Below are 72,089 nucleotides of genomic sequence, written 5' to 3'. Positions count from 1 at the left end.
ATGTTGAGGCATCTACAATTCTTGGCAAACTCCATCTGCTGATAAAGATCATGTAATCTTTTTATATATGGATATAACTTTTTAATCTTTTGTATTGTTTTATCTTTAGAGTGTCTTTTTGTACTTTCTGCCGCAACATTGTGAATTTCCCCGTTGTGGGATTAATAAAGGACTTCTTGAATCTTAATCTAACTAAAATGGAAGGAGTCTCTGTCTGTCTGTCCTTTGATTTTCTCCACAACCATGCATGCATCTGAATGACTGTCACTGTAAAGAAAACTCCCTCAGCAAGTCTTATGTTGATGTGCTACTATTTACAAATTGCGGTCTTTTGTCCATCCATCCATCCATCTTCCTCCGCTTATCCTAAATCCAACTCCATGCTTGGACAACATTAAAGCTCCATGACAGAACATGGCTGCTTCACGGCCCATTTGATGCTCGTCCTCTTGGATCATTTAGATGACAACACAAAGCGGTCTTTACGGTGACACGATGAATGTTTGGCTTGATGTTTAACTGAAAGTGCCTTCATCTGCCTCCACACAGACGACTCACTGTGGCAGATAATCCGCTGAGGAGATGGGTGGCTGCCATGATACATCCACCAGGAACACTGGAGTCACCTGTTTCAAGTGAGAAGACACTGGAGCAAAGCCACTGCAATGGTTGGATGGATCCTCCTTTGTTTAAAGACAACATTCTGGTTGCTGCGCATAAAATCTGAAGATATCTTATTATTTATTGTCCATATGTCAGAGTTATTCATCAGCTGTCCTTGCTAAAACTCAGACAAGTTTGTATTGAAAACAATACTTAAAGCTTAAAGCAGTAGTTCTGATTTAAATGGCAGGAGCATCTTTTCCAACAAATGCCTCCAAACAGTTTGAGTCTTGAGCAGAGGTGGGCCGTCACACAGTCCTGTAAAGAGGTTCTTCTCTGCTGGCCAAGAGATTGGCAGAATCTAAACATTTTATTTATATCTAATATCTAAAATATATAGCTATGTATTTATGTATTTATTTCATATGTATTTTACAAAGTCCGTTCCCACAAGTCTATTACCGTAATTTCCTTGCTACTCTCACCCTCGTTTGTGCTGCTTCCAGTGCATCTCATAAATTAGAGCTTTTATCCAATCAGATTTCGCCCTGTGCTGTCTCCGGGTATAAAGAAATCTACGCTGAAGCATTCAAGGCCCAGGTGTTTTCATTTAACCTAGCTGATTAGACCTTTTCCCAGGACTGTGTGGGTGTGTATAGACTGATTGATTGACATCTCCCTAAACCCCTTTGTTGCCCCTGTTAGGGCTGTAAAATGACACCTTTATCATTGTTATTGGTAGAACAGATTTGTGACCTAATCATTTCCCATCTAAGCTCCGACTCACCTTCAACCTGAGTGGAGTCTAATCAGCCAAAATAACTTTCGCAATTTCGAGTGAAGGGACGATGTTGTCGATTGTTATATTCTTTACCCATTCAAATTTCGAGTTTGGCCTGTTGGGCGTATTCTTTGATTTCTTTGAGTTAGCCAACTGAAGCAAAACTAGCTAGCATCACATAACCGTAACAGTTACGTTAGTTCAAGTTTGTTTAGATTTTTAGATGTGAAGTTAGTGAAAGAAAGGAGGATGTACTTTTTCTTAAAATGATGAGCAGCTTTGGTAAGTTCAATGGATTTTTCAATGCATTTTAGTAAAATGATTTTGCTAGCTTTGCTGCTTGCTTTAGATAGTTGTTGCTGGTGTTGCATAGATGTATATACTGATGGTTTGAGCAGTGTCAGTGGCTGCTGTGCCTCTGTGTCTGCGTGGAGGCACGTATGTTGAGCCCTAGCAGCTTGGCTGGAATTTGTGGGGAAGCCTATTGATTCCTAATTGTGATTTTTGTGTTTTTTTTAATCGCTTTTTGGTCATCCTATGGGTAAATATGACTGGTTGTTGTGTTGTTTGTTTTTGTTTCTTTGGTTCATTTGGACTATATGTGATGCAGCATCCTGTCATACTGCGTGACAGTGATGGCATCTGTCACCATGTATTCATGTCTCTGCAATAGTGTATTGAAACTCTCTAGGTGTTGAGCCTTGCGTTAAATCACTTTATTCCACAAGATAATGTCCTAGTGTCATGGTGAGGTTATTCAAAGGTGGCTTAATTGCTGTTGGATAGTACTGACGGCCCAGGTGTAAAATACACAGCCCGCCACTGCTGGAATGTAACGGGTTAATCAAAAAGGGTTACTTAGCAGTGGCATGCACAGTGAAAAAAATCTGATTCGGAAAATATCTAATTGTGAATATTTTGCCTGATATTGAAATTATTCATGATATTGGAGGGAATGATCATTTTTGCATAATTATTCTCATCATTCTCATTTGATTTAAAAAATCACTGAAGAGGATTAGGGCCAGGAATTCTGACTCTGAAAGGCTCTCTACATTCCTAGACACATGGAACCCTTTCCTAGAATTAGTTGACTCCCCCAGCCTACTTCCCGACTTGGAGGACTGAGTTCCACCTAGACTGCTCCACTCGACGTCAGTTTACCCCCCCCTTCTTCCTGCATTTCTCTTAATTTGTTTATGTACTTGTTTATCTGTTTATTTTTTGTCTTTTGGATGTTGTGCGCCCTTGCTGGTGTGCGTCTGTCTGAGTGTATGAGTCTGTGTTGTCTGTCACCGTCTGGTTCAGACCTGATCTGGGTTGGATTGTGGGTGGGTGGGGATTTGGGAGGAATTGACATGCTGTTTCAACTATGCTTTGTTCACCATTGCCTGTATGACATATGTCATTTATGTGGAAATTTCAATAAAATATAGTTTGAAAAATAAATGTGGTGTTATTATTATTATTATTATTATTATTATTTATTCTTTTTTTTTTCTTTTTTTTGCAAGGATCTGTATACCAAATACATTTTTTTATTTTTTTTATTTTTTATAGGGTACGATTTCTAGGCCGGGATGTCTCTGCAGCACCACAATACAAATATTATGCCTTCTGCGATTTGGATATTGCACTAGTCCATGATGATGATGATGATGATGATGATGATGATGATGATGATGATGACTTCTAGTCAATTTAAAGTCGAAATTCCCCTTTTCCCATGATTGCTGTAGATTCAGTAGCGTCTCTTTGTTTAGGTCAAAGGCCACATGAAGCCGGAGCAGAGGGGGAACTGAGCGCGTGACCCTTCGTCAAAAATAATAAAATAAAAAAAATAAAAAACTATCATGGCAAGGCTGTAGCTAACATGTGTTTTACGACCAGATGAACTCTTCCATTAGTCTAGAAATCTAGACGCACCCTTGTGGCAGCAAATGTAATTTGCAAGCAGGGTTAGTCTAGCAACTCTCCGTTGGCTTGCGAGCTGGAAAAAACCAAACTCTAGTCAGGCCAATCACATCGTGTGGGCGGGCTTAACATAATGACGGCAGAGCTGCAACGGTTTCGCGTGAATTCCCTGCTACTTGAAAACTGTTTCTGGAAGACTTGGAGTTCAGCTTTTCTTTAAGAAAAGAACAAAGAACGGCACTGAAGTCCTTCTTAAAAAAGGAAGATGTGTTTGGAGTTTTGCCGACCGGATACTCAAAAGTTTAATCTATCAACTAGCGTTGCTCTGGTTGGTTGTAGCGCTATCCAATTGTGTGCAGAGGGAATTTGAAAGACAACCGTTTATCATGCCCTTCGGATTGAGCCCTGCCAATGGTCCTTCCTTAGCTCTAAGAAGCCCCCTTTTGACTGTGTCCGCACCCCAATAACTACAACAAATGTAGTTCTTAGAACACTGTTTTCTGGGACTTATTTAAGCTTCTATTTCAGTAGTAGCTACTCTCCCAGCACAGTTACTTTGAGTGACGTAAGTGTACGTTGATGGTAATACAACCAGTGGTGGAAGAAGTATTCAGATCCTTCACTTAAGTAAAAGTACTAATACCACACTGTAAAAATACTGCATTGAAAATGTTACTAAAGTAAAAGTATGTAAGTATCATCAGGGAAATTTACTTGAAGTATTAAAAGTAAAAGTACTCTATGCAGACAAATCCTCCCATTGTAGAAAGTGTAAAGGATCCAAACAGTTGTGTGTTTAATGGTCTAATCATTTCAGCTGGACTTGTAGGCCGTTATATTGTTGGCTAGTTTCATTTATAAGATTAATTTAGTGGAGTAAAAAGTAAAATATTTCTCTCTGAAATGTAGCGAAGTAGAAGGGGGCATGAAAAGAAAAGACTCCAGTAAAGTACAAGTACCTCAAAGTTGTACTCAAGTACAGTATTGGAGTAAATGTGCTTAGTTACATTCCACCACTGCATGCAACACATGAGCTAATACAGCCCCGGGCAACCGCCAACTTAAAAGAATGTTAGCTGTGTAACAGACAACACAAAACAAAAAAAACAGCTTGTGACCGAAAAAAGGGACAAAAGTCCAGGCTTCACTGAGTATATGAGACGGGGAAAATATAACTTTGACTCGTCAAAGCGAAATACAAGACTCGTCTTGCTATACCAACCGCCAGCGCTTAGGTCGCTTTGGCATCAGACAACAACAGAATAATTACTTTATTTTACTTTTTCCCCACACCAGAATCTTGGCTTTAAAAATGTAAAACTTCATGTGGGAGAAAAACACAAAACAATGTGATTGAACAGTTGAACATGACATATGAACAGTCCTTATATTTTATTAATGTTACACACTATACTGTGACACATCCAGCTGCAGGGTGAACACAAATACCAGCATATGATCATAATTACACCTCAAATATTACACTAAGAAAAGCTTGAGCGGGTCATCGGCCTCGTCCGGGAATCGCAGTCAAATCCAAAGTATTCCCTGACCTGCTGCTCTGGTGCCGCTCAGCTTCTAAACACAATGACCCAGATACAATGAAGCTGAGAGGCTCAACGACTTTCCCCAGCCTCCTCCTGCTTCTCACACACACCCTGTCTACACACACACACACACACACACACACACACACACACACACACACACACACACACACACACACACACACACACACACACACACACACACACACCTGTTTTCAGCGGATCACCAGCAGCGTGCTTTAGTCTCACACTGTCAGTGATGATAAAATACTACCACTGCTGCTGTACCATGTCAGTGTGAGTCTCTGTGTGAGTATATATCTGAATGTTTTCGGAAGGCCAATCTTTTTCACCTCAGCCAAGCATTAAAAATGCATATAGATATTTTCTGTTGGACCAAGTCGGGTTCAAATCCGATAAAAGTATTGATGTGCACAAAAAGAGTAATCTGCACCTTAGCAGGACTGTAATTCATTCTTGCCCACAAATGACTGACTTTGATTAGCTTTGAGATATTGTGACGGCAGGATAAGTAATGGTAAAGGTACTTTTATTGTCACATACACATACATGTAGCGACATTCACTCTCTGCATTTAACCCATCCCTCGAGGGAGCAGTGGGCAGTGCCCGGGGACCAACTTGAGATCTGAGCCAGTGCCTTGATCAAGGGCACTGACTGGAGAACCTAGTACATGTTTTTGATGGTGGGGGAAACCGGAGCACCTGGAGGAAAGCCATGCAAACATGGGGAGAACATACAAACTTTACACAGGCCCGGAACGACCTGGATTCAAACCCAGAACCTTCTTGCTGTGGGCCATAGTGCTAACCATTGGGCCACCACTGCAAAGTTAGTTAAATACTGTTTGTGGTCATCCAGCAGCTACATTTGAGTGTTTCCCCACAAATGACTGAATGCAGACAGTTTAACTACAGTACTTCTGACATGTTTCAACTCCTCCTTGTTGACTCTTTGCTAGCTTCGGTTGCTACAGTAGCTACATCTGCGTGTGCAAAGCAGTGCCAAATAAACTAATGGATTAATTCAGCCATTAGAGTTTTTTGGTTTTGTTCTGAGAAATGTGACTTGAGTGACACTTTACAGAATAACTGATTCTGATCTGTTGATTTCAATTTCAAGAGCACAAGTGCTGCGGAGGAGGGTCTGGCTAGTCCACACAGCATTCCTGGGGATGGGAGAGAAACTTGCTTTGATTTATTGGCATTTCTTTATTCTTTCAGTTTTAGAATGCCAACACAAAGAAAAAGGGAGGTAACGGACATCCGGCTGAAATGAGGGACATCCGGCAGCGCCTGAACAATTCCGGAAACGTCGTCAATATAGATTAGTTGAACCCTAATGTACCAGTGTAGTCTCAGGGTTGGACAGCATGTTAGGAGGTGAGGGGAAACTTGCAAAAGAATAGGGAGACAGGGAGGGAAGCAGGGAGGGAGGCGGGAATGTTCGACGGAGCTCCTAAGGACAGCAGGAGAGCCGGATTGCTCCTCGGAGCTACCACGCCTCGGACTCTCAGCTGGCGGCAAGCCCTCAGACTCCTCCCAGGGTTAGGGCCCAATCCACATGTTCAAACGGAGATGAAAGGCCCCTAGTAGGAAGGTTGTCGATGCCAATACCAACCGCCTGCCAAGTAAGCCCTGTTTAGCAGCGCTCTCCCAGATGTTCCCCTACACTGAATATTCTGCTCTATTCGCCTCTCCCCAGTGACGAGGAGGGAGCCTCCGCTTGACCCCTTCACATCAAAGTGTGGAGGAGGACTTAAAACAATAAGCACTTCCAAAGGGGGTGTGTGTGTGTGTGTGTGTGTGTGTGTGTGTGTGTGTGTGTGTGTGTGTGTGTGTGTGTGTGTGTGTGTGTGTGTGAAGAAGTGGGTTGGGCCCCTCATCAGAATAGCTGACAATAATGTCCTGTGGGTATGTATTCAGAGAGCAAAGATTAGGCTGACACATACTTTGAGCCCATGCCTGCATACTATTTTACACACTGTACTGTATTTTACTGTATTACTGTGTATATACATGCAGAGGGGATTATGATTCCCCGTTCATGGCAACATCTGCTTCACACTTGTTAGAAGTACTGTATTAAAGTAAAAATAATAATACCACTATGTAAAGATTGTCTTTAAAATACAGTAGCCTATACTCAAGTAGTATGTTTTCATTATTTATGTGTAAGCAGCATTTTCATGTTGCAGCTGGTTGAGGTGGAGCTGATTTGAACTATACAAAATACTCCCAACTCAAGGTTCACTTGCCATCTTTTGGATGTATATATCTTTTGGATATATATGTATATTAATCGCATTATTGTCCATAGTTAACTCGCGATTAATCACAAATTAATGGCAATTTCTTTTCCTGTTTTAAATGTACTTTAAAGGGATATTTTTTGTTTTTTTGTTTTTAATGCTCAAGTGGTATTTGAGACTAGACGTACAGTACTCTGGTGGTAATTATAATATAATAATGTAATCGACAGTACATGCAAATAACTTTAGTCTTGTGGAGAGAACCATCAGGAAGGACTTAAGCTCAACTTGGCATTCAAAAGACCCTTTTCTATATCCATTTCTGCTCGCAGAGCTTTGTTTCTACTAGCCATCCACAACATCGCAGAACGGGTCTGATAATACATCCATGAACGTAGTGGATGGCTAGCAGAAACAAAGCTCCTTGAGCTTTGCATGTACTATCGATGTGAACTGAGTTACCACCAGAGTACGTCCAGTTTCAAATACCACGCAAGCAATAAAAACCTGAAAAATATCTTTTTAAAGTACATTAAGAAGAGATGAGAAAAAGTGTGATTAATTTGCGATTAATCGTGAGTTATAGGACACTCATGCAATTAATCACGATTAAAAACCGATTGACAGCCCTATAATATATATATATATATATATATATATATATATATATGCACTCACCTAAAGGATTATTAGGAACACCATACTAATACCGAATCTAATTGTCGAATCAATGACACAAAGAATTAAGGCAGTTCTGAAGGTGAAAGGGATCCCCCACACCATTACACCACCACCACCACCACCAGCCTGCAAAGTGGTAACAAGGCATGACGGATCCATGTTCTCATTCTGTTTACGCCAAATTCTGACTCTACACTCAACACTTATCAGACAAGGCAACAATTTTCCAGTCTTCAACTGTCCAATTTTGGTGAGCTCGTGCAAATTGTAGCCTCATTTTCCTATTTTTAGTGGAGATGAGTGGTACCTGGTGGGGTCTTCTGCTGGTGTAGCCCATCTGCCTCAAGGCCTACTGTGTGTGTTGTGGCTTCACAAATGCTTTACTGCATACCTCAGTTGTAACGAGTGGTTATTTGAGTCAAAGTTTATCTTCTGTCAGCTTGAATCACTTGGCCCATTCTCCTCTGACCTCTAGCATCAACAAGGCATTTTCGCCCACAGGACTGCCACATACTGGATGTTTTTCCTTTTTCAGACCATTCCTTGTAAACCCTAGAAATGGTTGTGCGTGAAAATCCCAGTAACTAAGCAGATTGTGAAATACTCAGACCAGCCCGTCTGGCACCAACAACCATGCCACGCTAAAAGTTGTTTAGATCACCTTTCTTTCCCATTCTGACATTCAGTTTGGAGTTCAGGAGATTGTCTAGACCTGGACCACACCCCTAAATGCATTGAAGCAACTGCCATGTGATTGGTTGATTAGATAATTGCATTAACGAGAAATTTAACAGGTGTTCCTAATAATCCTTTAGGTGAGTGTGTGTATATATGTATGTGTGTGTGTGTGTGTGTGTGTGTGTGTGTGTGTGTGTGTGTGTGTATATATATATATATATATATATATATATATATATATATATCATATATATCGCTATCTATCTATATATATATATATATTATTTATATTTAATATTAGGGCTGTCAATCGATTAAAAAATGTAATCTAATTACATACTCTGTGATTAATTAATCGAAAGTAATCGCATACATAATTAACGGTGCCTGAACCGATACTTTTTAAGAAAGTTAAAAATGGAAAAGAAAAAAAAAAAGGGTACTAAACAACAGTCGGTGACATTAAAGAACGGCTTGTTTATTGCTAAGGCCATATGGTCAAAATTAAATGATTTAATAATAATTTAAAACAATAATTTATTTCACTAGTAAATTGCTGTTCGTTCAATATATTCAGACTTTCATTCAGTATATTCAGACATGCATTCAATATATTCAGATTTTCATTCAATATATTCCGAATGAGATTCATTATAGTGTGTGTAAGCCAACATATTAGTGGGCCTTCACTTAATTGCTTAACTTTACACACTGTAAAATTAAACTAAAACGAAACATGATATTTTATAAACTGAAGGTCTGTTTTGTTTGTAAAATCTTAATCTGAAAGGTATTGCTCAAATAATTGTAGTGGAGTAAAAAGTATAAGTCCCTTTTGAAATGTAAACTTAAAGTAAAGAGGTATTAAGTAGCATCGAATGGAAATGCCAAATGGAAAATGAGCAAGTGAGTAATACAAGTTAATTTAGTGGATAATAGAGCAGACTCTCTGTCTGATTTAAAAGGAACCATTCTCAAATGAGAATGCTTTTACCTTGATAACCATCTACTGTATTTGACCCGAACATTGACACAGACAATTGTAAGCAGTAATTTCATTGCCTTTTGAAACTGAATTTTTTTTTGATGCGACACGCCTGGCTGATGTGCATACCACCCAAGGCTACACATTTTATAGACAAGCCTCAACTGAGAGAGAAACGCCGTAACTCCCAACATCATCCACCCATTCATCTCAACCAATGGCCTGGATTTGTTTCATGTCAGAGTTACACGGCTCACGCATCATGAATGCTGCTGAGATGCTGTCACAGGGAGGAAAAGTGGATCTTATTGTGTTGCAGCAGAACGCATTATCTTGATACGCTTACATAGTTGTGCGTGCCGCACGCACGCTGTTAATTTGTCAAATGATGTCAGTCTGTAAGTTTTTACAATGCTACAAAAACAGCCTGAAGGTGAAAGGAAAGGTTCAGCTACGTTTAATGATCGTAAAAGTCAGTGTGGTTTCTGCACTCGCACGTACAGACAGACATATTCAAAGCATGCATTTGACATAAGTACTATCATTTAAACAGAACTATTTCAAACTAAAATGTAATAATTAAAATAAAAAATATACACCATGTATATAAACTTACATTTAGAATATGAAAATAGTGTGTACATAAGTATACTACACATGTATGCACATACAAACATTACTTTATGTATGTACAGTATTTACATATGTACAGTATTTGGAATGATTATTTAAATATAACCTTTTAAGTCAAGTTAAAATGAACAGTTTTGTATACCAGTGTATGTGTAGTATGAAAATAGGTAAATGTATTGGGAAAATATAGATGTAGATATAGACATTAAAGGTCCCATGGCATGACAATTTTACTTTGAGGTTTTTTAACATTAATATGAGTTCCCCCAGCCTGCCTATGGTCCCCCAGTGGCTAGAAATGGCGATAGGTGTAAACAGAGCCCTGGGTATCCTGCTCTGCCTTTGAGAAAATGAAAACTCAGATGGGCCAATGTGGAAACTTCCCTTTATGTCATCATAAGGGGAAAGGTTACCTCTTTCCCGCTGTCGGTACCCGATCTGTGCCGCCTGCACGATCAGTCCTGTGCATACGAGTTCTCTTAATACATCCATTGGATTTATGACACTGCACAATCGTCATAGTTGTAGCGGTCTGAGAATCAGAAAGGGTTTTATTGCCAAGTACGTTTTTTTAACACGTACAAGGAATTTGTTTTGGTGTTATTGGTGCACGTCACACATTCTCTAAATGGAATATTAAACAATATAAGTATAGGTATAAACAATATATGTATTAAATTAAATTAAAGATAAAAATAAAATAAAAAGAGCATTATAGCAAGAGAGTACAGTGGCATGAAGAGCCAGGGGTGGAGTGTCAGGGTGGTTTCCGGGCCTTGTTAATAAGGCTAGTGGCGGATGGGAAAAAGCTGTTCATGTGGCGTGAGGTTTTGGTCCTGATGGACCTCAGCCTCCTGCCAGAGGGGAGTGTCTCAAAGAGTTTGTGCCCGGGGTGGGAGGGATCGGCCACAATCGCTTCAGAGTCCTGGTGACATACATGTCCTGGAGCGGCGGCAGATTGCAGCCAATCACCTTCTCTGCTGACCGAATGACACGCTGCAATCTGCCCTTATCCTTGGCAGTGCTAGCAGCGTACCAGATGGTGATGGAAGATGTGAGGATGGACTCAATGATGGCTGTGTAGAAGTGCACCGTCATTGTCTTTGGCAGGTTGAATTTCTTCAGCTGCCGCAGGAAGTACATCCTCTGTTGTGCTTTCTTGATGAGGGAGCTGATGTTGAGGTCCTGGGAGATGATAGTTCCCAGCAAGTAGAAAGTGTCAACAGAGGGTGATGGGGGCTGGTGAGGCTGAGTTCCTCCTGAAGTCCACAACCATCTCCACTGTCTTTAGAGCGTTGAGCTCTAGATTGTTTTGATTGCACCAGGTCACCAGGTGGTCAGCCTCCCACCTGTAGGTGGACTCGTCTCCATCTGAGATGAGTCCGATGAGGGAGGTATCGTCCGCAAACTTCAGAAGCTTGACGGACTGGTGACTGGAGGTGCAGCTGTTGGTGTACAGGGAGAATAGCAGGGGGGAAAGAACACAGCCCTGAGGGGATCCGGTGCTGATGGTCTGTGGGTCGTGAGACGTGAGACGTGTTTCCCCAGCTTCACATGCTGCTTCCTGTCAGACAGGAAGTCAGTGATCCACCTGCAGGTGGAGTCAGGCACACCTAGCTGGGAGAGCTTCTCCTGAAGCAAAGCCGGGATGATGGTATTAAAGAAGTGAATTTAGTAATGAAATAGCAGAAGAACAATGTATAAAGTTTCCAGTTGTAGTTCCAATGAGACAACCTGTAGGGGGACCGTAGCGCAAACTGTAGTTCCAATAAGACAACCTGTAGGGGGGCCGAAGCGGGAAAAGTTCTCTAGTGTTGCTTTAACTTTGAATTTCTGATTGGGCGGGCCAGCTGTCAATATGGGTTATTACCCAGTGTGCTTTGTTGAATGGTCTCAATGTTTTATTGTTTTATTTCATGTGAATACTAGTTTACTAGAGGAGTAACTTAGTATTTGGAGTAATGGAGTAATGCAGGAAGTGTGCATTTAGTTTCCATGCTTATTGTGTTTCCACAACAATGTTAGTGAGTAAATCTACAGAAATGGCCACCATAATAGTGGAGTGTGATGTATAAGATGAGAAAGCAGACGTTAAGTCATGGTTGCAAACAGTGGTTATCTTTGCCAAGTGCAAACCAGTACAGAAGGCATCAATACATTGTTGGGCAGGGTCATGGCTTTTTTCCCAATCATTTTGGAGAGTCATAGAAAAATGTATTGCTGTTGAAGGGAGGGTCAAGTCTATTTTGAGTAAAGAACCCAAAACTCCTCCGGTAGCCCCCTTTTTAATAAAAAACGGAACAGTCCCTAGGCAACATTAACTCAAACTAAACTGCAAACTAAATGACTTTACAGTAATAATAATAAAGACAAGTATTGATTGATTGTATTTTAAATGAGCACAAGTAAAGTAGAACTGACGTAACAGCTGTTATATATTTCAATGGTTATTTTCAAGTTTGAGGGTCTTTTAAAGTTATTACATGCTGTCTCCGCTAGCGGTTAGCCAAATTAGCTGATAGTTAAACTAACGTTAGCTTCCCGGTGGAGGCTAACGGCAGACTTCTACAACTACGACCGGAAACGTGGAACAGATCGTGCAGTGTTGTAAATCCTCGTCCAACAGGATTATCATCTGCACATGCGCGAACATCTTGCGCATGTGCAGGACGGATCGTGCAGGCAGCACAGATTGGGTACCGACACCCGCCCATGAGAAAGAGAGAGAGAGAGAGAGAGAGAGAGAGAGAGAGACATCATGGCTTGCAAACTAGCGAAGCATGGCAGCTGGTCAAGGCCACACAACCACCCTCCACCTTGCCCCCCTCTCTCCTCCTCAATAGCATTTAAAGCTACAGACACAGAAATGGCACATCCTAAGGAAAGCTCATTGTGGGACTGGCTCTAGTGGCTGTAATTCTGCACCAAGGCTGAATTTCGGGAAAGAGACTTCAGATATAGTATTAGGGGACCACTAAAGACTATATAAAAGACTTCAGATACAGTATTAGGGTACCACTAAAGCCTATATAAAAGAGACTTCAGATATAGTATTAGGGGACCACTAAAGACTATATAAAAGACTTCAGATACAGTATTAGGGTACCACTAAAGCCTATATAAAAGCATCCAAAAAGCAGCATGTCATAGGACCTTTAATATTTTTATGGATTTTGATCAAATACTATTATTTTGATAGAACTATTACTTAGTACACTTCAAATTATTTTACAGCTAGGATTTTATGTATCAATACCCTGTATATTTAAAATGTAAAAATTGAAATTATATAAATTAAAGTACTTAAAGGATAATAATATCTGACTGTTCTAAGTACAGCAGTGTCAACCAGATATACTGACTTTCTGACCTTTCACTCACCTCTCTTTTAGCCTGTACAACACACACACACACACACACACACACACACACACACACACACACACACACACACACACACACACACACACACCACTCCCCTCTCTTTTAGCCTGTACAACACACACACAGACATGCATTGAGCTGGACCTTACGTCATGCCATTTGCACGCCGTGATGCGTTTGGGTTGAAACAGCGTGAGGGATGGACCACTGTGTCATCAGTTGGCCCGGAGGTGCAACAATAAGGTTTAATGCGTGATTAAGTCCCAAATCAGCTCTCATTATGAGTGAGCACGTCAACCGTGAGTGCAGCGCGGCTCCCTTTCAGAAAACAGAATCCTGCCTAAGGTCCTGCTCCGGTGCACGTCACTCAACTTGATGGACTGTCTAAAACATGTAGCCTGAGGCCAAGGGAACCGCCATCCAAAATACTTCACAGAGAACACACTGAAGACACAGATAATGCACAGATGTAAATGAGCCCAACACCCATTTAAACCCATTTTAAAAAATCAACCCTGAGGTTGAGTTTTTAAGAGTGTGGTATGCTGTGATTTCTGCTTTTCACCAATTTGACTGTGATTTTTGACTTTTTCATAAGACTTTTCCATAAGGCTTTTACAGTGTGGTTGTATGAGCTACATCTCCATAGTCAGTGTGTTAGTTACAGTAGATGGGGGTCGGCACGACCCCAGTTTAGAGAAGCAGACAGGAGTACCGACACGGAAGATAAGCAATGTCCTGCTGTGGACGGGAGCAGCAGCTAAACGCATTTAGACACCTAAAACATCTATCAGTTTGTGGACGCTATATTTAGAGTATTTTTAGCGCTTTACCTTACTGTCAGACAGCCCTTTACGACGGGGAACTAAAGCTGTTATCTCTGCTCTCTTCAAAGTCACCAGACTCCTTTGACATTCACTCACAGAACACAGGAGTTGCTACTGGTACTGTACTTATTAACGTGTACGTGCTGATCAGCTAACGGGATGTACTGGATGGTGTATGAGATAAGTTTCGGGAGACTCCCTTAAAGACACTGATCATCTTTAATGCAGCATGTCTGTGTGTCTCCTCATCTCCTCCATCTCATTCCCTGAAGTGAAACATTACACTTATTATTTGTGCATTTGCCCTCATTGGGCACATTTTACTCGCACAGCACCAGTTTTTTCTTTGATTTGTCTTTCGCTCCCTCCTCTCCACTCCCTCGTCTTGCCTTGCTCGTGCTTTCATCATACTCCAACCTTCCATCTCCCTCCACAAAGACTGCCAGATTTGGTTTGTGCAGGCATCACCTCCGTAACCTTAAATCTGGCGCCTCCTTTCTCTTGTTAAACCCTATCCTCAGTGAAGAAAAGCATTGTCTCGGACTGTATACCTCGCCTCCCTGGGCACATTTCACTCATACCACTTAATGCCTGTCTATCAAGGCTACACCACAGGAGCTAGTTGCAGTACCATAGTACAATATGATTAAAGGCTGGTAGACTGATACACCCAACTTTTTATTTTTTATTTAGCCTGGGCTAATCATCAGAAACCTCCTCCACTACCCTCAGGATTTTGGAGGAGCTGAATTGGCATTCAAAATTAAACATGTTGAGATCTGCCTGTTTCAGAGTACAGAGAGAAACGAAAGTTTGCAAGTTAGAAAAGCGACCTTATAGCTGCTATCAGATGAGAACACTGCAACTGCAATTTTTAAGACTTTTAGCGTGCTTCTGCTTGAATTGAAGAATTAATAGTTTGACTGAGTTAAGGAAGTTTTAGACCCATGGGCTAAATTTCCCAATGTATGGCTGTCAATTCAAAAGCTGTTGGCGTTCACCCAACATAGGGCAACACTTGAGATTGCAGATATATACCTAGCTAGAATTTCTTTTGTTCCAAGAACGTTCTGAGAATGTTATAATGTACTGTTCTTGTAATGTTTTCTTTTGGTTCCCAGAATGTTTTCTTTTTAAAGGTAGAACATTCTACAAAAACATTCCAAAAATGTTTGATGATAGCCTTCTTTACATTCTTAAAATGTTTTCGCAGGAAGTTTTCCTTTGGTTCCTAGAATGTTTTTGTTTTTTTAATGGTAGGATCTATAAAACATCCTTAAAATGTTCTCTGAACATTAGATTACAACGTTTCCTTTAAAACATTATTAGAACTTGAACATTAGCCAATGTGGGAATGTTCCCTGCTAGCTGGGTATTCATCCACCAGCAGGACAGTTACACCACAGACATAAAGATCCTGGCCAGATTACTGTAAGAGGCCTTCTGTAATCACCAACACATGTTTATTTCTATTCAGGTTGCTTCCCTGATCTTATTGGACTCGAGCGTCTGAGCGTCATAACAAAGGCAGAATCCTTTCATGCATGATGTAACTTTTCTGCACACAAACACTGCATCCACAAACATTTATGGTTATGAGATTTCTGATGATTAACATGAGAGACGCCGTCTATATCCCTCTGGTGTCCATCTGTGACACACTGCAAACACCGAGACAGATCATCTAATAATGCACAAACTGTACTACACAAGTACATACAGTACAGAAAATCGAGTGAAGATCATTACGTCTTCTGAATAGTCCATCATGTTTTTTTTATCCTCTGTGTCTCCTTGGCTACTAGCAACTGCGTGGACGAGGGTAGGGGGTGGTGCGCGATCACAGAAGGCTTGTATCATGTGGATGTGCCAACAGTTTTGTTGTCATTGCATAGACTTCCTCATTGGGACTACGCACTATAGCTTTAGGGGTGGAGGGGGGGGGATTGGTACAATGGTTGAGTATCATGACATCCGCACTTCAACAGTAGGTTTGCCAAGCTATTGTATAATCTATAACTCTGACCACAGCAGCTGTCAAAGTAGAGAAAAAGTTGTGTATAAACATGGCTCAACCTGACAGGGGAACACGACCAGCATATAAATCTCCTCTTCTCAGTTCCTTTGCTTTGATGTCCGACAACTGAACAGAACCGTGTTTTTCCACCCTGCAAGTGAAACCAAAGACCTGAGCGGAGTTTGGGGAGGTGGTCGAGGACTTGTTTTCTGCTGACCTCGACTTAGAAAAAGGCTTTGAACTGAAACACGTCTTAGCAGGCTTGTTGTCCTGGTAAGGCTCCTGTATGGATGGATAGATGAAGAGGGGGATGGATGACTACTCTTGAAAAGAGAAGTTCACTGCTCTTCAGAGGTGGCTGAGCTGAGACGACAGCAGCAATGCTAAGTGGCTCCTGTGAAGAAGCGTACAGATGTCCAGACGGAGGTTAATGGGCCACTTCACCTCTGAGTTTCCAGGTCAGATCTCAAGATAGACATCAGCTCTGTGACACAGACAAACTACAACCCATCCGACCCCCTCAGGTCAGACAGGAGGGGGGAGATGATACCTTTCTCTTGAAGACAGGAATGTTAAACCCTCTAATCAGGGCTGTAGTCAAGTAAACCTTTGTCGAGTCCAACACCAGACCAGGACTAGTCAAGACCGAGTCCAAATGCGAGACAGCTAGAATGTTTAGCGAGTTCAATGTTCGAGTCCAAAACAAATCCGATTCCAAATACCAACAAGTCCAAGACAAGTACGAGGCAATAGAAAAACGTCTAGAGTCCGGACTCAAGTACTACAGCCCTGCCACTAATTAATAATACCTTCTTATCAATGCATTTAATCAGCAGTAGGGCTGTGCAATTAATCCCAATTTTAATCGTGATTGCGATTTCGGTTTCTAACGATCACAAAAACAGATCAATCAGAAAAAGAAAAAAATTATTATTTTGCACATTACGTTTTGCAAGTAAACTTAATTTATCTTGTGTTCTGAATAAAAAGAAAATGTTCAAACAGCTAAAGTATAAGGGGAATTCCACAGTTCATGTTGATTTGTTTCACTGTTATGTTCAATGAAATGATTGCAAAATCTTTCCAGAAGTCAACAAGAAATTGTGTTAAATAATCGTGATTATGATTTTGTCTGTAATCGAGCAGCCCTAACCAGCACATAAGCACATTTAAAAAGCGATTTTCCGTAAATGTAGTCATAGACATAATAGGTATTTCCAAAACATGAGATAACAACTAACATTTCTTGTTATTAAACAGTATTTTAGCAAATCATGCCTTAAATGTCCTGCATCATGCTCATTTTCATCCTTGTATTTTGGGTTGCTATTAGAACATGTTTACATGCTTTAATGTAAAAAAAAAAACACATTCTATTTCTCATACTGTCTGTCTGAATATACATGTATTCTACCTCTGTCTGAAACGCTCCGTTTTAGCGCCTGTCACTTTAAGCCCCCCTCCTGAAAAAGCCCAGTCTGCTTTGATTGGTCAGCATTTCCAGGTCTTCTGCATCTGCGCTCTCGGAGTCTCTGCACCATCATTGCAGCCGGGGAGCGACTGTAACAGCACTGTAGCGGCACATTAAAAAAAATAAAATAAAATAATATATATATATATATATATATATATATATATATATATTTTATAAATTTTTATATATATATATATATACTTAGAAAAAGGGCTTGTAGTTTTTTGGGCTTTTTTTTGCACTTTTCAAATGGAACAACAACAATGGAAAACGCACAGACATATCTGTAGAAACATCCATCCATCCATCCATCTTCATCCGCTTATCCGGGGTCGGGATCGCGGGGGTAGCAGCTCCAGCAGGGGACCCCAAACTTCCCTTTCCCGGGCCACATTAACCAGCTCCGACTGGGGGATCCCGAGGCGTTCCCAGGCCAGGTTAGAGATATAATCCCTCCACCTAGTCCTGGGTCTCCCCGAGGCCTCCTCCCAGCTGGACGTGCCTGGAACACCTCCCTAGGGAGGCGCCCAGGGGCATCCTTACCAGATGCCCGAACCACCTCAACTGGCTCCTTTCGACGCAAAGGAGCAGCGGCTCTACTCCGAGCTCCTCACGGATAACTGAGCTTCTCACCCTATCTCTAAGGGAGACGCCAGCTACCCTCCTGAGGAAACCCATTTCGGCCGCTGTACCCTGGATCTTGTTCTTTCGGTCATGACCCAGCCTTCATGACCATAGGTGAGGGTAGGAACAAAAACTGACCGGTAGATCGAGAGCTTTGCCTTCTGGCTCAGCTCTCTTTTCGTCACAACGGTGCGATAAATTGAATGTAATACCGCACCTGCTGTGCCTGTGTTTCTGTAGAAATAAAATCATATAATATCCATTTTTGAGTCTTTTGGCTTCATTTTTTCTGTAGTAAGCTGAGACATGTGGCTAATGCCCTGTGTTGTCTGTCACCTGTCAGATGTGTTTACAGCAGTGTGTTCTAATCATTTTACAGATGTATGGAAATAAAAAAACCTCCATTCTAGCATATATATATATATATATATATATATATATATATATATATATATATATATATATATATAAATATATTAGTATTTATATAGCACCTCTACCTGCTTTATAATAAAAACAGACATGGAAATCTCACTTTTTATGTATATGGGACTAGGGCTGTGACGGTATAGTTGTTTTCTTACCGCAGTATGGCAGTTAACCAAAACCCCCTTACGAGGGTAGCTTAGTTAAAACGAGAATGGCAGGGTGCCTTAAGTGAGTGACGACAGTGCCCGTGTGGTCATGCAAGGAGAGCGAGCGGTAAAGGAAAAAGAGATAGCAAGGATGATGTAAAGTGTGTTAAAAGTGAACAATAAAACAACAAGCTTGAGCTTGTCAAGACACGGTGACTTTATCTGTTGTCATTACTATCTCACAACCGACAAAACATTGGCTTAAACCTTACAACAAATGTTGCAGCCATAGACTGTATAAAAAGATTGCAGCAAAGTCTTTACTGTGTTTTGCTGTCATTTACGGCCGCTCTACGTTCTCTCCTCTATGTTGAGCTATTCCACAGACAGTTCAGAAAGCTCTATTGTAAATAAAGTAAAAAATAAAAAAAAGTTTGCAGACAATGCCATGAGCACAGCGGTCCAGCAGCCGAGGAGACAGAGAGCAGAGAGGGCGAGTCGGCAGTCTGCTAACTTGTTGCACTCTCTACCAATAAGGCTATAAGATGCTCTGTTTTAGGCTACAAAATGTGCATGCAGGCTGAAATTTAACCATGTGGTTTTGTCGGGTTTAAGCTATAGAAAAGAAGGAAACTCTGCTAGCCGCTAGGCTAATGTGCAATGGTAGACACTGCAGCGGTAACGTTAATGTGTCCTGTCCACGTCCACCTAAGCTGAGAACGGAGAAATGTCTTTGCCTTCCCTACCGTGTATTATATTAAACGTTACCTGTTGAAATAATTGATAATAATCTGACACACAAAAGAAATCCCCCATATAGCCTATTTAATGGACTGTCAATCAAAGCAAAAAAAGTGACGAGCAACTCAAGTTTTTTCCAAATGTCCAAGTCAAACATCCAGTAATAATATAAAACTAACAAATCTAATAATAATGACTATTAGTTTGTTTTATCTAATCAACATTTGTCGAATCTAACCTCCATACTATCCATTACTTGTGATGTTGCAGGGGTTTTTGATAACTGTAAAATTGCATTGTTAATTAGTGAATTTACCAAAAATATTTAAAATACAATGTCAATGCAAAATAAATCCATTGCAGGATTGAATTAGTTTATATTCATGTTTTAACACCAGACTATCATAGAACTCCTTTCTGTGTGGAGGCAGGTAGAACAGCTGGATCTTTGTATCTGTGTTCAACACGGTCACTGCCGCTTCTACACATAAATAACTAGGGTGTGTCTTCTAACGGCAATGGAATTTTAATGCCTCCTGTAAATGGATCCATGTGACATAAATCCTCATACCTTACTGCTTCAACATGGAAACATGGTACCTGAACATCCCAGTACTCAGTGCAGAGGAGTTAGTCTGTTAAAGATCATGGGCAAAAAGAGAGGAAAGGAAAACATCAGTGTATATGTAAATCAGGGCATATTTCTGGACCCCCCCCCCCCACCCGCGCTAAAGCAGGCAGGTCAGTGTGTTGGCCCGCGCTTCAAAGCTTTAGCTTTTAACCAAAGTCTGACAGAGAGAGAGTTTGAGTCCCAGATGCTTCTTGTGGAAGTCCAGCAGAGTGCCAGGGGATCGGAATAACTGGCAGAGAGACAGACAGTCCACAGATCCTGCTAATCGCTCCAGTGTCTCCACACTGCTCCACACTCGTCTCACCTCCGTGAAACCCAACTCCTATTCTAACACCATGATCGACATGTAGAGCTCGTAACACAAGGCCGAAAGAATAACTGCAGAGGTATGAGCATTGGGAAATTTGGCCTCAACGTTAAACCTTTTTTTTATTTAACTGATTGTTTCCTTAGATTTCACTTAGGTCAAATATATTCTTTTGAACTGAACCTTATGCCACGATGAATGAAAACAAATGCCATGATCATGGACAATTCTAAATTTCTGACTGGTTGACATTTGTTTAAAGTCTCACCTCTCAAAAGGTTTTTTATGCTTGGCTGAGGTGAAAAAGTTGGTGTATCGATAAAAGTGCTCAGCTGGCGGAATTAGAGTTGCTCCAACTGCTAAGGTCTCCGGTGCTCCGGAGCTGTTGCCGTCCGCTCTCCTCACAGGGTAGCAGTGGGGTTGATTGCAAGATGCTAATTCTTGTCTCATTTGTGTTCTGATAAGTAGGGAATGTGGGAGAGTGATGACACAAATGTCTCTCCATCAGGTTTACTACATTGTTTTATCACCATTCGCAGTTCACTCTTTTAATTGCATCATCCTGTTGCGCCCTCTTCTTCTCAGTGGTATAATGGTTTTCTGACTGGAGAATCGTCGCCAGCTGCTGCTTAACTGGATCAACCAACTCCTAATTACCAATTTTCTTGAAATCAGAGTACATTTTTCAATACATTTTAAAGGAAACAAGTCTGAAGAGTGGTGGAACAGGCAGTAACATTAATATGCATTATAAACCACAGTACAGTGTTTTGGCATCTGACAAGATAAGCCTACTCATTGATTTGTTACTTAAACATGCCTTCACTAATTGTATTTCATCATCTCACCAGTACCTGAAACAACATGCCTCCACCAACCCTTGCATTTTTCAAATGTGTGGTTTACAAACGCCCACTCATGCATTCTTTTTAAATACTGGAACACCTATACTGTAGTGGTGCATTTTTCTTACAACACAACCGTCACACTTAGACCTTAATATTAACCAAATATGTAGATCCTGAAATATTCCCCTGCACTTTTGTACATTGATTAGGGGGCTCTATTGTGAGTAAAATATACTTTAATGTGCCAAAAAAGTACTTAAAAACTCAACAGTAAACTTTATCCAGCTTCGATTTCATGGCCAGTATAAATAGCTGCCCACATTTCTTGGTCCAAAGGATTGTCATCAATATTCTGGGTGATTAGCACCTTAAAGGGGTGACAGAATGCAAAACCGATTTTACCTTGTCATAGTTGAATAACGACAGTTCGGTGGGTAAACAGGACATACATAGAAGCTCAAAATCCCATTGATACCCCTATCCTCTGCAAATCTCACATTTTGAAACTGCCGCTGAAGACAGGCGAATCTCAACAAAGCTGGAAGCTGACGTAAGCATCCCAAATCCTAGTCTTTGTCACGCCCCAACATTTGCATAGGCTACACCACTGACCTGAGGTCAGCTTAGTCTTCTGAATCTAGCTAGGTCATGCAGATCTCCAGAGGTCCGCTATTGAATTACTAAATTCACTTCTGAGACTTTTTTATGCGAGAAATCAACTATGTAGAGGTCAAATATGGGCCGTTTTACAAAAATGGATGGCTAATAGCAAATTTTGTCCAACTGTGTGTCGCAGTTCAGCAGGAGCTCAGCAGGCTACGTGACAGCGGCCGGTGCTGCCTCGCCGCCCGGCGTGTCCTACTTCCGACTCCGGTTCGCTGTGAGCTAGCTGGATCTCTGTCACGAAAGGAAGCCCGCGGTGCTCCATACCATTCAAAGTCACCGGTTCTGGGTTACTGGACTACAAGATGCCGAGGCCCTGATGGAGCTCCAGGGCCTGCAGCTAGCCGCGATTCATAGGATTGAAGGGACAGTAGCAGCTAACGAAACCCCTAATGTTCACAAAAATTCATTAAATTCAAATTGGACACCATTGTTAGCTTTATAAGACCTTGGGGTACATGTTATATAAGTGGCGTGACGAAATTCAAACTGTAAATATACGAAAGTTATGCCGAAAGTGTAGCAGCAATCTTTTCCCCCAGATTAAATGAGACACATAGCCTAGCTTGCAGCTCCGGACGTCCAGTAACCGAGAAACGGTGACTTTAACTGGGTGTGGAGGTTGCCGCTTTCTCGTCAGACTGTGTGGAGCTCCTAAAGTCCGACACGTCTTACTAAATTTGCAATTAGCCATCAATTTTTGTAAAACGGCCCGTATTTTAGCTTTATATAGTTGATTTCTCACTTAAAAAAGTCTCAGAAGTGAATTTAATAACGAAATAGCCCGACAAACAATATATACCTTTGCAGTGTCTGAAATATGAGACCTGCTGTCTCGTCTCCAATGTGTTTCTATGGGGTTCGCTCAAACCAATCAGCGCGCAGCTCATCTAAATATTCATGAGCATACCATATTTGGAAGAAAAGCTCTTGTTCCAAATAGAGCCAGATTCACAGGGTAGTTAAGGGCCTAATAAAATAGCATTTGGGCAATTTTCAGCCCAACCAATGTTACATACCCTATTAGGAGACCTTAAGGAACAGTGTAAAACACCCTATATAATCATTCTATCACCCCTTTAATAATGGTGCCTACCCTAATTTCAGTGACATCTTAGGCAACAAAGAAAACCTGTTGAGCACCATCTGATATGACTACATTGTTCAGCTGCAGCTCAGGTTTCCAGACGGTCACCTTCCAGATACAGCTGGACACCAGCTCGGCACTATTTTTACCAGGCTAACGCACACCTGCTTCTGATTTACACACACACGCACACATACTGCATCAGTGATGATGACTGGTGGGTCGGTTTGCTCATCCTCCCAGAGAAATGTCCACACTAGAGGAAGGCTGGATCCACTCATGAGGAAAAATTAAGGCTTTTATTTCAAAGCCTGATCCATTTTCAGGAATTCGTCAGTCAAAACTTCAAAGATGCAGATGACCGAATCCTCAAGAAATGTTAGTATTTGGCTGGCAAAGGGCAACTCTCATGAGTTTAATGCTTTAAAACCAGTTTGATTCTGATGTTGGCTGTTTGGGAAGTTGTAGTGGATCTAAGCATCCATCCGTGCAAACTCTGAAATCTGTTAATGTTTTTGTTTTTTAAAGCATTAAACATGTGCTACACTAGCTGTGTTTCCATTGAATTGTCAAGCACATTTCAAATGACCTTTTAAAACGTCGCAAAAATGAAATGTGAATAAGGTGCGTTTCCACAACGGCTGGTCACCTGACATCGGCTACAGAGCTCCGTGCTAGAGAGCAGTAGTTGCTAGCTGTTTAAGCCGCTACAGACCTCTGCAACACTGGATCCGCTGCTCCACATGGTGCTCCGCATTGTGCTCTGTAAGCGGTCAGTTGGTGGTTCAGTTACTTGAGAACAGGTGACTGTGAGCCGGGTACAGAGCACCGCGTGCTGCCGGTCATTTCGGTGGCGATTACTGTTAAATTTAGGAAAAGTGAGTGTTAAGCGGCGACGAAAGTTAAGTTTAGGCACTGAAACGACTAGTTAAGTTTAGGTAAAAGTCGTGGTTAGTATTAAAAACACTCCCAAGGAACACGCATTTCCTGGGTGAAAGTCTTTTGTTTTCCCAGGGATGCGAACTCCACTCCCTGGCTTCAAAGTCGTGTGTGTTAATGTCCACCCATCAACCCCGACCTCCTCTCTACGCGGCCAGCCGCATTCTTATACAGCAGCAGCCAATGTGGTGCCCACAGAAAAACAAACAAACGTGGAAATCATTTTAAATTACAGTGCTTATCTTTTCGTAGCTTTTCGAACGTATGGTTCATGAGAACAGGCTGATGGAGAAAGGTCTTCAAGAGTTTGTTTCAATTGGGCAAGTTTTAATTGTTCTTTCATATCGGCTAGTATTGGCCATGCTTCATGCTGTCCGGGGGGAAGACAAATTCATAAAGTATCTATGAAGACACCGACAGCAGAAACGGCTGATCAGCCATGTAAGTGTTCGCTACATCAGAACTTATTCGGCAAAGGAGTTTCCATATCCCATTTGGCCCATCAACTCTTTTTCCACAAAGGTTAAAAACCACCTCAAGCTAGCATAAAAATGTTCTTGCACAACTGAGGAAGTTTCATTGAAATAAGCCGTTTCCATACAGCTTTTCTAATGCGATGCTTCAAAATGTGCAAAAAAAATACATGAATGGAAACACGGCTATTGTTCGAACATCGTCTCCGACAAGAATATGGTGTACCTTTTTATTTTTAGGAAAACTCTACCTAAAATAACCAAATTGTCAGTGTGTCATGGAGCAGGAAGTAAAGCTTCTTTCTTTTTTTTTACTGAATCATACATTGTAGTAAAATTTTGGGCGGTAAAACAATGATTTGAAAGATGCTAACGAGAGGTTAAATAGTCAGGTGAATTATCTGTGGGTTCATCACAACGAGCTACACCTTTCACCTTACACATTGTTACCTGACCCATTGTTAATATAAGAATATTGAATCTCACCAGCAGTGGGGCTAAACATGTAAAGTTCATAGAATCGTTAAAATCAAAAGAGTTTATCCTCTCGGGAGCAAGAATGTGCTTTCTGCAAGACCAATCTGGCCGTTAGAGTTTTACACTTCCAGTATACATGATGCAGTATCTATCCTGATGGTGGCACTAGAGCAGGGGTGTCAAACTCAATATTATTAAGGGCCACACTGGAAAATAAGAAATGCATTAATAAGGGCCAGACATGTATAGTTTATTCACATGCTTTTATTTCATTGAAAAAGTCAAGCATCTTTAACTGTATTATTGTATGTCTCATATAGCCTTCTCACTTATAGTTTGGATGACATAAACCCCCCAAAAATTAAGTTAGCCATCAAAAAAAAAAGCATTTGGCAAAGGGGCCAAATGACGTCACAAAAGAACCAAAAACCATCTGCAAAAATGTTGAAAAAAAGCGGCAAAAGCGTCTGCAAACTTCAGAAAAAGGGACAAAACATTGAAAAAGCTACAAAAACTGGGTGGGCCAAAATTTATTGTGAACCTAAATTGATATGCGGGCCGGATCAAAATCTCTGAGAGGCCGGATTTGGCCCGTGGGCCTTGAGTTTGACACGTGCACTAGAGGAAAGATTCACTAAATGTTGAGGCTTTCTGGCCAGAAGATTTTAAGGTAATATGTTGTTGCTGAAATTGTTGGACTAACTGACAGACGGATCACATTAAACCCTGCTGCTAGTGAAAGAAAAATATTCTTAAAGGGGTGATTGAATGATTATATAGGGTGTTTGACACTGTTCCTTAAGGTCTCCTAATAGGGTATGTAACATTGGTTGGGCTGAAAATTGCCCGAATGCTATTTTATTAGGCCCTTAACTACCCTGTGAATCTGGCTCTATTTGGAACAAGAGCTTTTCTTCCAAATATGGTATGCTCATGAATATTTAGATGAGCTGCGCGCTGATTGGTTTGAGCGAACCACATAGAAACACATTGGAGATGAGACAGCAGGTCTCATATTTCAGACACTACAAAGTTATACATTGTTTGTCGGGCTATTTCGTTATTAAATTCACTTTTGAGACTTTTTTAAGCGAGAAATCAACTATATAAAGCTCAAATATGGGCCGTTTCACGAAAATTGATGGCTAATTGCAAATTTGGTAAGACGTGTCGGACTTTAGCTAGGAACTCCACACAGTCTGATGAGAAAGCGGCAACCTCCATTCCCAGTGGCTATATTTACAGTTTGAATTTCGTCACGCCACTTATATAACATCTACCCCAAGGTCTTATAAAGCTAACAATGATGGCTGATTTCATCCATCCATCCATCCATCCATCTTCATCCGCTTGATGCCCGAACCACCTCAACTGGATCCTTTCGATGCAAAGGAGCAGCGGCTCTACTCCGAGCTCCTCACGGATAACTGAGCTTCTCACCCTATCTCTAAGGGAGACGCCAGCTACCCTCCTGAGGAAACCCATTTCGGCCGCTTGTACCCTGGATCTTGTTCTTTCGGTCATGACCCAGCCTTCATGACCATAGGTGAGGGTAGGAACAAAAAACTGACCGGTAGATTGAGAGCTTTGCCTTCTGGCTCAGCTCTCTTTTCGTCACAACGGTGCGATAAATTGAATGTAATACCGCACCTGCTGTGCCGATTCTCCGACCAATCTCCCGCTCCATTGTCCCCTCACTCGCGAACAAGACCCCAAGGTACTTGAACTCCTTCACTTGGGGTAAGGACTCATTCCCTACCTGGAGAAGGCACTCCATCTGTTTCCTGCTGAGAACCATGGCCTCCGATTTAGAGGTGCTGATCCTCATCCCAGCCGCTTCACACTCGGCTGCGAACCGATCCAGTGAGTGCTGAAGGTCACAGGCCGATGATGCCATCAGGACCACATCATCTGCAAAAAAGCAGCGATGAGATCCCCAGCCCACCGAACTGCAACCCCTCTCCACCCCGACTACGCCTCGATATCCTGTCCATAAATACTACAAACAGGATTGGTGACAAAGCGCAGCCCTGGCGGAGGCCAACTCTCACCTGAAACGAGTCCGACTTACTGCCGAGAACCCGGACACAGCTCTCGCTTTGGTCGTACAGAGATTGGATGGCCCTGAGAAGGGACCCCCTCACCCCGTACTCCCGCAGCACCTCCCACAGTATCTCCCGGGGCACCCGGTCATCGCCTTCTCCAGATCCACAAAACACATGTAGACTGGTTGGGCATACTCCCAGGCTCCCTCCAGGATCCTTGCGAGAGTAAAGATCTGGTCCGTTGTTCCACGACCAGGACAGAATCCGCATTGTTCCTCTTCAACCTGAGATTCGACTATCGACCGAACCCTCCTTTCCAGCACCTTGGAGTAGACTTTACCGGGAGGCTGAGAAGTGTGATATCCCTGTAATTGGCACACACCCTCTGGTCCCCCCTTTTATAAAGGGGAACCACCACCCCGGTCTGCCACTCCTTAGGCACCGTCCCAGACTTCCACGCAATGTTGAAGAGGCGTGTCAACCAAGACAACCCCTCCACACCCAGAGCTTTAAGCATTTCTAGACGGATCTCATCAATTCCTGGGGCTTTGCCACTGTGGAGTTGTTTAACTACCTCAGCAACCTCCACCAGGGAAATTGATGCCAATCCCCCTCATCCTCCAGCTCTGCCTCTACCATAGAGGGCGTATTAGTCGGATTTAGGAGTTCCTCAAAGTGCTCCTTCCACCGCCCTATTACCTCCTCAGTTGAGGTCAACAGCGTCCCATCCTTACTGTACACAGCTTGGATGGTTCTCCGTCCCCCCTCCTGAGGTGGCGAACGGTTTTCCAGAAGTACCTTGGTGCCGACCGAAAGTCCTTCTCCATGTCTTCTCCGAACTTCTCCCACACACGCTGCTTTGCCTCTTTCACGGCAGAGGCTGCAGCCCTTCGGGCCCTTCGGTACCTTGCAACTGCCTCCGGAGTCGTCTGGGATAACATATCCCGGAAAGACTCCTTCTTCAGTCGGACGGCTTCCCTGACTACCGGTGTCCACCACGGTGTTCGTGGGTTACCGCCCCTTGAGGCACCTAAGACCCTAAGACCACAGCTCCTCACCGCAGCTTCAGCAATGGAAACTTTGAACATTGTCCACTCGGGTTCAATGCCCCCAGCCTCCACAGGGATGCACGATAAGCTCCGCCGGAGGTGTGAGTTGAAAGTCTGTCGGACAGGGGCCTCCTCCAGACGTTCCCAATTTACCCGCACTACCCGTTTGGGCTTACCAGGTCTGTCCAGAGTCTTCCCCCACCCCTGACCCAACTCACCACCAGATGGTGATCGGTTGACAGCTCCGCCCCTCTCTTCACCCGAGTGTCCAAAACATATGGCCTCAGATCAGATGAAACGATTATAAAATCGATCATTGACCTTTGGCCTAGGGTGCTCTGGGTACCAAGTACACTTATGAGCATCCCTATGTTCGAACATGGTGTTCGTTATAGACAATCCATGACTAGCACAGAAGTCCAACAACAAACAACCACTCTGGTTTAGATCAGGGAGGCCGTTCCTCCCAATCACGCCTCTCCATGTGTCTCCATCATTACCCACGTGCGCGTTGAAGTCCCCCAGCAGAACTATGGAGTCCCCGACTGGAGCCCCATGCAGGACTCCACTCAAGGTCTCCAAGAAGGCTGAATACTCTGAACTCTTGTTTGGTGCATATGCACAAACAACAGTCAGAGTTTTCCCCCCCACAACCCGCAGGCGTAGGGAGGCGACCCTCTCGTCCACCGGGTTAAACTCCAACGTAGCGGCGCTCAGCCGGGGGCTTGTGAGTATCCCCACACCCGCCCGGCGCCTCACACCCTGGGCAACTCCAGAGAAGAAAAGAGTCCAACCCCTATCCAGGAGTATGGTTCCAGAACCAAGACTGTGCGTAGAGGTAAGCCCCACCAGATCTAACCGGTAGCGCTCCACCTCCCGCACAAGTTCCGGCTCCTTCCCCCACAGAGAGGTGACATTCCACGTCCCCAGAGCCAGCCTCTGCTGCCCGGGTCTGGTCCGTCGAGGCCCCTGACCTTCACTGCCACCCAATACTGATTTCAATTTAATGAATTTTTATGAACATTAGGGGTTTCGTTAGCTGCGACTGTCCCTTCAATCCTATGTGTACAGATCGCGGCTAGTTAGCTTCATTTTCAGTGTAATTAGAGTATATTTACAGTTTGAATTTCATCACACCACTTATATAACATGTACCCCAAGGTCTTATAAAGCTAGCAATGGTGTCCGATTTCAATTTAATGAATTTTTATGAACATTAGGGGTTTCGTTAGCTGCGACTGTCCCTTCAATCCTATGTGTACAGATCGCGGCTAGTTAGCTTCATTTTCGGCGTAATTAGAGTATATTTACAGTTGGAATTTCGTCATGCCACTTATATAACCTCTACCTCAAGGTCTTATAAAGCTAACAATGGTGTCCGATTTCAATTTAATGAATTTTTGTGAATTTCAGAGGAATTCTAAGAGGAGGCCAGCTAGCTCTCATTGATAGAGCTCCATCCAGCCGCAGGCTCTATCAATGAGACTCGTGAACAAGAGGCGTTTATTTCCCCGTTTGTTTGTTTAAATAACTCAACACATTATAATTACACACACATAAGATTAACTGGAACCTGCGGTAAGAGATTGCTGGTGTAACAAGCTCGCTGACCGCGCTCACACTCACATACACTGGCCATTTAGCAGGAAGAGGGGAGCTGCAGGCCCTGGAGCTCTGTCAGGGCAGCGGCGTTTAGTAGTCCATTAACCCAAAAAACGGTGACTTTGCGCAGGTATGGAGTGCCGTGGGCTGCCAGCAGGCCGGGGTCTGTGAAGGAAGGCAGGCCGGGCAGCGAGGCAGTAACACAGGCAGCACCGGCCGCTGAAGTCCGACACACAGACGGACAAACTTTGCAATTAGCCATCGATTTTCGTAGAACGGCACATATTTGACCTCTACATAGTTGATTTCTCGCATAAAAAAGTCTCAGAAGTGAATTTAGTGGTAAAATAGCAGATGAACAATTTATACAATTTCTGAGATCTGCGTGACCTATTCAGAAGACTACGTGATCTCAGATCAGTGGTGTATCCTATGTAAATGTTTGGGCATGACAAAGATAGAGACTAGAGCCAAATGAGGAGGAGCCGCCGAGTTGACGTCAACTAGGCAGCTCGTTGAGATTTGCCCGTTTTCAGAGGCAGTTTCAAATTGTGAGATTTGCAGAGGAAAGAGGTGTCAATGGGATTTTGAGGTTCTATGTATGTCCTAGTTACCCACTAAACTGTCATTATTCAACTATGACAAGGTAAAATCGGGTTTGCATTCAATCACCCCTTTAAAGAAATGTAATTTCTTAGCCTGCTAAAGTTTGTTTGTGTTTTTACTTTTTTTTTTATAGAATATAGTTAAATAGAATTATTATAGTTGGTGAGATCGTTGTGCATCCACCCCGTTCAGACAACTCTGATATCAGTAAAAACACAGCCTTAAACTCATAGTCTTTTATTGTTGCATGTGTGAATCCAGTCAAACAGGAAATAGCTACCAGATCCATGTGGTGAGGAGTGAAAACATTACAAGCAGTGAGAGCTGCATACCTCTTCTGATGCAGAGTGCTGTACCAGCTGGAGGCCCAGCGTTAGCATCAAGTGTCATCATCTGTCCTTTTCCTTTTCCTTTTTATGTAATTTAATGTGTCAAACTTTGACCTCCAGGCTGATTTATCAGCTCCAATTATATCCCCCTTGTGTTCGTAAAGCTGATTTCAGCAGATTTAGAGAGGTACAGTTTATTGTTTATTCAAAGGATCCCTGTTAGCTGATGCCCTAGCAGTTGGCTACTCTTCCTGGGGTCCACACTAGACACACAATACATCAATTCAATTACATTTTATTTATAGTATCAAATCATAACAAGAGTTATCTCAAGACACTTTACAGATAGAGTAGGTCTAGACCACACTCTATAACATACAAGGACCCAACAATTCTAGTAAATCCCCCAAGAGCAAGCATTTAGTGCGACAGTGGCGAGGAAAAACTCCCTTTTAGGAAGAAACCTCGGACACACCCAGGCTCTTGGTAGGCGGTGTCTGACAGTGCCAGTTGGGGGTGTGATGAAAAGTGGCAATGACAGTCACAATAAAGATAATGGAACCTTTCTTTTTAGTAAACTCTGTGTACACAAACAATGTTCTCAATGCTTGCGTTCATGTGTAGAGCCCCTGGCAATACTTTCATGTTGTGTCGAGCCTTCTTAGTGTTTTAAAAATAGCTATTTTGAGGCTAGCATGAAAGTGCCCCTAGCTCTCCCATTCAAAAGGCCATTTGACCGAAAAACGAGAATATGGTAAATCTTAAAAGTGACAATTCCGTCCTAAATATGCTTTTAAACGAAAGTTTGACTCGGGTACATTCACATAAAGACCCTAGGTTGCATTTTGGCGAGAGTTACGCTTTAAGGGACTTATTTGGGCAACCTGATAGTAAGAAATTACAGTAGTCCAGCCTGGAAGTAACAAATGCATGGACTAGTTTTTCTGCAGCATTTTGAGAAAGGATGTTCCCAATTTTGGCAATGTTACGAAGAAAAAAGGCTGTTCTTGAGGTTTGTTTTAGATGTGCGTTAAAGGATATATCCTGATCAAAAATAACTCCTAGATTTCTGACAGTAGTGCTGGAGGCCAGGGCAATACCATCCAGGGTAGCTATATCTTTAGATAATGAAGTTCGGAGGTGTTTGGGGCCCAGCACAATAACTTCAGTTTTGTTTGAATTTAACATGAGAAAATTGTAGGTCATCCAGGATTTTATATCTTTAATGCATGCTTGAAGTTTAGCTAACTGACTGATTTCGTTTGGCTTGATTGACAAGTATAACTGGGATAACAGCATAACAGTGAAAGTTAATTGAGTGTTTCCAAATAATATTGCCTAGAGGAAGCATATATAAGGAGAATAGAATTGGTCCGAGCACTGAGCCTTGTGGAACGCCATGGCTAACTTTAGCATACTTGGAGGATTTATCGTTAATATTAACAAATTGAGATCAATCAGAGAAATAGGACTTAAACCAGCTTAGTGCGTAGCCTTTAATGCAAACTAAATGTTCCAATCTCTGTAACAGGATGGTATGGTCAATAGTGTCGAATGCAGCACTAAGATCTAATAAGACAAGTATGGAGACAAGATCTTTGTCGGCAGCAGTTAGAAGGTCGTTAGTAATTTTCACCAGTGCCGTCTCTGTGCTATGATGCTTTCTAAATCCTGACTGAAAGTCCTCAAACAAACTATTGCTATGTAGACAATCACGTAACTGATTAGCGACTACCTTCTCAAGGATTTTGGAGAGAAAGGGAAGGTTAGATATATAAGGTCTATAGTTGGCTAAGACTTCAGGATCGAGGGTGGTTTTTTTCAGAAGAGGTTTTATCACAGCTACTTTAAATGACTGCGGTACATAACCTTTTAATAAAGACATATTGATCATATCTAGTAATGAAGTGTTAACCACGGGTAACGCTTCTTTAAGTAGCCTCGTTGGGATGGGGTCTAAGAGACAGGCTTAGCTGAAGAGACTTTTACCATTAATTGTTGAAGGTCTGTAGGAAAAAAGCAGTCTAAGTATATGTCAGGTCTTGTCATTCTTTCTAGTAGTCCTGTGTTTAAAGGTGAATCGTTGGAAGTTGAGGGCAAAAGGTGATGAATGGTGGTTATCTCTAATCATTTTAATTTTATCATTAAAGAAGCTCATGAAGTCGTCACTACTCAGAGCTATAGGAATAGATGGCTCAATAGAGCTGTGACTCTCTGTCAGCCTGGCTACAGTGCTGAAAAGAAACCTTGGGTTGTTCTTATTTTCTTCTATTAGTGTTGAGTAATAGTCGGATCTGGCATTTCTGAGGGCCTTCCTATATGTTTTCAGACTGTCTTGCCAATCTAAACAAAATTTTTCCAGTTTGGTAGGACGCCATTTACTTTCAAGTTTTCACAAGGTTTGTTTTAATTTGCGAGTTTAGGAGTTATACCAAGGTGCTAGTTTCCTTTGCTTCATCATCTTCTTTTTGAGAGGAGCAACAGAGTCTAAAGTAGTCCGTAGCGAGGCCGTAGCACCGTCTACAAAATTATCAGTTTGGGAGTGACTAAAATTAACATAAGAGTCCTCTGTTATATTAAGGAATGGCATTGAATTAAATACTGTTGGAATATCTTCCTTAAATTTAGCTATAGCACTGTCAGATAGGCATAGTGTAGAAGCTTTTATTTAATTTCGTATAGTCGGTTAGTAAGAATTCAAAAGTTAGTAGAGAATGGTCTGATAATAAAGGTTTGAGTGGCCTTGTGCACACTCTGACTGAAACCAATTGAATCTAGTAGTGAATTGAAAGCAGTACTAAGGCTATCGTTGTCAACATCCACATGGATATCAAAATCACCTACAAATAAGTACTTTGTCTGATTTAAGGACTACGCATGATAAAAACTCAGAGAATTCAGATCAAATTTCTGAATATGGACCTGGAGCTCGGTAAACAACAACAAATATAATTGGCTATAATGTTTTCCATGTTCGATGTTGAAGATTAAGAACAAGGCTTTCAAACGAGTTCTAATTTAGTTTAGGTTTAGGATTAAATAACAGGCTTGAATCAAAGATGGCTGCAACTCCCCTTCCTCGGCCAGAGACTCGTGGAATTTGAGTATTAATATGACTGGGAGGAGTGGATTCATTTAGACTAACATATTCTTCATTACACAGCCATGTTTCAGTAAGACAGAATAGATCAGTTTGATTATCTGATATCAGATTGTTTACCAGTACTGCTTTAGAAGACAGAGATCTAATATTTAATTGTCCACATCTAATTTTCCTATTCTGTTCTATCATTGCAATGTTAGTTTAATTCCAATTAGGTTGTTAAGTATAGCGCCTCTTTTGTTTACTTTTGATTTAACTGATCTGAGTCGGGGGGCAGACACCGTGGTTATGGGACTATGAGTGGGTGACTGCTCCAATGGAAGCACAGAGAAGTGCGTAACATTGCACCTCTGATTACTGATATCAACCTTGGGTTGTCATGATTTATGACCGATAATAGACTCGGTCAGATTTTTTTATATGAGAGCGGCTCCATCCAGAGTTGGATGAAAGTCGTCTCTCCTAATCAGACCAGGCTTTCCCCAGAACGCCCTCCAGTTATCTACATAGCCCACATCATTAGCTGGGCACCACCCCAACAACCAGCGGTGGAAAGATGACATGCGGCTGTACATGTCATCGCTGATCAGATTTGGCAGGGGTCCAGAGAAAACTACTGTGTCCGACATTGTCTTTGCATATGCACAAAGTGACTCAACATTAATTTTAGTGATCACCGCGATCTACACGATTTACAACCGCAATAGGTTGAAAATGGATAATGTGCATGTGTGTCACCCCTTACTTTCTTACTCCGATCTATTGAAAATAACCACAAGGACACTTGTGTAAAATGTGGCTCAGAGGATGGGACAGAGGTGGTAGTGCCAGGAAATACTAATTGTCTGGCTAAAAATAATACAGCCTTATCCGGTATTGTTTCTTTAACGTTACCTCTCTGTCCATGTCTTTGCACCTCGGCTCTCTTTCCTGATGATATGAAATAATCAAAATCCAACGTAAAATTGATCAGGCTTTCTATTTCACCAGTGAGGAGTGGTGGTGACTCAGTCAGTTCAGAGATTAGTTTGAACACCTCTGTTTCAGTCAGCAAAACAGATGACTGAAAATAAGAAGTGGCTTTTGTCGAGTTCTGTCTGAAAGCAACGGCTCCAGTTCTAAATAACTGCACAGGATAAACTGGACGATGGATGGATGAATGAAATAAGAACATCCAGTGTACAATACTGATTTATAACATACAATTCAGCACAACACTGACATAAATACCAGTCAACGAAATGTTGTGTGTGTGTGTGTGTGTGTGTGTGTGTGTGTGTGTGTGTGTGTGTGTGTGTGTGTGTGTGTCATACCTGATTATTCATGCTGTTAAGACAGTGGCTGGGCTTGAGGTCTGCAGCAGCTGTTATTTGTGTCTCAGAACAAAGTAACGATGACAGTTTGGCTGATATTCATGAACTCACTGTATTGAATGTCTGCCTGACGTGACTCACTCACACTGACTAGACATAACTCATGCAATCATCACACACTGCTCCTGAAAGGTGAATGTTTCATATCAGACACATGATCAAAGAAACACAAATATTTATATATAAACAATGTGCTGAGATGTAAAGCTCGCTTGCAAGAGCTCGCTTGCAAGAAGTAAAGTGAACACTGTCACATTTCTACATTATACAACTATTGTTGTATGATGCATTCAACGATGACCTAGTCTTGCATTGCCAGACCTATCTTGCTAGTCCATACAGCATTCTGCAATGGGAGAAAAACGTGCTCTGGTTTATTGGCATTTCTTTAAACCAATCTCAATCGTCTTGGGTGGCTCTAAGCCAAAAATAGTCTCATGAAGGAACTTGTTTTGGTGGAACGTGTACGTTCAAAGGTTATTTTAGTCGTGCAACAGAAATCTCAGATTGGACAGATAGTCTAGCTAGCTGTCTGGATTTACCCTGCAGAGATCTGAGGAGCAGTTAACCATAGTCCTCATAAATCCACCAGAGTTTAGAATTCCAACATGAAGAAAGCGTAAGGTAACGGACATCCAGCCAGAAAAAAGGACATCCGGAGGAATTTCCTGCGGCAACGGAGCATTCCCAGAAGTGGAATGTGGTGGATATAGACTAAGGACGACCTAACGTCAACTAAGAGTTGGCTGCCAAAAATGCAGGATGGTATTCATGTTATCAACCCCTGAGGACAAACGATGGACGGATGGACAAAAGATGATCTGAATTTGGTTGGTTCTTGCATGAAAAAGGCTGCAGTTGAATTACCTAATCATGTTATCATGGATACACATTGCCAATTAAAGCCTTTAAAAGTGAACATACAGCTTTACTGTAACCTATGATGTTACCTTAGTGTTGTGACCTTTGTACACCAAACATTAAACCAATGACCACTGGCCACAACGTTGAATCACCACTGATCCCTTCTCACATCACCCTTCCCAGAGAACGGATTGGTCTGTTCTGTTTGGATCGTTAACCTGGAAGCATGACGGAGTGGATTGCCACTGACTCCAGATCTGCACATCATCTTTAGAAAGACGTCCAAAAATTAATCGGGTGCACTCCCACTTTTTTATTGTGACAGTTTGCCGATCGACTGTGTGGAAACCAGCTGTTTTTCTTTATTCAATATCCAGACAACAGTAATTTGATGTTTGCTGTGGTGAATCTGGTGAAACCATGACAGACTTTCTCAAGGAATGCACCACAACTGCATAATCGCCTTTCTTGATTGTTCAGGAGACAAAACCTTCTTTTTTTGGGGGGGCGGCATTTTTTAGGCCTTTTATTTAAAGGACAGCTGAAGACATGAAAGGGGAGAGAGCTGCGTCGAGGAGTAAACCTCTGTACATGGGCGCGCGCTCTACCAGGTGAGCTACCCAGGCGCCCGAGACAAAACCTTCTTAGTCACGTCTTTGGACAAGAAAACAAGCTTGGTGTTTCCAAGTGGTTCTTTACATCCACCAATTATTCTTTCTTCACAAATGGCCTCAGACCGGAACATCAACAACTTAAATTCACGGAGATGATCCACTGCGTGGGAGACGTATTTTTTTATTTTACCATGGATTCTCTTCCTTGATCTAATGATTATCCTTTCCCAGGCTGGTGGACTGCCAACACAAACTTGAGAGTTTGGTGTAATTCGTTGCTGATCCTCTGGAACAACAAGAGAAAAACATCCTGTTGTAAAAGACAGAAACTTTTTTTTCTGCCCTTGTTTCAGTTTGTCGGCAGGAGATGCTGGTGTGTGGCGATCTTTTTCTGATGCTCATAACTTTTGGATGGAGTTTGGGCTGGAACGTCCACAGTTAAAGCATGTAATGGAACACCTTTCTGATAGGAAGTCAATCTGATAGATATGATGATTGCCGACAGAAACCCAGGCCTTCAAACTGAACAAACAAATGAATATGATTGTACATTACTGGTCAGCTGGTAGCCAAGCAGCTGATAATTGAGCCACTGATGGTGAAACATGAATGAATTTGCTGATGCAAGAGTGACTTCAGCGACTAACGCAGTGCTCTATCTGGAAAAACAAAAGAAAATCCAAGTACACAATGTTTACTATAATTACAAGGATCCTAATTACATCCATCAAGGAAGCTATGTTTTCATTTTGGTTTGTTGGTTTGTCTGTCTGTCAGCAGGATTACAGAAAAAGTACTGGCCCGATTTTCATGAAACGTGGTGGAAGGGTGTAGCATGGTCCAAGGAAGAACCCAAAACACTTTTGAGCGGATCCGAATCACTGGGCGGATACACAGATTATGTTTCATTTTCGTTAACATTGGGAGATAGGGCATGGCCTTTGCGAAGGTCTTGGCTCCCTGAGTGCCCTTCTATTGTAGTTGCATTTGGACTAACCTGATTATAAGACTAATTACCAAAACTCTGTTGAACTAAGATACTTCTAGGTGCATGTGGTGTTGTTCAAATGCATTGTGACTGGACAGACTGAACACATAAATGCAACAAAGTCACATTTTCTCTAATGTCAGAAAATAGGCAGTAGGAGCAAGATTAAGAAAAAGTCTGAGGAAATAAAGTAGGCCATAAAGAAGTTTGGAAGTCTACCAGTCACACATTTTCTGTCAATGTCCATAGACCAGAATGTCAATAACTGAGGCTCGCGTGGGAGATCCAGCATATTTTGATATTTCTATGGCGTCTGTATTAATCTGGCGATTACCCTCATGAATACCTGCCAACACAAACCGCTGCAGCCAAATCAAAACCACTTTTTCTCTTGGTCGCTGATCCCCAATGAAAGAAGAGGACAACTTGGTTTGACAGAGACTTACAAGTGATTAATACTGTGAGGTGTGCTTCTTTGTTCCGCTTTTGAACATTACTGTCAGTGAGCTAAAGCCTCTTCCCTGCCTAAACACGCTACCTTCGCCGTGTCTACCTGTGCTTGTCTGGGCAAACAGCAGGCGTTGAGACTGAGAGGAATACAGTGAAAGGTGAAATAGTTTGGCACTAAATGAACATCTTTTACACATAGCCGTGGGGGCCCATGCGCAGTACGAGTGACTCAACAAGAGAACCTGCATGAGTGGGCGATGTGGCTTTTTCTCTCTGTCTTTGATGGGAAGGAGAGGCTCCTGGTGGTACGCCCCTATCTGAAGGTTTCCCTGGCAACTTCCTGTAAAGATCCTGCAGGAATTGAGACGCCACGGAAGAGAAGAAAAGAAAAGAGCAGTGCTTTAAATGCTTTGACCTTTCATTTGCCTTGACATAAGTTTTAGCTGTATAAAAGGCATTTAAGGTCACATAATCCTGTAATTCATTCTTAAGATGTTATCTTTCTGAATGTTGAATGATGTCAAAGAATTCAACAAATGTCTATAACATATACGGATGTTCAAGTGAACCCAGTGACTTTTTCCCTCTTTCAAGATGTTTTCATCTGTGAAGTCACAAGATTATCTGATGGTAAAGATAAAGTATCTGAGAAAAGGTCTTCATATGGCACAAAGAGTTAGCAAAGCTGTGAAAAGAAAGATCTCCTATTGACCAACCCTAAGAACTGCAGCCCAACGTTTGAGTTGCCACAGCATTACATCTACTGTATGTATTTCAATCTGTCAATGTCACTAATTGCAGGTGGAGTATATAATTATTGTTAACTGCAAGCTGCCTAACCAGAAAACATGTATTTTAATGTGGCCTTTGAACAGGCAAAGGTGTACTTTTCTCATATGAACTCTGGACAATGTCCTGACAAGTTTCCCTTTCTCACGTGTAGCACACAACAGGAGATTATCCGTTTCAGATGCGTTCTTACTTACAGGAAATACTCCATTTGGTTTAGACGAGGGGATGGGCCTGGGTAGAGCGTGCAGGAGGCAGCCAAAGCATTAGAATGGAAAGAAGAACCAGTGTGGTGTGATCTCTGCTCCTTCAAGATGTCAGTTGAAGAAAAGCGTCTTTTCATCTCTTTCCAGAGGCAGATCATTAAACCTATAAGGGTGCTGAGATGACCATGCTTTGCAGAGACACTTTAAAGGTGCGATGTGCAGACTTTTTTAAATGTCAGTGAATCAAATTAATTGTGCAACCATGGTGTAATTACTGTAAATAAATGAAACCATGCTGGGGATGACAAGTAGCCTCTATCTCATACCTGCAGTATCACTAATGGTGTTTCTCAAAATGAACAACACATTCCTTTATAAACCTTGTTGTTCAAACAGAATATGTGCTTTCTCATTATAATTTATTTTTATAATATAAATTTACCGATACTGCCAACGAGAGAGAATAGTCTTTTTTTATCGTAGGTCTTTTCACACTGACAAAACGGCGCCCTCTTATGTTTCTTTGTTGTTAAGCAATTTTTTTTTATTTCCCACAATATCTAATCCACTGGTACAGAGTTTCAACTGTGGTATAGAGGCCAGATAGGGCTTAGTTAGCCTAATTATACTATATATATATATTTTTACAATAAATAAATATATATATATATATATATATATCAGTTTGATGGTGATATATTGCAGTTGAAATGCTAAACGTCACACTTTCAGTACCACCATTGTTTCCGTTTCCTTGTCATTCAGTCCAGACCTGTAATTCCCAGAGGATGAGGATTGTTTCCGGCGTGTGGTTCAGAGGAAAAAGTTCCCACCTTTGTGTAGTTGGGATTCACAGACCTCGCTCTGCTTTAACTGCGCTGTAATGGTCTGTTCCACTCTTGTTCTCACATGTTGTCTTTAGTTTGGGAACTTCCTTCGACATAAAGTGGCACAGTGCTTTTTCCGGTGGTTTGGTCGGTAATCATTGCCTCTCAGTTTCTGAAGATTTGCTAAGCATCTTGTTTGAAAACCACTTACTGCATCGTTTGTTCAAACTCTGTCAGTTTTCAATGAACTAAAGATGGGGAGCGAGCACAGAGCCAGAGGGAGTGGAAGCTAGAAGTGTGTGTGTGTGTGTGTGTTTGTCATATCATGTCAGAAAGGCTGAGTGAACAGTATGTTGGAGCAACTCTGAGTGTTAACAGGTTTGCGCGTGTCAGCAATAGTGTGGAAGTGTTAGTGTATAGGCTGTTCTTATATCATCCAGTCTATTATACAGTAGCTCTGTGTGTGTGTGTGTGTGTGTGTGTGTGTGTGTGTGTGTGTGTATTTTTTGAGAGCATGGAATAAGAACACACTAGCAAAAGAAAAAAACACAACCAGACTCACATCCTGAGTAATAACGACAACCACAGCCATAATTCAGTGTGACTGATTAATTAATAATGACTATTATCCCCCATACTTATTATTCGCCACATTTTTGTCCCACTACTATTCACGGAGCGTTGCCAACACATGCACACAAAATACATAAAAACGTGTAATGATCGGGAATAGTGTGCTAGACTTTTCTAAGAGATTTGCCGCGCGGTTTTCACGAAATCGGCAAAAAAACGCAGCGAAATTTCCCATAGACTTTAAACAACTCCTTTTTGGGGCCATACTGTATTGCCATACTTTAATATAGAAAAATAATTAAAAGTTTAAACCAAAGACAAGAGTTTGTCCTTTATTGGGCTGAATGGGCATTCTGATATCAACCATGGTTTCTACCAAATAACAGTTTATGTATCGTCCAGTTTTCAGACCGTTTCAGATTTTCCAATGTGTGTGTATGGGGACAGAATGTTGAGAGCCAGAGGGGAGGACAGAGGGGGGAACTGCAGTACAATTCTCTGAAATTTTTCCAAACAAATTGCTCTCTCCCCTACAGTTTTCACTCTTACACCATACATCATGGTTGGTCAAAATGTAGGAAATGCTGTGCCGGTCATGTAATCATGGAATCCACCGGACTTAATCTTTTGGCTTTGTTCGTACCAACTGCCGATAAAAACAATGCAAAAAGCTATCTGGAAAGAGGCAGACGGTTCCCTGTTTGTTACCTACTCTGTGTCGCATATATTTAACACCACAAACATAAAACCCACATCAATGCATTCGCCAGACTTTTATCAGTCTGATCTCTTGCGATGATCAGTGATGGAAATAACGGCGTTATAAATAACGGCGTTACTTTTTTTCTGTAATGAGTAATCTAATTGATTACTCTTCCCATCTTAATAATGCCGTTATCGTTACTGCCAAAAAATGCGGCGCGTTACTATAATTGAAGCTGTTTTTTTCATCAGACCAACTAGATCTCTGAGTCTGAGCCGAGAGGCAAATACTTTTTTTTACTGTTGTTCCTTGGTTAGTGGGCAGTGCACGACGCAAGCACATAAATGCTGACGATTGGCTGAGGTTGAGTAAAATGTCATGGTTAGCCAATCAGAGGTAGAGTTGGGCGGGTGTTCGAAAGCACGCATAGTCAGACACACAACGAACAACACAAGCGAGTCAGTCAATGAGAGAGAGACAGGTATGGCGTTATGAAATCAAGGAGAGGGTTAACTTTTCCTGCAACAGATTTTCCACCGTGGTCAGAAACAACAGGGGAGACACTTTGTTTCTCTCACTATATGACTCTAGAGTCGGTACTCGCTCCAAAGCTAATCGCCGTCACTCTCTCACGTCTCCCTCGCTCTATCACCTACTCCCACACACACACACACACACACACACACATGCTGGCTCGACGCACACACCAGCGCACTAGTATAAACATCAGGCTACTTACATTATTTGCACTACAAAGAGTGTATATATTTGTTATTTATTTTTGGTATAGTGCTTAACAAGCATAATTTCATTTTGCCCAGTTGTGGCCTGTTGAGGTGTTGTGTTATTTGTATCGATCCACTATATAAACATAATATCTACATACATGGCATTTGATTGGAGGCTAGTCTCACTTTGTCCCACAGCAACATTAAAATAGTTTAGATTTGTGTACATTGTTTCTGTTAATAATGTATTGTATTAAGTGTCCATTTCATTATAATATTCAGATTTATCATAAATAATTGAACATGCACATGTATTTTAAGTTCCATTAAAGAGGGGTAGGTGGAGGTGGGGTCACATTTGAGCATTTAAAAATTTACTTGAAAGTAACGCAATAGTTACTTTCTGAAGTAACTAGTTACTTTCATAATTTGTAACTGAATAACTAATTTAGTTACTTTTTGGAAAAAAATAACTAGTAACTAACTATTTACTCTTTTAAAGTAACTTGCCCAACACTGGTGATGATAATATTTGGACCCACAGTTTTTGAATTACAGAACAAACTTGAGAGGTATAATTATCATTAAATGGACATGTTTGACCCATTAAAGATACTGTTTCCCCCTCCCTGCTCTACTCCCTCACTGCCGAAATCACCATAGCGACAAGTTCTGACACACACACCTCCTATCATGGAGACTCTTTACTAGGCCGCGTTGTCCTCTCTTTGCAGGACATGTCAAACAGCGGAGTAAAGTTAGCTCAGATCAGCTGTTACTAATGATATTAACTATATACCTGTGGTGACAAAGGCCTTTACTCAACCATTGTATATTCTCTCTCTCACACACTTCGGTCGCAGACATGTAACCATGGAACGGTTACGGACAATACAGAAATTTCTTGCGGTTGGGGTCTATCGCCAGGAGGGAGTCAGTCAGGGTTTCGGGGGGGCAGTCAGGAAAGTGGGGGAATTTCTTCTTAACAAAGTCTAATCTGGAAAAATCGAAAGAGGTGTGACTTCGGCAAATTATAAAGGGAAGAGAGCTCTGTGAGGGATGCAAATATGCCATTCTTGTATAGGTCCTTAACGCTGACGATGCCATTACTGTGCCAGGCCCTGAATGCCAAGTCTGAATTTGAAGGTGTAAAGACATGGTTTTTAAGCAGTGGGGTCAAGACGGAAGGGCCCTGTAAACCTAAGTTTTTCCCAACCTGACTCCAGATCTTAAGCGAGAGGGACGCAATCGGCCAAGTGCCCACAGATGTTGAAGGCAGAGGGAGTTGGGAACAGAGGGACGACTGCAGTGGAAGGCATGAGCTCGCCCTCTCTAATACCCAGACAGGAACAATGAGGAAGAGTCGTCGCTCATCCAGTATAAGAGTTTTTGCAGGTTAGCTGACCAGTAATATCGTCTGAAGTTAGCCAGACCCCTTTCAGTCTTAGGGGACTGTTATATCCAACATGGCATCATGACTTTGTGTTATCGCGAGAACATGCCATGCTATCGCGAGAATGTAAAAAAAAAAAAAAGGTTGGGTTTAGGAAAAGAACATTGGGAAAGGCTTTAGTAACACAAAAAAACGTCAAAAGCACGACAGTGACCAATGTCACACGCGTAGGAAAACAATAACGGTTGGGTTTTGGAAAAGAACATTGGGGAAGGCTTTAAAAAAAAAAAAAAAAGGTTAATAAATGCCACACGCGAGGCGCAATCCCAGTTCTCCTGGGTGAAAGTCCTGTGTTTTACCCATCTGCCACCCCAACCAACCTCCCGCTGCAGACTTCTGTCCTTTCATACTACTCGCTACGGTGATAATTCACATGTAATGTAGGTCAATGGAATGGTGTTGATAACCACGCTAAAAAGCGATAATGCGTCTTAATAACACGCCAAAATGGCATACGGATTGGCGTGTCATACATATGCCACTTAATGAGATCAGTCTGGTTATATCGCTTTCAGCGGATCCTAGCGGGTTTGCAGCCCCAGAGAAATTTAGATATTGTCCTGTCTAGCTTGTCAAAAAAAGATTTAGATTAGGATGTGCTGGAAAAGATAAAGAAATTTGGGAGGACAACCATCTTAATCAAATTTATCCGGCCCACGAGGGAGAGGGGTAAGACCGACCAGCGGTCAAAATCACTTTCAATTCATTCGACCAGAGGTAAAAAAAATTCGAACATGATACGAATCCGTCCCTCTGCCCACTTAAACGACGATAACGGGCGTGGGAGCTGCCGAGCCAGAGAGTTTATCGCTAGGAGCTTGCTTTTCTGGTAGCTTGTATTGAATACGCACTCAAACCGTTCCAGAATGTTTCAAATCACAGGAAGTGAGATGTGTGAGTTAGAGATGTACAGGAGCAGGTCGTCTGCATACAGTGAGACTTTATGAGTAGTGCCAGATCGTGTGATGCCCTCGAAACCTTCCTCCGGCTAGAGGCTAGAGGTTCGATTGCGATGGCGAACAGGAGCGGGGACAGAGGGCAGCCCTGTCTGGTGCCTCTCCGAAGTGAGAAAAGAGGTGACAACGTGTCGTTAGTTTGGACTGAGGCCATCGGAGATGAATATAATAATCTGACCCAGAATATAAAATTGTCACCCAGGCCAAACCTGTCCATTGCCTCATATAGGTACCCCCACTCAACCCTGTCGAAGGCCTTTTTGGCATCGAGGGACACCCCGATTTCCGGGGTATCATTGCTTGACGAGTGGATGATGTTAAGTAGGCTTCTAGTGTTGTGGGAAGACTGTTGGCCAGGCATGAACCCCGTCTGATCTTGCGAGATAATGTAGGGCATCACCCGTTAAAGACGGAGTGCAAGAACCTTTGAGAGAATTTTAAGGTCCACATTGAGGAGTGAGATTGGTCTATAGCTGCCACAATGCAGGGGATCTTCCCCTTCTTAAGAATTAGGGAGATAGTGGCCTTCGATAGGGTGTCCGGAAGGCAATGCTGACGAAAAGCCTTGTTGTACACATCTCTTAGAACTGGCGCAAGGATGAGCGGAAAATGTTTTATAGTACTCTACAGTAAAGCCATCCTGCCCCGGGGATTTACCGCTCTGTAGGGAGTTAATGGCTCCTTGAACCTCAGCAGTGGTTATTAGGCCACCCAAGTCATTCACGGGTTCAACATCTATTTGGGGGAAGGTTATATCATTAAGCGTGCCGTCTGCAATGGGAGGGCAGTCAGAGGTATACAGTTCAGCATAAAATTTGGCAAATATTTTATTAATGGTGACAGGATCAGTGTGGATCTCACCTGAGTTAGCTTTAACGGCAGGAATTAGCCGTGAGGTTGCCTCGGCTCTGGCCTGATGAGCCAGAAGCTTCCCAGCTTTGACCCCTGACTCAAGAAAATGCTGTCTAGATTTGAGCAGACGGAGCCTAGATTTATTCATGGTTAATAGATCAAAGTCTGTCTGGAGTCTAAGATGTTCCCTGTAAAGGGAAGGGTCCGGGTCGGCCGTGTGTTTGTCATCGATGAAGCTGTCCTCTGATATAGACTTTCGAAGCCTCCCATAGCACGCCTCTGTTTGTATCCGGCAGATCATTCAGCTCAAAAAATAGTTTCATTTGAGAGTGTAGGAATTGCTTATAGCGATCCTCCGCTAGTAGAGAGGAGTTAAACCTCCACTGCTTGAAGGGGTTAGAGTGAGCGCGAAAGTAGAGGTCAAGGGAGGTTGGTGCGTGATCTGATATTATGATACTGTGGTAGTCGCTGGATTTAATCATGGAAAGCAGTCTATCGTCTAGAAGGAAGTCTATACGGGTGTAGGTGTGGTGCACATGAGAAAAAAGGAGAATGCTTTGGCCGTGGGAGACGTGTGCCTCCATGGGTCAGTGAGGCCAAGTCGTTTAGCAAAAGCATGCAGAGTTTTGGCTGATTTCTTTTTCTTTTTTTTAACAATCTGTTTATTGGATTTTACATAGTTATAAAACAAACTATACTGTTCCATATAATAGTAATTGTAGATGTAAATTCAACATATCACACCTCCCACTGGCACCTAGCCCCAACAGATGAGGACATATAGTTGAAAAGTAAAGAAAAACAAACCAAAAAAAAAATTATGGGTTAATAGAGGAAGAGAGCACAAGGATAAATAAATAAACAGGTAAATAAAATAGAAAAGAATAGATAAAATAAATAATACTAAAAATAAAAAAATAAACTAATAGAGAAATAGGATAAAAAAACAAAATTAAAAAATTAAAAACACCATCTAAGTTGGCAGATTATAAATATATATACATGCATACACATATATACACGCACATGTATACATACATGCACACCAATTAAAAATAAATCCGTAATAATGATAAATAAAAATAAAGAAAACCCACTCACAGGCTCAACTCATTGCAGTACTTAGTGCACAGAGATCATTGTGCTATTGACATAAGACAGGAAGGGATTCCAGGACTTCTCAAATGAGACAGCCTTGCCAATCAAAGTCAGTCTTATTTTTTCTAATTTAAGAAAATAAAGCACCTCCCTAACCCAGTTTGTAAAGGTAGGAAGGACTGGGGATTTCCATTTCAGCAGTATCAACCTCCTCGCCAGCAGAGTTGTGAATGCTATTAAATCCTTGTTAGCTGGGGAAAGAGTAAGTGGGAAAGGCCATACACTAAACAGAGCAGTTAAGGCATTAGGAGTCACATCCCTTCCAATTACCTTGGATAAAGTACTAAAGATCTCAGACCAAAATCTAGTCAGAGAAGAACAGCTCCAAAACAATGTGAATAATTTGCTGTGGCTTGTTGGCATCGTTCGCATAGGGGAGACACTGTATCAAATATTTTTGCAAGCCGAGCTTTAGTGTAGTGAGCTCGATGGAGAATTCGACATTGCATAAAGCTGTGTCCAGCACAGATTGAAGACTTATGCACTCTCTGTAAAATCTCCTCCCAAACATCATCCAGAATCACCTCTCCAAGGTCTGTCTCTTAAACTGTTTTAAGTACAGTAGAAGAGCCTTGACAGAGGTTATACATATTTAAATGAATAGAAGAAATTGCCCCCTTTAATGAAGAGAGAGGCTTCAGAAACGTTTCGAAATCTGAGGGCTTAGGAAGAGCAGGGAATTCTGGGAATGAGTTACGGATAAAACTTTGAACCTGAAGGTATCTAAAAGAATGTCCTTTAGGAAGCAAACATTTATTTTCAGTTGCTGAAAAGAAGCAAAAATAGAGCCAACATACAGGTCTCTAAAAGTTTTTATGCCCAGCCTAGTCCATATAAAGAAAGTGCTGTCCAATAACGATGGGGGAAAAAAAGGATTAGCTGCAAGTAGAGCACCAACAGAAAGTGTTTGCAGGCCAAAATGACGTCTAAATTGAGTCCATATTTTAATACTGGAGGCCACCATCACATTGTTAGTATAACCAGAAATAGAAAACGACAGTAAGGCCTTCAGTGATACCGGATGAACAGAATTTGCTTCCAGGATCAACCATGATGGAGGCACCGCAATATCTCCATAATTAACCCAGTAGTTCAGATTTCTAATGTTTGTTGCCCAGTAATAGTAAAGGAAGTTTGGCAATACCATTCCGCCCAGAGCCTTGGGCCTCTGTTAAACTTGTCAACGCAACCTAGGAGTTTTCTTGTTCCAAATAAAATCAAGAATAAGACTACTACTATCTACTTTTACGAAAGAATGAAAGAGGAAGGAAGATCGGAATGCATTGGAATAAATATAAAAAACGCGGGAAAATGTTCATTTTAATTGTATTGATTCTGGCAGCAACAGAAAGGTTTAATAGCGACCATCGCTTAAAATCTTGTTTAATTTTTGTGATCAGAGAGAGAAAATTTTCCCTATAGAGATTAACCAACGTTTTGGCAACATACACTCCGAGATAAACAAAGCCAGGGTTCACAACCTTAAATGGCATGTTTTGGAGTCAAAGTGGATTTTCATTTACCTCTCCATTAACAGTAAACATTTCACTTTTGCCCAGATTAAGTTTATATCCAGAGAATCTACTAAATGCGTCTAGGACTAAGAGGGCTGCAGGAATAGAACATGACAGATTAGACAAAAACAGCAAAAGACCATCCGCATACAGCGCCACCTTCAGCTCTACACCATTTCTGGTTATACCACAAATATTAGGGTGAAACCGCAGAGCAATTGACAAAGGCTCCATCACAATGGCAAATAAGAGCGGGCTTAAAGGGCAACCCTGCCTTGTAGATCGATGTACAGTAACTGAAAATATTCAGAATTTGTGCCATTTGTCCTCACCAAGGCCTGAGGAGAAGCATATAACAATCTGACCCTTGGCTGATTTGTTTAAGGAGTACGGTTTGTTTGACGATCTGTCCAGTATTGGATCTACTGCTTAATGTTTAATACTGCGACAGATATCATGACACCCTGCTGATCATCCTGTGCAAGAATGGTGTGTTGTGTAAGAAATGTGAGGACAGTAGCTGTCCAAAAAGGGCCTGTTTTAGTTCTCCTCCTGGTATTTCTTGAATGATTTAATACAGGAGGCAGTGTGGCACTTGGTGGACACTTCTTCACTTGGAAGCTCACTGTACATGTTTCTCATGTGAAAGTCTGTTTACCTCCCTAAGTACATTGTTAGAAAGGCACAACATTGTACATTTTTCACCATACATTTTTTTTTACCAAAATGTAGGAATATTTGTGCCGGTCACAGACATGTAACCATGTTCACCGGATTTAAACTTTTGGCTCTGTTCGTATCGTTAGAAAGGACACAACATTCCCTTCGTTTTGATGTAAAATAAATGTATGAGAGTTAAAACTGTGGATGGTATAGCAAAGAAATGTAAAAAAAATAAATTAGCATCTGCTGCTCCTCACTCAGTTAGTTGGATCCCCACTCTGAGTCTGTACATTCTATCCAAAACACACTAATGTAAAAATGTTTCTCAAAAATTCTGAATAACCAAACACAAACTCCGCCTCCTATCATGGAGACTATTTACTGTAGGCTGTGTTGTCCTCTCTTTTCAATACATGTCAAACAGCAGCTTTACTGTTAGCCAGTGCTATTCAGATGTGCACCAAGTAGTAGGCACACTGTCAAAATTTCTTGCGGAATTTTCTAGTTAAAACAGTTTTCATCTTAAGTACAAAGGTGCTTTAAATTAGACAAAACCCATTAGTCGTAAAGCCCAGTTTAGACCAAAGATTCTGGACGAGACGAGTTGAAACTTGCAACTTCTTGCAACGTGTCGGTCTGTAGCGTTCTAAAACCTGCCAGTTCACACCAATGCTACGAGACGGTGTATCATCTCCATAGCAACGACTCTTTGTACTTCCGTCCTAACTTCCAACTTCCAGGCTTTTTGTAGCTAAATATACATTTGTTGCATCTAAATATAAATGTGGGTAAAGTTAGTGATAGTGAGATGCTTGCAACAGTTACATTTCTAGTGATGAATCGGCGAAAAACATTTTTTTTCTCCGATTCATTGCTTTGTCCTATGCTCTTCCTCTCTTCAGTCACTTTCTAGCTCACTCCACCGTACATACTGTGCTTGCGGGCACACGTTGAGCCTCCGTCAACAGGTTATAACAGAAATAAAATGGATTATGGGTCATTTTATTGTAGCTGACCATACAAGATGACTTGCAACTTTTCTCTGCGACCTTCTAAAATGGTTTCGTCTTGTCGCAAATCTTTGGTCTGAACTGGTCTATATGCAACACACCTCCTCTATCTTCATTCTAAAAAAACTTGGTCTCTCCAGATGTAATGGGTTTCCCATTTCTACAAACACTACAACAATTTGCACACTTGCACGATTAACCTCTTTGCAATCACCATTCCAAATAAAACAGCCTTTTAACACACTTCTTGGCAGAAGATAAGGAGCTTGTTGCTCCAAGGATGGCTATGGGCGGATCAGCTTCCCAACGCTTCCCAAAAGCCTCCAAGAAACAATGAAAGCTGCTTATCCAATATGTGTAAACTTTACTGCATGACCAGAAGTGTGTTAAATTACTGAATATAGATCTACACAGAGGAAGTGAAACATCAGTAAAAAAGCTACTAGTAAAAAAGCTAGTAACTTTTCTAGCTTCTCTGAATAGTCTGTGTAGCGTTTTCAACCTTTATCAGACTGTCTGACAGTGACCGAACAATCAAGTATAGTCTTTGAACATTCGTCCCAGAGCTCATCTTTTAGTTCTACATTCAGATCAACCGCCCCCGGTGAACAGCGGTCACAAAGCAATCCTTCGGCTCGCTCTCTCCGATAGAAAGAGACAGGGGAAAAGTGTGTGTGTGTGTGTGTGTGTGTGTGTGTGTGTGTGTGTGTGTGTGTGTGTGTCCGTGTCCGTTGGTCTCTCTCTCTCCGTGTGCCTCAGCGCGTGTCTCGCTGTGAGAAGCCAAGACAGCCAAAATCACCATGAACCTAGGTGTTTTATTTTGAAATGTGTTTTATTTTTGTAAAGTTTCCAGCTGCACTGTGGTTTTTCTGTATGTGATTACCTGCCTGGCTTGACACATTCACTCGCAAGAAACAGAGGAGACGCGGGCCGACGAGGCCGCTCCGCGCACAGTATGAACGGTGAGATTGGATAACACGGGCGCCAAAATAAACGTGGCTATACACGATCCTAAAGCGTGAATTATACTGGCCGTTCCCAACCTGGCGCGTGCAAATGTGACGTCATGGAATCGTAACTATTTATACCTGCACTGGTGGTCGCGACACTAGTTGCAGTCTTCTCCTGAACAGAGGTGGCGCTATTGAGGAAAGGCTACTGACTTTGCTATTTCTACGGACTAGAAGAAGAAGAAAAAGGTAAACAACAGCAGAACTGGCTGCAGCATTGCCGTCAATGCTTCGATTTGATTCGATGACCTACTTCGTCGGATCAAACCTTTTATTCACCATAAAAGAACTCATCTTAACCCAGTAAGTTTACAAGAGAGACTTGCAGTCACTCTGAGAGTTGTTGGTTGTTTACGCTTTGTCGCACGCCGCTGAAAACAAAGAGTGGTGCGCAACCTCTGCTCGCGCACTATAAATCCGGGCGCGCCGGAAAGATCTACGTCAGCTTGGCTTGTAAAACACCTCTAACGGGTGTGTTTTCACTCTAAGTCCCGATGTGTTCAGCAGAGCTCTGTAATATAGCATCTGATTTAAAAAACATTTTTTTATAAATAAATAAAGGTAGACCACAGAGCAAGCAACAGGATGAAAAAGTAATTATTGCCTCCAGAGAAGCACTCATTCAAGATTTCAAAGGGATTCATATACTTTCTGCCCCAAAAGTAAGGAAATTAGTGTTTGGTAGATTATTTCTTTGTTGTAACAATGCTTCTTGGCTTCTGGTTGCTTCTGGTGTTAAATTAACTCTATTTAAAAGGCAGGTACACCACAAAAGCAATACATTTAACAGTTCAGCATGGAGTCACAAAATTACAGTATGGGATAATATACATTTGGTCTTCGGTGTCATCTATCATATGGTCTATAGTATATCATGTCATCTACACAGATCAGTGTGAAGATTTCTCCTCAATACTGAATGCATTTAAGTGATCATCAAAATACATCGTTGAGACTTTACAAGTTAGAAGATAAGCATCATCGTCTTTAACAATTACACTGACAATCCTGGCATCTCATTTTCAACACCAGAACATACATCCCAGGCTGATAATCTGTACCATAGCTTTTGACCCAGGAAGTTGTGGGAACAACAGAAGACAAATCAAAAGTTTCATTCAGCGCCTCACTTCAGTAATGTGGCCGAATTGAAATCTTTTAAAATAAAAGTTCTCAAAATGAAAAGCCAACTGATTCTGTCTCTTTGCTAGTGTTTTGTGATGTTTTTAAAGTTTTTTTACAGACTTTTTGAAAAAGTTGTGCTTGCCTTCAAACCTCATGCACCACATGTGTATTAGTGGCCCAATCTTCCTAATACACCGTGGGTAATGCATCATTGCTTTGGAATCAAATTTCGGTCTGGAAAGAGACATTTAAAAAGCTTGTGATGATCAAAAATCAGATGTTTCAAATAGCAAGTCATACCATGGGTTACTATAGGTGAAAACACAATGTTCACAATTAGTATTAAGAGGAGCAGCAAGTTACAACAGCTGCTTACTAAATCTCCAAACATCAATGGTGTGTTGGGCAAAAGGCACCATGACTGAACAGCATTAAGGCCAAGATTGTTGCTATCATCATCCAATTTTAGCCCACTTGGCCTGTTTTTTCTCTGTGTAAATCCATAATTAAAGCTCATAATTCTCTCTGACAACAAACCTACGGATATTGAGTTCTTTATCACGTACTGAAACACAAGCTTTAACTCATACTGAACCACTCCTTCCAATAGATTGTGCATTATACGTATCTACTGCGTAGTTGTCTAAAGTATGGAAAAGCTGGAGGGAATTGAATGGACAGGTTCGTTTCACACCAAATGTTGAGGCCAAAGGAAACAAAATTACTTTGCACTGAATGATTTGACAAATCCAAAAAGGCCATGTATAGCCAAGTTGTCACCTGTAACCTAAAAAACGGAACCTTTCACAGGTGTGGTTGAAAAGGGCACCTGCATTCCTTCAGCCTCTAAAATCTTTAAATCATCGATAAGTGGCTTTAGAATTGGATCAAACCCATATTTCTTTAGGTCCTCTGAGTGAAAGAGTGCTACAAGATGTATGTTCATTAACACAGAATTAAGAGCATTTTCTTGTTGTGAGAATAAACTGTGGTTCCTAAAGAAGGTGTGGTTTAGCTTTTTGGAAACCATTACAAAACTCCCGGTTCCTAAACATAGATGAAAGAGACCCCATGATGGGTACATACATGAACTTATCATTGACAGGAAATTGACTGTATGTTCCTGCTGTTTTATCAGGCTTTCCTGTGGTATACCATTGGAAAGCCTGATTATTTCCCTTTTTAAATGGTGCCCCATTTGTAAGGAACATGCATTTGTGGGATGAGCAGCAGAGCTGAGTATGTGGGTTGCGCCCACATTAAAAGTGCTATATATACATATAACATTTAACCGTTGTGTTGTCTTTCCGTCGACCATGCAACTTTTGGTTTTTCTGGGTCAAACGTTTTTGAAGCTTTTTCCGACATTTTTGTCACTTTTTTCAACATTCTTTTATAAAAAAAAAAAATGTAAATGCTATAAAATTGAATAAAACACCCAAATTCAATGAAAGTAGTGAACCGATAATTTATTTTACTGATTAAGAGTAATGGTTGTATTTTTTTTTGACAATTTGGGTGAAAGAAAATCCAAATTTCTGATGTAGAAATTTTTTGAAAATGGGTCAAATTTGACCCGAGGACAACAGGAGAATTAAAGTGGGGACCTTCTTCATAGAGCTGTTGGAGGGTTACTCTAACTTTACACTTAACCTAATTCTAAGCTTAGAATAAGTATTGTGTGAGGCATTCCCTAAGGGGCTAGGGAATGCATCAAATTATTGGCTTCTACTGAGCGCTGTGTGCACAGAGTAATCTCAAGGTGAACTGGAGAAATTCATACAAACCCAGCCGTGATAACTGTGTGTGTTTAGTGGCCTGCACATACAGTTGTGTTCAGAATAATAGCAGTGTGTTTAAAAAAAGTGAATAATGCTCAAAATCCTTAGAATAGCTTTTAATTCCATAATATCAATGCATTGGGAACACTGCACATTCAATTCCAAATCAAAACATAACCAACATTGATCAGGTTTGTGTTCTACCTTTACAGAAAGTGAAGAAAAAGGAATATTAGGCTGTTACATGTCTCAAGGGTTTGCTTTACTTTGAATCACTGCACTAATATTTAGTTGCATAACCATTATTTATGAGAACTGCTTCACATCTGTGTTGCATGGAGTACCATCAACCAACTTCTGGCACCTGTGAACAGGTATTCCAGCCCAGGACCATTGAACTACATTCCACAATTCCTCTGTATTACTGGGTTTTGCCTCAGAAACAGCATTATTGATGTCACCCCACAAGTTTTCTATGGGATTGAGGTCTGGGGATTGGGCTGGCCACTCCATAACATCCATCTTGTTCATCTGGAACCAAGACTTTGTTCGCTTACTGGTGTGTTTTTGGTCATTGTCTTGTTGAAAGACCCATTTCAAAGGCATTTTCTCTTCAGCATAAGGCAACATGACCTCTTCAAGTATTTTTATGTATTAAAAAAAAAGTCATAAAAAGGCGACAAAATGTCCAAAAATGAAACAAACACTTCGGATAAAGCCCCGTTTAGTGCTGTCCACTTGTGATCCAGTCGCCCAAGACACACTTTAACACCAAGTGTAAACACCGTCTTTGTTGATACGTATTTTAATTAAAAATATGTAGTTTTGAAATCGGACATTTGGCACCTTTCCCCCACTTCTTTTAAAATAGCAATTTCATGTAGGCTACACAGGAGACAGCAAAAACTACTAAAGAGTTAATATAACCACCAGTAAGATAATGACCTGCGACGCAGGTTACTTGTTGGTAGCACAAAACTAGTTAGGTGGGGAGCTTCGGTGTGTTGTCAAAATTCTTATCTGTGGTTTAGATTTTATTTCAAAAAAGTAATTAGCATTTGATCAACATCCCTGTAACGCCCTGCAGATAAACTGTGTAGCAGTAAGTGTTTTATAACAGCTCCAGCTCTTTGGGAGTGGTTCCTAATGCTCCACTCTGACATTCCCATCTCTCTCTCTCTCTCTCTCTCTCACTCACTCACTCACTCACTCACTCACTCACTCACACACACACACACACACACACACACACACACACACACAAAGAGCATGTATATACTGGCATACATGTGTGTACATGTAAACCCTAACACGTATCGACCTCACCAGTGTACACCAAACTGCATCACTGCTTTGTACACACACACACACACACACACACACACACACACACACACACACACACACACACACACACACACACACACACACGTATACACACCTCACTGTCATTAGAGCACCCAGTCACACTGACACACACCCTTCCCTCCCTCTCATTATCAATGCTCTCTGGCACCAAACTCCAGGTGAGAGAAGACCAAAGCAAAGCACCCTCATTACTATCTGAGGCTAATACAATAACTAGCACGTTTGTCCCCTTTGTCTCTCTAAGTCTCTGTCCCACACCGCAGCAGTCATACTGACTCCACCCTGCCACTTATTATCATATCATATCATACAGCAACTACTGCAGTATTTGTATTGTTTTGGAGGTTTGTAGTATTCAATCCTAATGTTTCTCATAACCTTTTACTCGCTGATACTACACTAGAACAGGACATGCAACATGAGTGGCCGGACCATCAGACATCACCAAATCATATAAATCAAATTATTTGGATGAGAAAGCTCTAAAAGTCTCCAAATCTACACAACAGTCGGACCATATCATTGTCTCCACCCTGCCAGAAAAATGATTTTCATTTACAGTAAGCCATGCACTCACACTAGGTAATGTTTAAGGCTCATGCACTTGAGTTTCAATTTAGGGAATGAGCTTCCCATTTCCTTTCCAAACAAAGAAATTACACCCAAAGTAATATTTTGCTCGTCACCCTGCATGTGTGCATGCATAGCTACCAAGAAGATGGCTCATCAAAACCAAAATAATCAATGTTCTATCTTGGTTAACTTGGAATAAGGACAGAATTGCATTAAGTGTCAGTGTTTTCAAAAGACTGTAAATCATATTTGACTAATGCTGATGTAACAGAAGCTATCTTAAAGTGACTATATGTAACTTTTAAATGTTTCTGAAACTGTGTCATTTTTCATCTGATGATCATAAATGACCTGTAACAGCAAACAAGACTAACAGTGAAAAGAGCACTATTTAGGGCCCGAGCGCCAACAGCGGCGAAGGCCCTATTGAAACTGAAGGAATTCTTCCTGAAAATGTACGTATTTTAAGGGTTTCGGTAATAGGCGCACAAAAATGGCTAGCTAGCACCCCCTACAAAATAAAACAAAAATTGAGCCCCTGCAGTACATTTAACGTAGACTAACGAAACTTGGTACACATATGTAGCATGTCGAGACATACAAAATAGCTCATTGGAGCCGTACCATAAACCGAACAGGAAGTCCACCATTTTGAATTGAAAGTTCGAAATTAGTGCGATTTTGGTCATTTCCACATGTCGTACTTTAACAAACTCCTCCTAGAGATTTCATCCGATCAACTTCAAATTTGGTCTGTGCCATCTTAAGACCTTAAAGATGAAAAGTTATTAAAAGAAAAACTTTTCTTCATAGGGCATGGCCGTGGCGGGGCGGCCATTTTGTGCATTTCACCATCGAAACGGGAAGTGGGTGTAACTTGAGTGTACATTGTCCAATTGGCACGAAACTTTTCAGGATTCATAAGAGTCCAACCCTTTGTACTGCCAGTAACCCCGACGCGCGCAGAGGTGCGAGGGCCCGTCCAACACTGCTTGCAGCTTTAATTTGATATAGTTTTTTATTAAGGCCTCTGCCGGGGTCCGATTTTTCCCGCAAAGTCACAAAATAATTTGAAGCAGGTAGATGGCGCTGCAGAGCACACATTCTGACGGGTCACAGATTTCTTTGTAACACCGGAAAAGCCTGTGCAGCCAGGTAAAAGGTAGCAGGAGATTTCTTTTTATAGGCCTCATTGTATTTTAATTTTATTTTAGAAGTTATCTGTTCTAGTTATGGCTGCTACTGGGGCAGGACCATCACAGGAAAGAAGGAAATTAAACAAAGAACAACTAAAAGCTAAAAGGGAAAGTGAAAGACGGCGGGCGATAACGTGAGTCACACTCGGTCGGGCTTTCAACAAATGGGGACAATTATGTGATTGTAAATGATTCAAAACCAACCCCGAATTGACCCTCAGGTATATAATACATCTATTTCATTCATAAAATAACCAGTTTTTTATTCCTTACCAGTCCATGTTTGTGTTGGCCAACTATTTTCATTTCCCCTGTACCTGTGTAAAGCGTCCTTGGGTTTTATGAAATGTGATATATAAATCTAAGTTATTATTACGTTGGTTGCTACAACAAACTCTTAATGCTTTGGCTCGTGACACAGTGACAGTGATAACGTTGTTACCCGGTTTAGCTAACGAGACATCCAAAGTAGAATAAGTTACTGTATGCAACACTTGAAATGCAACAATGCATCTGTAACATATTCTCTTATTGTACATGAATGATTTTCTGTCCGAGCAAAACATTCATAGTGATTATACGACCTCTCAGTAATCAGCAGTGGGTAATACAGCATAGTAAAGAAACCTTTACAACTACAGGTGTGGTAAAAATTCTACCACTTTTGGCCAAAGCGGCCGCTAGAATCAACACAAACTGAAAGTTACATATAGCCACTTTAAATAATAATAATCAATAATAATAATCTTTGTATGAGTAAAAGCTTTTTCTGCTAACGCAATTCAAGATGTGCACTGTGTGTGAATAGGTTCTATGGATTAAAGGATCCATCAAATTGTACAATTTAAAAATGTCCTCATTTGAAAAATATATTAAAAGCACTTAAACCATAATACGTGATAACTTGTAATGTATCTCAAGAGCTGAAGGAGTTTTTAAGTCGCAAAATGACACATTTTTCAAAAGTAATGAACTCAGGACACATCCAACAAAGACTTGTTGCTGCTTGTCACTTTCAAAGCTGCGAAATTAGAGGTTTCATATATTTGGATCTGTGGTTGTGATGCCTCAAGAATCTGCCAAAATGCTCTTGGCTAAAAATGCTCTTATTTACAAGTTCTCCTTCAGCATTTTTGGAAATATGTTAATGTCACAATAAGACAAATTGGCTCAGGAGGTGAAAAAAATTATTAAATTGTATAGTGAATTCATACACTGAAATGAGAAATAAAAACCATCATAGCTTCATCAACAGAATGAGGATCAAACATGTAATTTAACGGAGTCCCAGCTTATGTGGAAATGTTTGATTTGTGGCATGACTGAAAGTCATCGTGCTGACGTCAAAGGTCTGTTAATGTGTGTCTTAATAACTAATTATCAAACATCAGTATTGCCCTAGAGTTTTCCACTGAATTCCCATTAGCAATGGTGAAATATTTTCATATGTTTTATGCAGGAAGAAGCAGAGAACCAAACCACCCATGTCAAAAATTCACCCTGAGCACTCATTTTCATGTTGATTCTGTTGTGTTCTCAAATTCAACTCAAATCATTGCATCTCATAGAATAAATTAAATGAATTAAAATTTAAAAAGGGCTGCTGCATGCATACAAGTACCGGTAACAGGTGGCATGAGATGACCGATTCAACGTTTCACACTGTGGAACAAAAATAACTAATGTTCTTGCCACAGTCACGTTTTTCTCACTTTCTCTGTGTGGTAACCTTTGTATCATGAGTTCATATTTCAGAAACTGTTACACTGTTATCCCTGACGCTCAGGATGTTCTGGCCTTGCAGAGGGTTGCTGTTCTTTTTATACAAAAGGCTCGATAGATTTTTATAAAGTTGTTCTCTGCAGTCAGTTGCCCTTAGTCTATATCCACGACGTTCCACATTGCTCCGGTGCCGCCGGAAATTCCGGATTTCACTCTTTTTCGGCCGGATGTCCAACACGTTCCGATTTCTTTGTGTTTAAACTGCAGTGGATTTATGAGGACTATAGTTAACTACTCCTCAGATCTGTGCAGGGTAAATCCAAACAGCTAGCTAAACTGCCAAAACAAGTTCCTTCATGAAGCTATTTTGCAGAGGCACTGTTGCTCCGTCTGGCAACAGTGCCATCGTCTTGGGCGGCACTGCCCAAAACTATTGTGATCGGTTTAAAGAAATGTCAATAATCCAGAGCACGTTTCTCCCCCATCCCAGAATGCTGTGTCGCTAGACTGGGAGTCTGGGAGACTAGGATCAGGATAGCCCATTGGTCAGGGAACAGGAACTGAACTTGCGAGCATGGAGGCCTAGTCAATCATAGCGCTTGAATGCTACGCAGAGCGTGTCTGGCAAAGAAAAGCAGTGGGATTTATAAAAACACCTCCTGGCCAGTTGTCTTACCCTGTTAGCTAATCTTTTAGTTTACTAAGCCCAACTGATTTTCTGTAAATGTGTAAAAGCTTCTGACCTGCACTGGCTCTGTATGTAGACTGTATATTTGTGAGTACAACACTGTGTAGGTCAAATAGGCCTGACAAATGTTTCATTTGTGTGACTACAAAGCGTGAGAACACGGAGGTTATCATTTGCTGCTTTGTAGCTTTTTGCATCGCTGCTCTCTATATTCCGACGTTTGCGAACAGCCCAGTGGAGGTCAAATAGTGTAAACGCCAACAGTGATATACTGATGTGTGTGTGTGTGTGTGTGTGTGTGTGTGTGTGTGTGTGTGTATCTGATTTACTGTGTGTGAGAACGTGGAGCCTGTCATTTCACAAAACCACATGACTGGCGCTAAAAAGAGGAGGGAGTGGATGTGTGTGCGAAGGGGGCGGGTGGGTTAAGATCGCATTTGGATATGTTAAGAAGTCCTTGAAGGGTGGTTATAATTGTCAGATATACCAGTCTGACTCATTGTTTACGGCTCGCGACAAATGCCCGTGTGTACTGTAGCCTTCCATTCATCAAGCTACCATTACTGATTAGGCCTGTGCTGAGTTATGGTGGGAACCAGTAACATTTCCTCCCTCATGTAGACCCGGGTTCCTGCTGATAACAAACAACCGCACAAAGCCCTGCTGTGTGTACGTGCCCCACAGCCTGTGTTGTGCTGCACTGTGGGGAGAATGGTGCATTTGAAGGCCCTGTTGCATTCATATTGGTGGCAAGGTATTAATAGATTTGAGACATGGAGGACCCTTATATAAACCAGGAAATACACATCAGAAGGAGGTTCCTCCCAGTGCCACTTATTCTATTTTCTATTCAATCACAGTCCATGTCAACACGTGGGCCAACTTTGAGTGTGTACTTGTCAACTCATATACTATTATTAACCGCAGTATTTCATTTGGTACGTGACTTTCTTTATATTTTCATATTCTATTGTTCCCCTCCAGGTCCAATTCTTTTTAAGAAATCATTTTAAAAGGACATTTTCAATTTTCAAATTTGTTTGAAGTTTCCTTGAAGTCAAAAGGTAACTCTTTGCAAAAGATGAGACCAGGAGACACTGGTGTGTAAGAGGAAAGAGACATGCAACACAGGCCCTTTAGCCAGACTTGGAACAACCCTGTGCATTGCTGTTTATATATATATATTTTTTTACTGTACTAGTACTACAGATATGGCTCTTTGATTGGCAATGTAAGTCGGTCGATCTGTCAGTCCACCATTTTGGTCCAGATTAAAATATTGCAACATCTCAACAATTGGATGGAATGTCATATTATTTTGACTTTCAGGTTCCCCAGAGGATGAATCCTTATGACTTTGATAATCCTCTGACCTTTCCTTTTCCATGAGGTTGACATTTTTTGGCTCCCTGTCTTTATCATTTTTAACACAATGCTTAAAGTATTATAAGTATCTTTTGGTAAATGTGTGAAATTTCTCTTATTTATTATACTTTATACAACACAGTCTGTGTGTCTGTCCTGGAGATTTCAAGTGTGTGTTAAAAAAACCGCTGCATAATAACTGTTTCATCTAAGTGGTTTTATTGCTTATTATTTATATTACATTTTACATTATTGCAGCACTCAAAGTTAATTTCTTTTGCTTGCTGCATTGACTTGTTTTTCTCCACAGGGACCAATAAAGTTTTATCTCCTGCCGCCTCTACAGCCACTCCTACAGGCCATTTCGGTAAGTGAGAGTACTTTCTCAATCTGCCAAGTTAAATAACCCTTTAAACTGTATAATGCATTAATGAAGACAAATTGATCTGTGTGTGTGTGTGTGTGTGTGTGTGTGTGTGTGTGTGTGTGTGTGTGTGTGTGTGTGTGTGAGAGCTCCTCTCCTTCTGTTCCTCTGTGAATCTGCTGTGTTTGGTTTGGTCTCCAAGCACCCAGATCATGTTTGACAGTGGCTTAGAACGAAACAAAAAATATCTTTGCACTCAAGGTGCTTTGGAGAGGTTGAGCCCTGTTTGTTCACCTGTGTTGTGTTGTGCCTTTTGCGTACAACAATCACTGCAGTGTCTGCCGGGAACATTAGCTAAGATCTTATGTAAGCCAGACTAATTACTATAAAAGACCTGCAGTGGAGGAGCTGATCACATGTGGTGGGACATGTTTAGCTTTTGGCAAAACTCAAACACAACACAAACGTCAGTGAAATTTTGATCACTTGTGCATTGTTGCCTTTTCCATCAGAGCTTCTACAAAATAATTTAATGTGCAAAATTATCTGGTAAAGATTATCGTCCTGTATAATGTAACAAGTAGGTATGCATGTGAGAGATATGGAAGAAATCGGCACAGTATGTTTTACGGCTGTACCGAATACTATTTTTTGATCATCGAAGCTTCGGTGCTTTTCAAGAGCAAATATTTGAAGCTCATATATCTCAGCACAAACAGTCTCTTTCAACCTGTGCCTAAAGTCAACTGATTATAGTTATGTTTAATTTCATTCATTCAGGGCCTTGTTGAATATTCACTGATTTCATGCAAATATCACCAGTTAACATGATCACCAGCTAAACTGGCACACCGGACTGTTTGACGAGTTACTACAGATGCAGTGTGTGTGAAAGAATGTGCGGCCAGCCGGTGCCTCACTGTATTGGCATTGTGCACAGCCATAACGTTACTATATTTACCATTATCAAATCACCTGACAACGACACCAGGCTAATACAGTATACCCATACAGACCTGTACACACATCATACTGCTAGCTTGCCGTGGACATTTAGCTAGCAGCTTAATCCCTACAAAACACCACAGTGAATTTCAGCCTGCGTGCATGTTTTTTCAGAAAACGAATATTCAAAGCCCAAAATTGAAAATCGAATGCCTACCCATCGAACAAATATTTTGAATATTCAGATCCAGCCCTAGAATGTTTACATGCACTCAAGAAACCAGGTGACTCAAGCTCCTTTCACACATGCGGTGTCGGTCATGTGTGAATGGGAGCAGGGATCGATATTCAGTGAACTCTGTGCTGCTAATTTCCCACCTCAAGACCTCGTAACATTTTAGGGAAAAATGCAGGTAGACTGTGGCTGTGTTGTAAATGAAAGCAGTAACATGTCAGGGGGTGAGCACGTAAAGGGTTATGTCCATCTGACGAAAGACACTTTTACTTGGAGAGAGCGAACCATTCACAAGACTCCGATTATGACGTATTTGAATCTGTGACTTGTTTACGGTTTAGCATTTACGACAAACATGTTGAATGTTAAATTACAAGAACATTGGCACCGGACAAAAACTGCTCCAGATTTCTCAACCGTATTTTGGAAACGTTACTTATTTTTAAAGGGCCTGAAAACGTATTGTCTAATCAGTTTCATACTATCAGTTATGGGATCCTACACAAACACACTACTGTAGTTGCTTCCAAATTTAAAAGAATTTTACACAGATTTCTGTATTTGTTTTTCTCCTTTTTTTGCACTTCTTACTGGTTTGAGGTGGGCGGGGCACTGTTGGGAAAAAGTCATGTACTTTTGTGTAGAGTTGTTCGGATACCAGTATCAGAAATGGCTCTAATACTGCCTAAAATGCTGGTAGGAATCGGAGAGTACGTAAGTCTAGGCACCGATCCAATACCATGTAATTTATCCCCAAAACTAATGTCCCCTATAACTGACTGTCAAACTAGACAATTAAGGAAAGTTCTACGGCATTCATTCTCAATCTGTATTTTTTCATGTTTTACAAAGGGTTTAACCTGAGCCAGGAGCGCCACACTGGTATCACATCGGTACTCGGTATTAGCTGATACGCATGTTCAGGTATTGGAATTATAAACATTTGAATTAAAAAACTGTTGACAGTTGGTGGGTTGTTTGGTCACTGTCAATCAAAATAAACCACGCCCACAGAGTGCATACCTCTATATAATTGTCGACCTTTGCTCTTCTGTGTGTCCAAGAGCTGACAGAACAGTAAGAGCCCTGCTCTTCCTTACAGCATGAATGTCAGAAAATATACATTGATACATGTAATGATCCTTTATTTTATCTGGCCATTCTGTTGTCAAAGTGATACTTTCCCTATCTTAAGCCTTCGTCTTAGGGGTGTGTGGGGGGGGGGGGAATCGACACATAATAGTATCACAATATTTTCCGTGGCAATACTGTATCGATACACGGACGCCAAGTATCAATCTTTTATTATACGAATTGCACATTAGAATCTAACTTTTCTACAACAGGGTTTCATGACGGTGTTGGTCAGTTTGTCTGTTTGACAATCCCATTTTACAGCAATAAAATTGTAGTGGGATAAACAAAAATGTGTCTTTTTAGGTAAAACAAATATTTGGGGACATAATTTGAAGTTGGAAAAAAGGAATAAATTGCAATATATCGCAATATGTTCTAAATTGCAATAATAATCCTATCGTCACATAAGTATTAAGGCAATATCGTATCGCGGGGTCTCTGGTGATTTCCACCCCTATTCGTCATTCGCATGCTTACATGTAAAACAAACCCAATTTGCTTGCGTGTATACTTGGCTAAGAAACCCGCTTTCAGCAGGTTATAACAAGATAAGATATAACAATATAGGCAACATGACAAACCAACAGCAAAGAGCGAAAGAGCAAACATGTTAAATATTCAGTTCTTGGGCAAACAAATCAATCAAAGCAATTTTTTACTGAAACTTGTTGATACAAAACATTATAATGTATCTTTCTAAACTACAGCTGCGTGAGAGAAAAGACATGGCTCTGGCTGGTAGCGGCTAACAACAGGACAGGCCTGATTAGCGAGACACAGAGGAGCGCTGGCTCTGCATTCCCAGCTGCCTCTGTCCCAAACACACTGTCAACAGCACATCAGCAGACCCCCCACCCTCCCAAAATCACCCTCCAGAGAGGTGACACACATCCATCGTCCTGCAGACCTGGACAGTAGTTAGCAGCATGACAGTGGGGGACAACATGTTCCTGCTCTTCTGAAGTGCTCCTGAGCAAGAGTCAGTGGCTGATGAAGGGTGAAGCAAAGACAGTAACTCTGGGTTCTAATTGACATTAGCTGGATGATTCCTGCCCCCCTTAACCCTTATGTTGTCCTTTGGTCAAATTTGACCTGTTTTCAAAACTTCTATATCAGAAATATGGGTTTCTTTCTAACCAAAGTACCCAAAATGTAAGTACAATTGCAAGTACTTGATCACTACTTTAATTGGATTTTGGGTATTCAATTTTATAGCATTTGAAAAAAAAATTTAAAAAATGAAATGGTATCAAAACAGTCTCCTGACTGAACTTTGACATACACACGTCTGTAATTATCCATCAACATAGGTTCCTCTAAAAGTAGTGAAAAGGGACAAAAATGTCAGAAAATGTGAAAAAAAAGAAGAAGTTTATTTTCATTTTGACGCGGGAGGACAACAAGTGCATGGTCGACCGGAAGACATCACAAGGGTTAATAGGATCTTTGATGCTTCCTTGATAATACTAATTTCAGGCAATTTAAACTGTTAGAAGTTAAGGATGTCGACTTAATGTGTTTATGTCATGCTAATTAACTTCCTGAATGCGCAATTTCTTTCTTACCTCAATCAGGATTAAATGAGGCAGAGGTGGAATGTGGTAGGAATTTAGATGATTGCTTTGCCAAATCTGGAAGTAATACCTCCACTATGTGCAGTACTGGGAATGGGGAATGGGGAATCCCTAATTCATCCCCATGTAGTGCAGAGGTTGGGTGTTAATTGCTTAATGCCAATCATGTTTTCAGTCCTATTTGTCTTTTGGTTGAGAGTTAGGCCCAGGGCCAAATAAAAAGTGATTCTTCTTTTGGTGCATTCAGATTTAAACACGCTATTATCTGTCAAAGTGAGAATAAGAGTTGTTTAGGTGATGTCAGGTATTTCCAGGCATCAATCAGAATTTCGGAATTGAAAACAAAATGACAGATTTGATGGAGATTAAGAATGACAGTGAAGATTACCTGAAACCATCATTTTTACGCAACATTAGTTGTGAAACCAGATTTTCAGGTGTTTTTAAAGTAAAATTTCATCTTTCGAGGATCTATGCTTATTCCCTTCTTTCTGAGAGTTAGAAAAGAAAACCAACTCTCATTCTGTTTGTAAAGAACGGAGCAGGGATTAGGAAGAAGTTGGCCTAGTGTAGAATAGAAGGAGGGCTAACAAAATGTTGTATCTCCTTTGTTGCGGAAGCTGAACTCATTTTATGTCTCTGAGGAAATGTCATGCTAGCTTTTATCATTCCCTTATATGAAGTCTTTTAACTTTTTCATTCATTTGCTGGTTGTATGGATTGTCTGTGAAAAGAATAGCCTCATTAACATTGTAAAGATCTACTCTAAGATCTCTGGACTTCAGTTACCAGAGCTGAGCTCCCTCTGGAAGAAACTGGTAGTCCAGAAAGCTCAGAGAATCATGGGTAATACTGGCCATGTTCTTTCTTGTAGATTCTCTTTAATACCATCAGGGTGGCGCTATCTTGTGCATATCTGAAAACCTGTTGATATCCAAGTCTTTCATTATGTTTAAAAGTTGCTTTTTTTCTCATCGGGTCCGCAGCCTTGCTTACTGTCGGCTGGTTGGTTTGTGTACAGCAACCATAGCAACGCACAGAGCTGACCATATGCTCTAAACAGGCAAGAGGCTAGCTTGACAAGCCAGACCCACATCAAGATGTCTGGGAACACACCATTGGCAGGGCTCAATCCGAAGGGCATGATAAACGGTTGTCTTTCAAATTCCCTCTGCACACAATTGGATAGTGCTACAACCAACCAGAGCAACGAAGAAGGGGACGTAGTCAAAACTCTGAACACATCTTCCTTTTTTAAGAATGACTTCAGTGCCGTTCTTTGTTCTTTTCTCAAAGAAAAGCTTAACTCCAAGTCTTCCAGAGTCACGGGCAAAGCCGTTTCGAAAGACTGCTGTTCGCCAGCAGCAGCAGCCATCTTCTTTATTTTCAAATAGTAGGGAATTCACGCAGAACCGTCACAACTCTGCCGTCATTATGTTAAGTCCGCCCACCGACTCTATACACCATGTGATTGGCCTGACTAGAGTTTGGTTTTTCCAGCTCGCAAGGCAACGGAGAGTTGCTAGACGACCCTGGCTGCTAATTACATTTGTTGCCGCTAGGGTGCGTCTAGATTTCTAGGTGTAAACTGCGGTAAAAACCCGATTGAGACGCATATTCCGAATATGCTGTATACATGTCCAAAGAATGCCTCTAAAACCTGAATAATACCGGAATATCCTCCATGTCCTAATCGTAAAATGCTTTATTCGGAAAAAGGCTTTATTCAGAATATCCAAGTGGAATTTGCTGTTGACATGACCTGAATCGAAATGTTGTCATATTCGGAATAATAGTGGAATATTGGTGTGCATGTCAACATACTCAATGATGTCAGGGACAAACTCTGGACTGCCAAGTGAGATTAGAGGCTAGAAATGATTTTAAAACTAATGAGAAGTAACTTTAGAAAGTAATGAACTCCTTAATTCCTTTTTAAATAATTGAACTGGATCTACTTTTCTAATCCTCACACATGTTGACAGTCAACCTAGTTGTCTGGACCACATTTCCTATCCATCACTCATCCATCTTCTCCAACGTATACAGTCATCCATCCTGCAAATGTGACAACTTTATTGTCCATTACATTAACAACATATGGAACTCTGTCTCTGCATTAACAAACATGGTGGTTAAAAATAGATTTAAAAGCATGGACTGACAGATTTACAGTGCATGACATAAATAACATTAGATCCTTACACCCACCAGACACCATATGAACAAACAGGTGTCCTCCCCGGTATTGTTCCGACTTTTTGTTTAATCACACTATGTATCAGCATTGAGAGCTAAAACGCCTGCTCTTTGTGTTTCTGTTGATCAGATAACATCATGATATTCAGGATTCTTTCATCAGTATTTCACTCTGTTATTCTTTGGAAGTCAGTTGTAATGGACACTATTTTTAATAATAATTGTATGCTTTCCTTGTACCTGTTACTCTGAAAAGCTGTGAGCGTGGAGACAAACAAGTCAAACCTGGGCTCAGATCATCTCCGCTTCTTGCCCTTTTGAACTACAGTATGTGAGGTTGAGTTTGGTTTGGTTGGTATTTGTCATCTTGGGTGATTGAATTGTTGGTTCTATGATGAGGATAAAATAGTGTCAGGAACATAGAGACTAGAACATAGGGTTGGGAATCTCGAGGCACCTCGCCATTCGATTCGGATTCAGAGTGGAATGGAAGAGATGTGTTAACTGGAAGGTTTAGCTAGTTCTCCTGAACCATATGTTCAAAACTTACAAAAAGATAAGCACTGTAATTCGTATGATTTGCACGTTTTTTTGTTGTTGCTGTGTGTACCACATTGAAAAACTGTATAAACACTGTCTAAGAACGTGGTTGGCTGCATAAGGAGGTGGATGGGTGGATGGCTGGGCATTAACACACAGAACTTTCACACTCAGGACTTTTAAGCCAGGGAGCGGAGTTCGCTTCCCGGAGAAAACAAAAGACTTTTAACCATGAAATGCATGTTTCTTGGGAGTGTTTAAATACAAACCATGATCTTTTTCCTAAACTTAACTAGTCGTTTCATTAACCTAAACTTAACTTTTGTCGCCGCATATTGCTCACTTTTGCTTGCCTAAACTATCGTAATCTCTGCCGAAATAACCGACATCTCGCGGTGCTCTTTATCCGGCGCACCTATTCTCGGGTAACTGAACCATCCATCCATCTTCGTCCGCTTATCCGGGGTCGGGTCGCGGGGGTAGCAGCTCCAGCAGGGGACCCCAAACTTCCCTTTCCCGAACCACATTAACCAGCTCCGACTGGGGGATCCCGAGGCGTTCCCAGGCCAGGTTGGAGATATAATCCCTCCACCTAGTCCTGGGTCTTCCCCGGGGCCTCCTCCCAGCTGGACGTGCCTGGAACACCTCCCTAGGGAGGCACCCAGGGGGCATCCTTACCAGATGCCCGAACCACCTCAACTGGCTCCTTTCGACGCGAAGGAGCAGCGGCTCTACTCCGAGCTCCTCACGGATAACTGAGCTTCTCACCCTATCTCTAAGGGAGACGCCAGCTACCCTCCTGAGGAAACCCATTTCGGCCGCTGGGTAACTGAACCACCAACTACAACTGACTTGATGGAGCACCATGTGGAGCACCTTGTGGAGCACCATGCGGAGCACCGTAGTCGGCGTCACAAAGCTCTGTAGTGGCTTAAACAGTTAGCTACTGCCGCTCTGTAGCACGGAGCTCTGTAGCCGATGTCACGTGCCGAGCCAGCGGTCTCTTAGTTTTTGTATAATATCATAAGTTTTTAGTGTGCATAACTTTTTGTACGATATCATATGAACCCGTTCATGAGAATGTGTTGGAAGGTGACATCACCATATTTTCCAGCATTGCTTGTGTTGCAAAGAACAAAAAAGAAAATAAACCAAAGTGTGCCTGACAACTTGCGTTCAGTGTGGCTCTTGTCCAGGTCCCTTTTCAGGGGTTGCCGGTTGGATTGTATCCATTCGCGGTTGCTCCGCTCTGCCATCCTCACCAAAAGTCAAGAAGTAGCCTAGCTCAAAACTTAAACACAGTGCACATGTTTACGTTCATTATGTTTTACCATCCAATTGGTTAAGTGTAAGGCCGGTATCACAAAACTGTTACAGGCGATCATAATATCGATTATGTTTTGCACCCATCCCTAGAGAACAACAAGGTTGAAGTGTCTTTGACATTTCTGAAGTGACTTATTGAATTCTTGAGTGTAGGTTTATTAATAATTGAGATTTGTCGGGTTTTAATGCCAGAAAATATTTAGCGATTCATTTTCTGTTGATTGTCTTGTCTTTTCAACACTGGTTGCCTCTTCATAGTTTTTAAGCTTCAGAATTATTCTATTGGCAATGTACTGGCAAATTACAATTGTTAAGAACAAATATGTTTTGTCTTTTTAGTCTCATCAGAATCTACTGTAACTAACTACTATAAAACCAAGCTGACTGCAGTTGCCATCCCCCAAGCTGCAGACTTTTCAGAAACTCCTTAGGAGTATTTCATACTCAAAAGAGATTTTTATTGGAGCATACTAGAAGCTTGTAGCAGCAGTTGCTGTAGACAGGGCTAATCTGACGAAGAGGCCATGCCAAGCAAAGTCAGGAGCCTTGAAGGAGTGAAATCTAATATGCGGTGGGGTGCAAAGGATGTTCTACCAGTCAGCCACTCTCTTATTAGGACATGTGGGAACAGCTGTTTGTGTATGTTTGTTCCTTCGGCTCGCTGAATGCATGAAGAGAGTGATTCAATGCTTGTCTGGCTGCAGACGGTGCAGAGTCACAAACACAACACAAACTAATGCACACGGAGGTACACACATGCACGCACGCAATTCCCGGCAATGATACAAATTGCCCTTTTGCGACAAAGAATAAACTGAACTGAACATAGGCAAACAACACCTGAACACCACATGTTGAAACACAACCTCGTAAGCAAATAATCACGTGAACACACTCGTCGTATGTTAGGCACCGTCATAGTAACCATCTCTGTTTCTCCTGGTAGTAGATGATTGCTGGCGTTGCCTTCCAGCTGTTGTTGGTGATAGCGGGGCAGCTGGTCACGCAGGGGCGGTTCTGCCTCGCAACACTTGGCTGGCCATTTTGCTGGGTAGATGGTTAGCTGCTACGCTGAGCGTGTTAGCGCTCACTGACCTGACCTGACTTCACTTCAGCTATTCATCCTGATTGTTCAGACTCCTTATCACAAGCAGAACTTCACATCTTTTTTTCTCTTCCTTCCTGAAAAAGTTTTTTTGTTTTGTTTTAATCACAAGGTTTTTTAAAGGCCCAACATTCATAAAACTCTTTACAAATAAAAAATAACCATACAAATCTTTCGAACCAACAATGAGAGCCTGTATGGTACTTTGTGATAGCAGAGATATGGAAACAACAATGGAGCAGAAACTGCTGCCCTTTCATGGTTTGTTGTATTCGTGTTAGTAGTGTTTTTTTATTGTGAAAGTTCAATCAGTTTAAAGTATAGTTCAATAGACGATTTGCCAGATACGCGCCACCAAAAGCTAGCAGCTGGACCTTGAGTAAAGTTTTCTTTGCCAAAGAAGGTTATTTGTTTGTTGTTTTTTTTTCTTTTTTGCAAGATTCTGATTGATCTCTCAGGATTTTGCTTCATATTCACCATATGCTGTCAGGACATATAGAGCTCAACGGTTCTGGTTCCGGAAGTGTTTTTCCCCTTTCATTATCTTATATGCTTATATAAAGAGTTTTAAGCCTGAAACCAAACCAACCAGCTAGGAGATGAATCATTACCATAAAACATTGTATTCGGCACAAAATAACCTTTTTGAAAACAGCACAGAAAAGCAAAGGTACAAGACTGTGAACAGACACGATAAGAGATTCGCTGTAGCCGTTTGCGGGTGCGTCAAACATTTCCATAGCGACCTCCACCAATCAGAGACGTTGCTGTTATGCTTAGGATTGTAGGTAGTGTAGTACTGACATCACGAATAAATGTGTTTTTCTAAAAACAGTTGATATCATACGGACTTCTAGCTTCTACAGGAGCAGAAACCTTTGTTTTATAATCACACAGCTCATGGTCAGTCTACCTTGCATGGTTTAGACATGATGGCTAATAATCATAATCCTTATGGAGAAAAGGTTTAGCCTAACCCTTACCCTAACCCTAAATGGGATTTTTACTGCCAGAACCACACAGTTATGTTACGCCCTATTTCATCCACATTTCAGATTCCATCAGTACATCATAAGGCAGGGAGGTCATGACACACATTTTTTAAAGCAACAAAAATGGTTTTCATGCACAAATCTAAAGAAGTTGCTGTATCGAACCATTTCAGTATAGAAGTGGGTTTTTATAATGTTGTTGGTTAAACCTGCACACACACAATCCCATATATGCAAGCATGTAGGCACGCACATAAAAGACACATGCATGCATTCACACACACACATGCACATACACATCCATGCATGCAAACTTTTGTACACACACTTCCTCCAGACTCCCCCTGACACACACAGATCCAACACACTGTACACATTTTTCCAGAGAGCTCCCCTCTGAAGCCGGCTGAAAATAGCTCCATCTCGACAGTGTGTAAAGTGTCCGGGCTCTCACAGCTGATTGTGTGGCCCACAGAGAAACATTGTGAGGCTGTGGGATGTGACAAGAGCGCCGCCGTGGGTGGAAAGTTCTCTTGAAGGAAAATTCCACCCACTAATCCTCTTCGATATCACCAAGTGGCGAAGCTCCCTCTCTCAGAGCTTACACTCAGCTGTGGGCCATACGTGGGTAAAGTACAGTTGCTGTTGACTTCTAGCTGCTCTGTAGACATTTTAGTCAAACCTAGCATTGAAAGCAACACTTGCTGTTTCAAAGAATAATTCTTGGATGTACTGTATATCTGCTTTAAAAGTTATTGGAAAAGAAGAAAGAAAAACATTAGTCCACAAATGCTGCTTATCTGCAACTTACTTCTGTAAGTTGCAGATAAGCAGCATTTGTGTTGCTTTCGTTCTCAGATTTTAATGAACTCGCACCAAAACCAAGTTTTCACTGTTGATATTTTATTTCAGTTAAACATTTTTCATTACAGCTGCTGAAAATATAAACATTAGAGGTGTGACGAGATCTCGTCCCATGAGATCTCGCGAGAAAAATGACGAGAAAAATTGTCTTGCGATGTCGGTCACAAGTGCAGAGCAGCAGCCAGTAGACTGAGTCTAACCTGGTTGGTCTTAATAATACATCTGGCTTTGAAGATGAGTCTGGCTTGGACCTCTAAATTAGCATAGAAGATCCCCAAAGTTTGCCAAAGTTGACTCGGAGTTCGCAAAAGCGGAGTTGCAATTGTAAAAAGCTGCCGGTAAAACCCAGCGTTAGAACGTTAGA

This window comes from Sander vitreus, chromosome 20 (assembly GCF_031162955.1).
Source record: "Sander vitreus isolate 19-12246 chromosome 20, sanVit1, whole genome shotgun sequence".
Taxonomy (NCBI): domain Eukaryota; kingdom Metazoa; phylum Chordata; class Actinopteri; order Perciformes; family Percidae; genus Sander; species Sander vitreus.
The sequence above is the reverse complement of the archived record's forward strand: the minus strand, read 5'-3'. Positions refer to the sequence as shown.